This window comes from Porites lutea, chromosome 13 (genome assembly GCF_958299795.1).
Source record: "Porites lutea chromosome 13, jaPorLute2.1, whole genome shotgun sequence".
Classification (NCBI taxonomy): Eukaryota; Metazoa; Cnidaria; class Anthozoa; order Scleractinia; family Poritidae; genus Porites; species Porites lutea.
In genome coordinates, this window is record NC_133213.1 from 4680471 (window position 1) to 4752559 (window position 72089).

Sequence of the window (72089 nt, forward strand, 5' to 3'; positions counted from 1 at the left end):
GATCCTTCTTTCAAACCATCCAGGGTAACATTTTGTTCAAGGCTTTTGTGTGCTGGTTTTCTCTGGAAATTAGCCCAGGTTCAAAAACGTTTGACTGTGAACTCTTTCTGTTTTGTTGCTTTTAGACTGGAAGAGTTGATGGAGATATTATAAAGCTGGAAACGGAACTTGCAAAGCTTTCGAGGTTTGTCTTTTTGCATTTGGTCCCGGGGGTGGTGTAAATACATTTATTCCTTCAACTAATTATAAATTTATATATTTATCTCTCAGTTTATTTATTTATTTATTTATTTATTTATTGTAGATTAGACTATTAAAGAATTTATTCCATTTTTACTGCATGCATAAACTAGGGAGAACCATGTTTGTTTTATTCGGAGAGAAAAATTTCTAATTTTCTTGATGGACTGTTTTAACATTTACTCTTCACATTAACTCTTCGTTTTTTGACATGTAGAAAAGAGTACAGCCTGGAGGAACTCAAGCAAAAACCACCACCTGAAGGAGTGGATCCCTCGAGACTTGAAACGTACCTTAGCGAAGCTGACTACGAGGTAAGAACTGCATTTCTCTTTGAACTGCATCTTCAGCCTGTGCAACCTGACTGCTGGCAAATAAAACAGGCTTTTAAAAGGGGTTTATGAATTATTCAATAAAAAGCCCGAAAAAATTTTCGACACCACTACTGGTCTAGACTGCGAGTGGTCCCCATTTCGCCTTTCGCCTTTCTCGCTTGGGTTGATTTTCACGCGCGCTCGCGCTTCTTCACTCTACTCCTATCCCTGAGGAAAAATGGGGACTACTCGTAGTCTACTGCTGGTTTCCTCGCGTAGAGTCGACTAAGGAAAGAGCGCAGAAATTCCATACTGATGGCGATTTAGCTAGTTCTTCTGATTGGTTGATGCAAATCGCCCTCTTGGTACGACCAATCAGAACTGAAGTACTACCCAGATCTTAGTAGTGACATGTCATCAGTTTGGAATTTCTGCGCTCGCTCCTCAGGGGAAACCAGTGTCGGCTGTCTTCTCAAGCTTATGAATTAAAAGTTTTTTGGTTTGTTCCTTTCGCAGAAAGCGTTTAACATGACCAGAACCGCTTTTGATGCTCTGGCAATGTGGAAGAAGACGAATCTTAGGAAGAAAGCTGGCCTTTTCTAATGTATTACCATAAGATGCCAGACATGTTACTACAAAATTGAATTAGAGATAGCTATGTTTTTTAAACGACGATACACTTCCTTCCTTCGCTGTTTTCGTACAAGGATGTTGGCTTGACTTTAAGCTTGACTTAAAACATCCTTTTTCAAAGTTCGATGTTAATCGACTCTCTAGAAAAAAAAAATGTGTAATTAAGAAGATGTTGAATTGCAAAACCATAGCTTTTGTGTTAATTGTCTCATAAGCTCTGTGGTCTGTGATCAGTAGGTGGTTAATCCATCAAAAAGGTTTTGTCCTACGGGACAAAATGGAAAGAAGTGTCGAGTTGATCTGGTGGGTTGGTTATTGAATGTGTTCGAATTACTGTCTTAAAGACCCCCGGTTTTCCTCCAAAAACAAGAAAGTAGAGCAAATAACGAGAAATAAGGGATTTGCCGCGAAATGGAATTTTAACTTTTTCTTATTACAAAATACTCTAATATGGCGACCTTTTCGGTTTGCTCACAAGTCACGTGTTCTCCTCGCGGAGTGGTTACCAGTACTCCGCGAAAGGAATAACTCAGGCAATAAAGGTGGAAACAGCATGAAACAGATAGAAAGCTCGGTAGCCATGGTGACAAAACCAATACAATTGGAGGAATTTGCAGCTTGTGATAAGCTATTTTCCTAGTTCGTTTGACAAGGAGAGTTGGCTTAATCAGTTAGATAAGCTAAAACAAAACTTGAAAAAACAATTGGAGAAAAAAAGGGAATAATGTCAACTGATGTAGTGTGCTTACATAACAAAAGTGACAATGATGGTTAAGCTATGGCTGATTCTGGCGCTGGTATCTAGTTTCCTGGCACATAAGCACTTTTTATTTTAAATTACCCGACAAGGTTCACAGTAAACTAGGTGAATTCATGTATTTTTTTAAAACCGAAATTAAATTTTGTAACAGTAATAATTATTGTAATTGGTAATGCGTATCTTGTAACAAAAGTCATTTTAGAGCTTTCAACTGAGAGGTGTTGAATCTGTTGTTGTTTCCGACCTAGAATTTGAGAGCCTAAAGATCTGCAAATATAAGCTTTAATGATTTCTATGAGAGATGAAGGACAGTTAAATTCTTTAGAGTTCTCCCATTTTTCTCGCGCCTTATGTCGATAGTGCGTTTTAGCCTCTTTTGGGAGTTAAACTAGATGGTCCCCAGACCTCTCGCTCCTCTTGCTGGCAAGTGGGACATAGACTGTCGCGTTGTATTCTCTGGTAGTACCGCTGACCAAACGCATGCAATACTGTATTCTAATTCTAGAAAAATTAATTAGACACGTGATAATTGAAGTCTTACACTATATTGCCTTATTGGATATAACGTGGGAAGGCGTTTGAGTTTACACTCCGGTACGTCGTACGTGAGGTGGGTTGAATAAAGCGAGAGTAACGAAATCTAGCCAAAGTTGTTTTGCTGTAAGGAATGTTTTGATTATCATGAAGTTAAATAATGAAGAAACTTTCAATACTCATCTGCGTTACGATTGTAACGTAAATAGTGCAGTAATACAGACTGTTTTATAGATAATGAATTGACATTTAGCTAGGAATATAATCTCGTTAAGAAATGGCTTAAAAAATGCACAAAGCTTGTGATGCTGATAGTCAAATAAAATTGAAAACTGACAAGTGGAAGATGTTTGATTTTCTCAAACGCGAACTGTATTTATTAGCTTCATCTACCATGATATTTTATGGGGTGGGCCTTCCATGAAAAATTTTCCTAAATTAAAGGCAAATAAGTCCACTATTTCGTTTTCCCTTCTCCTTCTTCAAGTCTTTTCAGAGTTAGAACATTTTTCGTCCTTGACCCTCCCTCCTTTCCTCTTTTAGCCCTTCCTTTTCCTTCCTTCCTCCCTCCCCCTTCGTTCCTTCCTCTTCCCGCCCTTCCTCCCTTCCTTCTTTCCTTCCTTCGTTCCTTCCTTCCTCCCTTCCTCCCTTCCTTTCTTCCTCCCTTCCCTCCTCCCTTCTTTTCCTTCCGTTTGCATCCTTCCTTTTCCTTACTTTAGCTTCCTTCCTCTCTTCCTTTCTACTTTTTTCCTTGTCCTTACTCCTTCCCTTCCTTTTCCCTCCTCCCTCCCTTCCTCCCTTCGTTTCCCTTCCCTTTTTCCTTCCTTGCTTTCGTACTTTTCCTCCCTCCCTCCCTTCCTTCCACCCAAATTTAATGCTTTGTCTCGGGGACGAGAAGTTCAAAGGGAACATTTGGCGGCTCGTACTGTTTAGGGTTGGTTCTTCGGCTATGCATAAACTTGTCAGTCTATTTTCTTCCTCCTTTATTAAGTGTGTGTCGTATCTTCAGCGGTGGCCCTTAGATAAGAAAATTTGGTTATCTTTCCATCCGAGAAAATTTTGGTAGCCTCGTGACCGTACGTCCGTCCGTCCGCACCACAAGTAAAGCAATGTTCTGTGTGGGAGCCTGCAACCTAATACTGCGAATCCATGTTTTGGTTAATTGTTATAGCTGTCACAACAGGGTATCTGCTGACCAATATCACATGACCGTATCGCGGGCTCAGAAGTGGACTCATCAAGATTATTTGTTTTTTTGAAGTTATCAGCTGACAATTGCAAGTTACTAGTTTTCAGCGTGATGGGTACAAGTTTATTGTTTGAAATAAATGATAAATTTATCAACGGTAGCTTTACCTTTAGCCTTTGCTAAAACTATATCTTACGACTCTTCTACGTGACTTAAATTGAACTTATTTACAATAACACATTTTTACAAAGTCGCTTTAAACCGATTTCTTGCCTTTACCCCATTGAAACAACAATCTTTTTTTCAAAGTTCATCAAATTCTGTTCCCTCAACTATGGCTTTAAAATATATTCCTTAGAAAGTTAATGACTGTATGGCGGATGAGTTTCATCTTCCAGCAGTAAATCAGCGGATAAATTGATGAATTTAGATAGAGGAGCGTCAGGCTATAACCGTGTAAAGCCTTTAGTTTGATGCTCAATGGGTAAGAGGTGAAAGCGACAGCAAAAGAGGTGAAAATATTTGCAAATAACAAATCAGAAAAACCAGATGGAAATAAACTGACGCTATCGCGAACTTTCTCAGCCGTAAGATATTAGCCAGTTGACCGTTCTGCGTAACTTGTGGTGCCTGCAAAACGTGAAGTTCACTTACGTGGCGCCGTACAAACCAGCAAATTTTGACACTAAAGAAAGTTGCCGTTACAATACAAGCGGATATAACGATCGCCAGAATTGCGTACATGAAATTTATTGACATCCACAGCCTGGCGAATGAAAGAAATCCGCTCAATGCCCAAATTAAGATTACCACACCAACAACTCGCTTGTGTGTCACAAGTTCCTGGTATCTGAGGTGAAGATAAACAGCCATGAATCTGTCGGTACACAACGCCATAGCGCCGTGGATCGTTGCAAAACTGAATAGATTCGACGCGATAATGTGCATTATCATCATGGCAAAATATGTTGGATTGTTTTCAGTACCCTGACTCCAAGAGAGGATCATACGTGCGACATACAAAGGTTGCGCCACTAAACCAACACCGATATCAGAGACAGCCTGACTCAAGAGCAATGTTTTTAAATTCTTTGACAAGGATGATGTCTTTCGTACCGCGTGTACGGTGACAATGTTTGACATGATAGCAGTATAGGATAAAGAGACGTTCAGAACGCAAAGTAAAAGACCTGACGCCTACGAAAGGTGTTTTGGTGTTTTTTCTTGCATCGTTTCTAAAGCCAGTATTATTTTTTCAGGCAAGGTTCGACTTATAGGCGTCAAGCTCACTCCGTTTTGTTTAAAAAAAACTGTATAAATATTCAGGGAGTAATACGAAAAAACCTTGTGAAGAATTTCTCGTGGAAACAGAACTTCTTACCGTTAAGTGATGTTGTCCGTTATGTTACCGATGAGATGTTATCCTTGATTTATGGAAAGTTTTCTGTTATTGAAATTTGCTTCGTAAAATTTTCCAAAAAACTATTAATAATTCATAACAAAAATACAAAGAAAATTAATGTTCAATATGATTCTTGAATCTGAGAAAACCTAGCTGATTTTTTAGCTCACCTTTTAAAAAAGTAAGTAAATCACCAAAGCACGAGAACTATCCTGTAAAATTAATTTTTCTTTATTTATGATTTAGAAGCCATTCAATAAACTTATATTTCAATTTTTAACCGAAGCAGCCAGCTTCGCCTCGTGTTTAAAGGCAAATAAAACACTCCTTTGCTTTAAAAGGCAATGTAATTAAAATGTCAGAAAAGTAAGTTAGGAAAAGTTAAAATCAATACCCTACAGCAGCTAGTCCACTAATGCTGGTCTATTAGGACATTTTGATGTCACATACGGTTCGTCCGCACGCTATCAGACATGATCTGGAAACGTTTTACGGGCAGTACTTAGAAAAAAGCGTTGTAAGGGAGGGCAGTTTTGAACATTCTTACAAAGGGTTTAAACTTTTAATGCTTACTAACAAAGACAAATAATTTTTCTACGAGAACAGTCAGATACAAGGTGGTTCACTTTATTCTAAATTCTCAGCAGGGTGCAAATTGTATAACTTTTTCTATGAGGGCGTCGAGCGGAGACGAGACAAAAGTTTCCTTTAAAATATCAAAAGTACCAAATAGGCCTGATTTGTGGCTGTTTGAAGAATTACTGGCTTATGACTGAACTATGCTTGATTCTGATTCTAAAAACAAGTGGAGGTAACAAAAACAAATAGAGGTAACAAAAAAAGAATTCAGTCAACAAAAAACGGAATGTATTGTCTTCGAAATCTCATACAAAATATTGTTTTTCGATTAGGATTGCTTCTTCGGGAAAGACCATTTACGAATTATTGTTTTGGATTGAAGCAATAAAGTATATTTGTTTAGGACAGCTGATTTGAATAATGCCTTCTGTCTGTAATCAAGAGATCCTCTCTTGACGTACCTGATATTGATATTTCCTTAGCAGAAGCTAAAATAAATCCAATATATTTCAGAACACTTAATTAAATGTCCTCCCTGGGTTTGATCTGAGCTGGGATTAATACCGACAGTTCACTTTATAACGGGGGTTTTAAAGTTTCGCATCGATTCAGCTAATACAATTAAAAAGAATCCTATCGGAATATTACAAGTTAGACCAGAAAAGCACCTCGGAAAATTCACCTATCCTACAACACATAGCTCACAGATCTAAAAATAAAGAAACATTCTTAATTCCCTTCTCAAATCGTTAGACATCATAAAGGTTTAGGACTTAAGCTGCATGCCTAGGTTATTTTGTCTCTCCATAAATTATAGTCGCCACCATATGGCCTGATACAATAACTTTTTTTTCTCATTAGTTTTTGTGCCTTATATTTAGCGATTTGACAACACGCATCAAACATATTGGCAAGCTATCTTTAATACATCTATCCCTTGTAGCTTTCAATAAGCCAAGTTGGCATAATTTAATCTGAAGGTTAGTGATTAGGGTTAGGAAACCGAAGAATTCAAGCTTCAGGTCAGTTTTCCTGGGGGGGTCCAGGGGTCCCCGTGACCCCCCTCGTAGGCCTTCTTTTGAGCAAACAACCTATAATATTCAGGTGGCGAAAACGCCATGACAATATCTTGGCCTTAAAAACCATAGTTGAAAAGCCCACTTTTTTAAAATTTGCTTTTTTGTAAAGTATTTTCGTCGACGGCTCTTGTCTTTAGTTAATATAGGCCTTCATGCCGCGATAATACGACTGAGCCCGCTGATACACGAGGGAGAGCAGCGGTATAAACCATATATAGTCGGCAATCCCCGGACGGTGTCCCTGTCTGTGACCCCCCCCCCCCCCTACTTTTAAAAATTCTGGCTACGCCCCTGTGGTTCACTCAGTCTCCTAACCCTAATCACTAAACTTCAGAGTCATTCGGCGTACTCTATTTGGCGTTCGGCGAATGCAGAACACCGAATGACTCTGACGTTTAGTGACTAAGGTTAGAAACTGAGTGAACTAAGTTTCAGGTCAGTTTTCCCAGTTTAAAAACCCTAATTGGAACCCTATTCACTCAGTTTCCTGACCCTAATCACAAAACTCAGAGTCTTTCGGTGTTCTGCATGTGCATTCGGCGCTCGGCGTTCTGCAAAACAAGCATGCTCTCTGTCGCTTCAGCAGAAAGATCATAATTTTTCATTTGGGTTTCAAGAAAATATATGAACTATATTTATTCTATTGCGAGAAGGCAATTCACAATTTGCGGCCTTTATATGAATTATCTAATTTTCGGTTAAAACAACTGTGAATATACAAGATTGAGATTCAAGTTCTGTTGTGGAAATGTGCCAGATCTTCCGAGCTATGGTGAGGCTTGTGAACGAATTTCCGAAGTTTTTCTACACCTTTATATATGGATTCCAGTCTTTGAAAGAGGAACTTGGATTCTGGATTCAAATCGTTAGTGGGATTCCGGTTTCCTTGATCTGTATTTGAGATTCCACAGACCCTTGATTCCGGGTTCCACAAGCAAAATTTTCTCAGATTTCGAATTCGACAAACAAAAATTTCTCTGATTCCGCAATCCGGATTCCTTCCAAGGGGTCACATCTTTACATCTTCGAGCTGTGGTATAGAGAGGAAAGTGTGACGTCACGTAGCCATGGTAGCAACAAGAACGGGAAAAAAGAATTGGTTTATAATGCAAAACAACAACTTTGCACACGCAATGTTTATACTTTTTTTAGCCATCATTGTACGACTGGGACATGAAACTTCCTAATTTCACGCTCCCGCTTTATGGTACGTGAACACAACACAAAAATGCATGGTCTTTTTTTAACTTAGATGCGGTCCTTTCGGATTCAACTCCAGAAAATTTTGCCAAGATTTGACAAATTAAATGAAATTGAATAAGATTACCGAGGTTTGAAACAGTGCGAATTCATATTTTAAGTGAGTTCTTCGGTTTGTTGTCATCCAGAAAATTTCCTATCATGGCAACGTGACTTAGCGTCTTCTCCCCTCTTTTGCCCATCTTGCTTATTAGCTACAGAGTTTAGTGCATGGTTGAAATATTTCAACTTTCCTCAGTTGGGCGGCTGAAGCTTGAGAAAGTGGGTCGCAACATGTCAACGACAGTGTGTCGGATGTTTTTCATCTTCCAGCAGTAAATCAAGGGATTAAGGGTTGAATTAAGAAACACAAGTGTCATGGTAAAAAGCTGCAAATGCCTTAAGCTTGTGCTTGGTCCATTGGAAGCGATAGCAAATAAAACACAAGTATTTGGCAAATAGCAAACCAGAAAAATGACATACAGGTAGACCGATGCGATCGCAAACTTGCGCAATCTGATAACGTGGGTCATTTGACCGCTCTGTGCTACTTGAGGTCCTTGTAGAACGTGAATAACGTTTATTTGCTTTCGCACTAGCAAAACAATTCTGACGCTAAACCAAGTGGCAGCCATATAACAAAGACACGCAAACAAGGCAAAAAGCCCGTACATTACCATCTTCGGCGTCCATAACCTCAGCAGCGAGAAAAGTCCGCTTAGAGCCCAAATTGAGATTACCGCAGTAGCAATGCGCTTGTTTGTCACAAGTTCTTGGTATCTGAGGGGTAGACGAATGGCCATGAATCTTTCTACACACAGCACTGCGAGAACATAGAACGTGACAGGGGCAAAAATATTTGTCAGAATTAGATGTGCGTTGGATACTCCAATATATAATGAATCATTTTCGTTGTGTTGTTTCCACTTCATTATTAGTTGTGTAACATACATAGGCTGCGCCAGTAAGCCAACGCCAAGATCAGAGATTGCTAGAATCAGGAGAAGTGTTTTCAAATTTTTTGACAAAGACGAAGTTTTCTTTATCCCATTAATTGTCACAATTTAACATAAGAAAACGGTGTAAGATAAAAAAGAGTTTAAAACGCAAAGTGTGAGAAACGACATTGTTCCAAGTCCGGTCTAGTATAATTTTCAGTAAGGTTAACGTTCAAATAATTATTATGATTATCAGCCTCTGAACTTTATCATCATCTTATGGTTTACTTTAAGAGAAGGTCTACTCTGCACTGACTCTGGCTTCCCCATTAACAGAAGATAGTTAATTCAGATAGTTAATGGCGCTTCAGGTCCAAAGTAGTTCGAGTGACCACAAATACCTCGTCAAGAATCGGCAAATCCCCGAGACAATGACAATCTCCTGACTGTTGAGTGAACGTAGATTCACCAATGCTACCGGATAGCAAATTCAGGGGGCAAAAATAAGTCTGTAGTGGGTAGAATTTTTGCATGTACTGTTTAACAAATAGAAAACCTTGGTGCAGTTTTTTGTGTAACTTGCTGTCCTTTTCTCGGCCACGCTATTAGACTTCACTAAGCTTTTGAAATTTTCCACCCTAATACAAAGGCTTTTTTTTTTCCTCTATACGTGCGTATATTTCTCAGATCAAATTCAATAATTTGCATAGATATAAAGTTGTATTTTCTCTTTAAATGGCTTGGAAACTAATTAAAGTCCGGAAATCTCCTGTCTATTGATGCCAGGGTATATGAAACATTCCCCTTTGAAAAAACTGTCGATTGTTGTTATTCGACGATTTCTGTCGGTACGATAAAAACATGTTTTGGTTAAGTTATTAAAATTCTATTTGCCCTAGTTTAATTTTAATCTTTAGAAAAGGGGGAAGTTTATTTAAAGAGCTGTCATACCCATCATCTTGGTGCCAAAAAAGAGCACGTCCAGCTCGTTTGACGATAAATAAATTCATCATAAAATGGTATTGATTAAGTTGCCACTTACTGCTATTTTGATGATGAACGTAAAGAAAATTTATTGAGAGAACAAGCGACCAGGGCTCGGTGCACAAATTATTGCATGTTTTTATACTTTTTGTAGTTAATTTTTTATCTCAGGTAATTTTTGTTTTTCTTTTGTTTGTGGGTATGGTAATGTATGCTAATGAAGTTGAAACAAAAGAAAAATATAAATTACCTGAGATAAAACATTCACTACAACATACTCTTTTGCTTTATTTTGCATAACAAACAAAACCGTGCGTTATTTTGCATAACAAATAAAACCGTGCATGATCATATTTTTTTATAATTATTAAGTAACGGATGGAAGTATTGATTACGCTATGGAGAGTCTACCATCTTGAAATAATCTGGGAGAATTTACAGCACACTGAATTTAGCCGACAAGTAGTTTTGTCTAGTCATATACTCTGGACGTAGTCCTTCAGTCATTTTATTCGTAACTTAATAAACGTAAAAATGCAGTTTCCCAAGGGTGACTGCTTGAGACAGGTATGACTTCCAAGGTGTTCTGAATTGTGCCGGCGAAAGTTTCGTTAGGTGTGTCTTGAAAATACATCTCGTAGTTTGCCTGTGACAGTCTTTCGTATCTGTTTCAGCTTCCAACAGTAGATCAGTGGGTTAAGGGTCGAATTAAGAAACACCAGGGTTAGAGTATAAAAATTCAAATGCTGTAGATCGTTCCTTGGTTCGGAAATGGTAGCGATAGTTATTAACACACAAATACTAGGTAAATAGCAAACTATGAAAACCAGATACACGTAAAGCGATGCCATCGCAGATTTCCTGTTTCTTTCGACTAGGTGATTTTGCGCTTCTTGCGGGATTTGAATTTGGGTTTTGTGGTGTCTTAGAGTTTGTTTAAGTTTGACGCTTAGGGAAGTTGCAGTTATAATACAAGAAAAATTTCTGATTGCATAGTATGCGAACATGATATTCGTTGAAATCCAAAAGCTGAGCAATGAAGTAAGTGCGATGAATACCCAAATTGAGGTCACAGCAATAGTAACACGCTTGTGTGTCACAAGTTCCTGATATCTGAGGTGAAGGTAAATTGCCAAATATCTGTCTGCACAGAGAGCCGTGACACTAAACAATGACGCAGAAATGAAGATATGAGTCGGAGCATGAAATGCATTAAATATGGCTTTGTAAGATTTATTCATGGTTTCATTGTTTTGTTTTGAGTCCATAATATGTGCAGCAAACATTGGCTGAGCTAGTAAACCAACACCAAGATCAGAAACAGCTAGGCTCAGTAGCAATGTTTTAAAATTTTTTGACAAGGACGAAGTTTTCACGATCGCGTAGATTGTTACAATGTTCAAAATTGTTGCGGTGTAAGACAAGTTCGCGTTTAAGATGCAAAGTGTGAGATACGACCAATCCATTTGTTGTTCTTTAAGGATTTCTGGTGCTTGAAGGAGGCCAAGGTCTTATCGTTGCTTGCAATCGTTTGATATTTCAGGATGTCAGTAGAATCCACCACGACACGGATTGACAAAATATCAAAGATGCAACAGTTATAATTCAAATCCACCAATTCACTATCAAGATCGATAAAATTAACATCAGTTTGCATTTTGAATGTGTCAAGATTGTATAATTTAATTTCAATTCCCACTTGTTTCATGTCATGTATCAAGAGACACGTTTTCTAAATCAAGATGCATGTTTTTTAAATCAAGAAGGGAGACGACAATTTTTGATCAGTTTTGTTTCCGGGAGGGACTGAACCCGAAAAATCTGCCATGCTCCATGACTAAATCCCGCCCATTCTTTACCATCCCCGCGCTCCCGCGTTAGACATCGCGGAGGAAGGAATCGAAGAGCTTGTCAGACGAATCATTCGATCAGCACAGGAAGGAGTTAATACATCTCGAGCCTATGTGGCCTAAAACGTGTCAACTGCTGACGAAGAACTGAAGTGGCGATTTAAGAACGAGATAGGCTCGATCAATGGTTGGCTCGATCAGAAAGAAAGCAGAACAGGCTCTCGTAGGAGCGCTGGTGAAATATCACCACAAGCACGCAGAACGATTAACAAACAAGCTTCGTAAACTCGAACAGTATAAGTCTCGCAGGAACACTGTTACTAAGTAGACGTCTCACCAGAAAACGCAATCACCGGCTAGAAAGAAAACTGTCAAGAAAGATGACGATGTAAACGAGCAAGCCGAAGAATTGAAGGCCAAAATTAACAAAGTCGATGTATTGTTAGAACAAATGAGTGTGCGAATAAACAAAGTGAATCTTACTCTTGTCTCTTATCAGACTCCTTAGAAGTAAGAGGAAAAGGGAAAGCAAACCGCACAGATAACAAAGCGGCCAAAAACCGCAAAAGAAAAGAGCGGAGAAAAATCAAAGACAAAAAGCGCTTTTGTAACGCCATCGAGTCACGCAAATAGTATTTCAAAAACCTGTCAAATGAACAACTGACAGATGAGCAAATGACTCTACTGTCGCGTGGTCTAAAGTTTATCCCGCCAGCTTCTCGCGGATTTCAATCAATTTGCGAGACGAATGCGACTACAATATACCTCATCCTTTCCACGTGAAGTCGGACTGGGAACCACCAGTCCAGCCATCTGTAGCTCTGGAGACCATCCTAGAGGAGGTAAAATTAGAGCTCGCAAGCCATTGAATTTGACAAGCCAAAAGATAATATGTCTACGGGAGAGCGCCAAGCTCTCAAAGAGTTATCGCGCAACAAAAGGATTATTTTTAAGAAATCTGATAAAGTTAACCCCACCGTATTGATGAGCAGACAGGACAAACTAAACAAAGGTCAGGTTCTGCTTGATGATTTAAATAACTACCGACCTCTAGACAAACCAATGGTGGAAACTACAATCAAAAAAGCTCAACAACTTATTAAAACACTGCTCTCAGAAGGCCACATTGATAAAACGACGGCTAAATGGCTCTCCCTTGCGCCTGATTCTCCGCAAATCCCAGTGTTTTACACACTTACTAGAATCCACAAACCGACACCTGTCGGAAGACCTATTATCTCAGGGTGTTCCGGACCTACAGAACGGATCGCAGCATTTGTTGACCACCTTATTCAGCCAATAGCACAATTACAAGCTTCGTATCTTAAAGATGCGACAGACTTTTTTAACTTCATCGAGAGGATTAAACTGCCTAAAAGTGCCATACTTGTTTCAATGGACGTCACAAGCCTATACTCAAACATACCACAACGAGAGGGCATTACCACTGTATGCCATGCATACAGTCTGATACTAACTAGAAAACTCGTTCCGATTAAACGAGAAAGATTATCTTCAAACCCATGGAACATCCATGGGCACGAAAATGGCCGTAAGCCTTTGCTAACATCGTCATGGCCAAAATAGAAAAAGAAATACTCAGACAGAGCAGCATTAAGCCCATCTTTTGGAAAAGGTTTATCGATGACGTCATACAGTATGGGACACAAGCAGAAACGCAATAGAAGAATTCCTTTTAAAGGCAAACAACTTCCATCCTACAATCAAATTAACGGCTGAAATATCAGAAACAGAGACTACATTCTTGGACACGAAAGTGTACAAAGGTGTCAGATTCAACAAGGATCCTATCCTTGACGTGCGAACACACTTCAAGCCTACAGACATATTTCAATACACGATTTTCTATTCGTGTCACCCACCAGGCGTCACAAAAGGCTTCATCGGAGGAGAAGCTTTAAGGTTTCAACAAATTCCTGTGAAATCTCTTTTGAAGATAACATGAGGAATTTTTCAACACGCCTCAAGAATAGAGATTACCCAGCTACAACTGTAGAAAAATATCTCTCAGAGGTCATTTTCGCAGACAAAAAGAAAGCACTAGAACAGGGAAAAATACTACCCTTTGTAACGCAATACCACCCTGAGTTGCCCAACCTCAAGAACATACTCATGGGGAAATGGCACCTTATACAGAACCAACCATATCTCAGAGACATCTTTAAGGAGCCTCCCCTCATTTCATATCGCAAAGGAAAATCCCTAAAAGACACTCAAGTAAGAGCTAAAATATAAAGCGTTTAAGACCAATCTATTTTCGAACTGCAGGAGTCGTGCAGGCCCGGCAACACTTTTTAAACCTTGAATTCCAACCTGTGTGCTCGGTTTCAGTCCCTCTCGGAAACAAAACTGATCAAAAATTGTCGTCTCCCTTCTTGATTTAAAAAACGTGTCTCTTGATACATGACATGAAAAACGTGGGAATTGAAATTAAATTCTACAATCTTGACACATTCAAAAAGCAAATTGATGTTAATTTTATCGATCCTTGATAGTGAATTGGTGGATTTGAATTATAAAGATGCATCTTTGATATTTTGTCACTTTTGGCGTAGCATATGCGTTACGATTGTAACGTAAATAGTGCAGTAATACAGACTGTTTTATAGTTGATGAATTGATATTTAGCTAGGAATATAATCTCGTTAAGAAATGGTTTAAAAAATGCACAAAGCTTGTGATGCTGATAGTCAAATAAAATTGAAAACTGTCAAGTGGAAGATGTTTGGTTTTCTCAAACGCTAACTGTATTTATTAGCTTTATCTACCATGACATTTTATGGGGCGGGCCTTCGATGAAAAATTTTCCTAAATTAAAGGCAAATAAGCCCACCATTTCGTTTTCCCTTCTCCTTCTTCAAGTCTTTTCAGAGTTAAAACATTTTTCGTCCTTGACCCTCCCTTCCTCCTTTCCTTCTTTAGCCCTTCCTTTTCCTTCCTTCCTCCCTCCCCCTTCGTTCCTTCCTCTTCCCGCCCTTCCTCCCTCCTACATTTCTTCCTCCCTTCCTTCCTTCCTTCCTCCCTTCCTCCTTTCCTTTCTTCCCCCCTTCCCTCCTCCCCTCTTTTTCTTCCGTTTGCTTCCTTACTCACTCCTTCCTTTTCCTTACTTTAGCTTCCTTCCTCTCTTCTTTTCCCCTTTTTTCCTTTCTTTACTCCTTCCCTTCCTTTCCCTTCCATTTTTCCTTCGTTGCTTTCGTACTTTTCCTTCCTCCCTCCCTTCCTTCCACTCAAATTTAGTGCTTTGTCTCGGGGACGAGAAGTTCAAAGGGAATATTTGCCGGTTCGTACTGTTTAGGGTTGGTTCTTCGGCTATGCATAAACTTGTCAGTCTATTTCCTTCCTCTTTTATTAAGTGTGTGTCGTATCTTCAGCGGTGGCCCTTAGATAAGAAAATTTGGTTATCTCTCCATCCGAGAAAATTTTGGTAGTCAAGTGACCGTACGTCCGTCCGTCCGTCCGCACCACAAGTAAACCAATATTCTACTTTTATATGATGATGTCTTTCGTACCGCTTGTGGCTTTTTGAAGAATTACTGGCTTATGACTGAACTACGCTTGATTCTGATTCTAAAAACAAGTGGAGGTAACAAAAACAAATAGAGGTAACAAAAAAAGAATTCAGTCAACAAAAAACTGAATGTATTGTCTTCGAAATCTCATACAAAACATAGTTTTTCGATCAAGATTGCTTCTTCGGGAAAGACCATTTACGAATTATTGCTTTGGATTGAAGCAATAAAGTATATTTGTTTAGGACAGCTGATTTGAATAATGCCCTCTGTATGTAATCAAGAGATCCTTTCTTGACGTACTTGATATTGATATTTTCTTAGCAGTAGCTAAAATAAATCCAGTATATTTCAGATCCCTTAATTAAATGTTCTCCCTGAGTTTGATCTGTAGCTGGAATTAATACTAACAGTCCACTTTATAACGGGGGTTTTAAAGTTTCGCATCGATTCAGCTAATACAATTAAAAAGAATGCTATCGGAAGATTACAAGACCAGAAAAGCACGTCTAAAAATTGACCTATCCTACAAAGATCACAGATCTGAAAAAAAAAAATTCTTAATTCCGCTCTCAAATCGTAAGACATCATAAAGGTTTAGGACTTAAGCTGCATGCCTAGGCTATTTTGTCTCTCCGTAAATTATAGTCGCCACCATAATTATGGCCTGATACAATAACTTTATAATAATATTTTTATTCATCTCTCATTTATTTTTGTGCCTTATATTTAGCGATTTGACAAAACGCATCAAATGAATTGGCATGCTATCTTTAATACATCTATCCCTTGTAGCTTCCAATAAGCCAAGCTTGCATAATTCAATCTGAAGGTCAGTGATTAGGGTTAGGAAGCCGAAGGAATCAAGCTTCAGGTGAGTTTTCCCAGTATAATGACCCTAAATGAATGGAACCAAAGGCCAGGGGTGTAGCTAGGGGGGGGGGGGGGGGGGTCCTTGGGTGCCCGTGACTTCCCCTTGGTAGGCCTTCTTTTGAGCAAACAACCTACAATATTCAGGTGGCGAAAACGCCATGACAATATCTTGGCCGTAAAAGCCATAGTTGAAAAGCCCACTTTTTTAAAATTTGTTTTTTTGTAAAGTATTTTCGTCAACGGCTCTTGTCTTTAGTTAATATGGGCTTTCATGCCACGATAATACGCCTGAGCCCGCTGATACACGAGGGAGAGCATCGGTACTGAAACCATATATAGTCGGCGATCCCCGGAGATGTCCCTGTCTTTGACCCCCCCTTTGAAAAATCCTGGCTACGCCCCTGTGGTTCACTCAGTTTCCTAACCCTAATCACTAAACTCCAGAGTCATTCGGCGTACTGTATTTGGCGTTCGGCGAATGCAGAACACCGAATGACTCTGACGTTTAGTGACTAAGGTCAGGAAACTGAGTGAACTAAGTTTCAGGTCAGTTTTCCCAGTTTAAAAACCCTAACTGGACCCTATTCACTCAGTTTCCTGACCCTAATCACAAAACTCAGAGTCTTTCGGCGTTCTGCATGCGGCATTCGGCGCTCGGCGTTCTGCAAAACACGCATGCCCTCTGTCGCTTCAGCAAAAAGATCATAATTTTTCATTTGGGTTTCAAGAAAATACATGAACTATATTTATTCTTTATTGCGAGAAGGCAGTGCACAATTTGCGGCCTTTATGAATTATCTAATTTTCGGTTAAAACAATTGTGAATATAAGAGATTGAGATTCACGTTCTGCAGTGGAAATGTGCCAGACTTTCCGAGCTATGGTGAGGCTTGTGAACGAATTTCCGAAGTTTTTCTACACCTTTATATATGGATTCCAGTCTTTGAAAGAGGATCTTGGATTCTGGATTCCGGATTCGTTGATCTGTATTTGGAATCCCACAGACCCATGATTCCGGGTTCCACAAGCAAAATTTTCTCAGATTTCGAATTCGACAAACAAAAATTTCTCTGATTCCGCAATCTGGATTCCTTCCAAGAGGTCTCGTCTTTACATCATCATCCTTTATAGAGGAAAGTGTGACGTCACGTAGCCATGGTAGCAAAATTTCTGGATGACAACAACAGGGAGCTTACGATGACGGCAAAAGGAACAAGAACGGGAAAAAAGAACTAAGTTTATAAAGCAAAACAACAACTTTGCACATGCAATGTTTATACATTTTTTAGCCATCATTGTACGACTGCGAAATGAAACTTCCTAATTTCACGCGCCCGCTTTATGGTACGCGAACCACAAATGTCCAGTGCTGGCCACAAGATCCATACTTTCTTTTTTCATCCTTAGTTCCACACTTCTCAGAGGTGTGGAAGTGTGGAAAAGTCTGAGAAAGTAAGGATATTGTCGCACTTTTCCCACAGGCACTAACCCCTTGTAATTCGTTACTTAGTTCCACACTTCTCAGAGGTGTGGAAGTGTGGAAAAGTCTGACAAAGTAAGGATAATGTCACACTTTTCCCCAGTCATGAACCCTTTGTCATTCTTTACTTAGTTCCACACTTCTCAGAGGTGTGGAAGTGTGGAAAAGTCTGACAAAGTAAGGATATTGTCGCACTTTCCCCCAGTCATGAACCCTTTGTCATTCTTTACTTAGTTCCACACTTCTCAGAGGTGTGGAAGTGTGGAAAAGTCCGACAAAGAAAGGATAATGTCACACTTTTCCCCAGTCATGAACCCTAGGTCATTCTTTACTTAGTTCCACACTTCTCAGAGGTGTGGAAGTGTGGAAAAGTCTGACAAAGTCAGGATAATGTCACACTTTTCCCCTGGTCATATGAAACCACTGTCATTCTTTACTTAGTTCTACACTTCCCAGAGGTGTGGAAGTGTGGAAAAGTCTGACAAAGTAAGGATATTGTCGCACTTTTCCCCCTGTTAAGAACCCCTTGTCATTCGTTACTCAGTTCTACACTTCTCAGAGGTGTGGAAGTGTGGAAAAGTCTGACAAAGTAAGGATATTTTCGCACTTTTCCCCCTGTTAAGAACCCCTTGTCATTCTTTACTTAGTTCTACACTTCTCAGAGGTGTGGAAGTGTGGAAAAGTCTGACAAAGTCAGGATAATGTCACACTTTTCCCCTGGTCATATGAAACCACTGTCATTCTTTACTTAGTTCTACACTTCCCAGAGGTGTAGAAGTGTGGAAAAGTCTGACAAAGTAAGGATATTGTCGCACTTTTCCCCCTGTTAAGAACCCCTTGTCATTCTTTACTTAGTTCTACACTTCTCAGAGGTGTGGAAGTGTGGAAAAGTCTGACAAAGTCAGGATAATGTCACACTTTTCCCCTGGTCATATGAAACCACTGTCATTCTTTACTTAGTTCTACACTTCCCAGAGGTGTAGAAGTGTGGAAAAGTCTGACAAAGTAAGGATATTGTCGCACTTTTCCCCCTGTTAAGAACCCCTTGTCATTCTTTACTTAGTTCTACACTTCTCAGAGGTGTGGAAGTGTGGAAAAGTCTGACAAAGTCAAGATAATGTCACACTTTTCCCCTGGTCATATGAAACCACTGTCATTCTTTACTTAGTTCTACACTTCCCAGAGGTGTGGAAGTGTGGAAAAGTCTGACAAAGTAAGGATATTGTCGCACTTTTCCCCCTGTTAAGAACCCCTTGTCATTCGTTACTTAGTTCTACACTTCTCAGAGGTGTGGAAGTGTGGAAAAGTCTGACAAAGTCAGGATAATGTCACACTTTTCCCCTGGTCATACGAAACCACTGTCATTCTTTACTTAGTTCTACACTTCTCAGAGGTGTGGAAGTATGAAATAGTCTGACAGAGTCAGGATATTGTCGCACTTTCCCCCCAGTCACGAATCCCTTGACATTCTTTCCTTAGTTACACTCCTATGTATGAAAAGAGAATAAAGCGCAGTGGGAGTATTTGTTGGTTTTATTCCTGCAACTCGTTTTACATCTTTTTAAATGCTATTTTAAGTTTAGACAACAATTCTATGACTAGAAGATATTAGCCTTGTTTCACTGCCATCTGTTTGAATACCCGACCATAAAACAAGCCTACGTTTTCTCTGTCACGAAGTCCCCGTCAGTCCTTTATCTTCGTTTATTTATTTATTTATTTTTCAACGGAAACCTCAACAACGTCATCTCATCTATGGATTTTTATGTTTGAAATTTTTCATCTTAATGAGCCATATGTCAGACGTCTTACTCTGGGGTTTTCTCCTTCCTATGGATCTATTCGGCTGACTAGAATGTCGTACCCAATTCAAACCCTTTGGGTATAAAACGTTTTGTTTTAGGAATTTCTATATTATCATTTAAATGTGAATGTCACATTATAACGCAAATACAATACACAAAGAATCTTAACCCCGGGAGCTTTCAATTGGATACAACAGTCAGGTCTCTTAAGATCGTGACAACGCTAAAAATAGGCAGTAAAGAATGCAGAGTATGTGCGTCCTATCTTCCTCGCTTTAAGATCAACTTGATAAAGTTTATAAATGCTCAAATCAATTGTTATTGTTCTATTCCTTCATCAGGTTCATGACCTAAATTGGTCTAAAAATATACAGCATTCTGTATAAAGTAATAATTGTGACTTATCGGCCTAGAGTAGCTACCTGCAGATCTCTCTGTGGAAAGGGGGGATCACTGTTTAGGTGCGTGTTATAGGGTCGGGAATATTTATGTTATCTCTACTGCACGTGACAATACTAAAATATTTGCATGGTCCACCTTTCTCTTCGTCTTTAGAGAGTCACCCTTAGGTGAATTCTTTTTCGAGGTTTCTTGGCCTCGAGCCGCTCGCCTCCGAGCGTGGTGTTGCTTCTTCTTCATAATTTATATCCAGCATTTACATAACCTTAGAGAAGAGGAAAAACTGCGAAACAGTGGATATATGGCGTAATCTAACAATTATCAAATTTGAACCCGTACTGATAAGGAAGAAAGCTTGGTTGGAGATCGGATTTCTTAACTTTAAGTTTCTTTCAACAGCTGGCATTGAAACAATGGTTATATCTGCTATTCAAAATAAAAACAGTTCTTAAGGAAACATGTAAAAAACCATACAGAAATAAAACCAAGTGCTCATAAAGCGCACTGAGCTTCTCGTGACTCAACTCAACTTGTCAGACTATTCTACCCTTCCACACCTTCGAGAAGTGTAGAACTAAGTAAAGAATGACAAAGGGTTCTTAACAGGGGGAAAAGTGCGACAATATCCTTACTTTGTCAGACTATTCCACAGTTTCACACCTCTGAGAAGTGTGGAACAAGGTAAAGAATGACAAGGGGTTCATGACTGGGGGAAAAGTGCGGCAGTATCCTTAGTTTGTCACACTATTCCACACTTCCACACCTCTGGGAAGTGTAGAACTAAGTAAAGAATGACAAGGGGTTCTTAACAGGGGAAAAAGTGCGACAATGTCCTTACTTTGTCAGACTTTTCCACACTTCCAGACCTCTGAGAAGTGTAGAACTAAGTAAAGAATGACAAGGGGTTCTTAACAGGGGGACAAGTACGACAATATCCTTACTTTGTCAGACTTTTCCACACTTCCAGACCTCTGAGAAGTGTAGAACTAAGTAAAGAATGACAAGGGGTTCTTAACAGGGGAAAAAGTGCGAAAATATCCTTCCTTTGTCAGACTTTTCCACACTTCCAGACCTCTGGGAAGTGTGGAACTAAGTAAAGAATGACAAGGGGTTCTTAACAGGGGGAAAAGTGCGAAAATATCCTTACTTTGTCAGACTTTTCCACACTTCCAGACCTCTGAGAAGTGTGGAACTAAGTAAAGAACGACAAAGGGTTCATGACTGGGGGAAAAGTGCGACAATATCCTTACTTTGTCGAACTTTTCCAGACTTCCACACCTCTGAGAAGTGTAGAACTAAGTAAAGAATGACAAAGGGTTCATGACTTGGGGAAAGTGAGACAATATCCTTACTTTGTCGGACTTTTCCACACTTCCACACCTCTGGGAAGTGTAGAACTAAGTAAAGAACGACAAAGGGTTCATGACTGGGGGAAAAGTGCGACAATATCCTTACTTTGTCGAACTTTTCCAGACTTCCACACCTCTGAGAAGTGTAGAACTAAGTAAAGAATGACAAAGGGTTCATGACTGGGGGAAAGTGAGACAATATCCTTACTTTGTCGGACTTTTCCACACTTCCACACCTCTGGGAAGTGTAGAACTAAGTAAAGAATGACAAAGGGTTCATGACTGGGGGAAAAGTGCGACAATATCCTTACTTTGTCGGACTTTTCCAGACTTCCACACCTCTGAGAAGTGTAGAACTAAGTGAAGAATGACAAAGGGTTCATGACTGGGGAAAAGTGCGACAATATCCTTACTTTGTCGGACTTTTCCACACTTCCACACCTCTGAGAAGTGTAGAACTAAGTAAAGAATGACAAAGGGTTCATGACTGGGGAAAAGTGCGACAATATCCTTACTTTGTCGAACTTTTCCAGACTTCCACACCTCTGAGAAGTGTAGAACTAAGTAAAGAATGACAAAGGGTTCATGACTGGGGGAAAGTGAGACAATATCCTTACTTTGTCGGACTTTTCCACACTTCCACACCTCTGGGAAGTGTGGAACTAAGTAAGAAGTGAAGAAACTCTGGATTTCATGGCCAGGGCTGGACATGGCTCACGCGAACACAACATAAAAATAAATGTTCTTTTTCTTAACTTAGATGCGGTCCTTTCGGATTCAACTCCAGAAAATTTTGCCAAGATTTGACAAATTAAATGAAATTGAATACGATTAACGAGGTTTGAAACAGTGAGAATTCATATTTTAAGTGAGGTCTTCGGTTTGTTGTCATCCAGAAAATTTCCTATCATGGCAACGTGACTTAGCGTCTTCTCCCCTTTATTGCCCATTTTGCTTAGAGTGGTTTTCGTTTGAGTGTCGTAAAACCAAAACCAAAGTAATTACTCTGGCCAATCACATAGGACACAGACAATACACTGAACCAATCAAAACTCGAAGTTATTACACGTGGCTGGCGCAAAGCGCGGGAAAATGCATACGAGCGCGTCACAATTGGCTTTGGTTTTACTTCTGATTGGATGAAAAGGTGCCGCGAATCTTTTAAGCCAATCGCATCGTGTAGAAAGTGCAAACCAATTACTTTTCGACACTCAAATGAAAACCGCTCTATTAGCTACAGAGTTTAGTGCATGGTTGAAATATTTCAACTTTCCTCAGTTGGGCGACTGAAGCTTGAGAAAGTGTGTCGCAGCATGTCAACGACAGTGTGTCGGATGTTTTTCATCTTCCAGCAGTAAATCAAGGGATTAAGGGTTGAATTAAGAAACACAAGTGTCATGGTAAAAAGCTGCAAATGCCTTAAGCTTGTGCTTGGTCCATTGGAAGCGATAGCAAATAAAACACAAGTATTTGGCAAATAGCAAACCAGAAAAATGACATACAGGTAGACAGATGCGATCGCAAACTTGCGCAATCTGATAACGTGGGTCATTTGACCGCTCTGTGCTACTTGAGGTCCTTGTAGAACGTGAATAACGTTTATTTGCTTTCGCACTAGCAAAACAATTCTGACGCTAAACCAAGTGGCAGCCATATAACAAAGACACGCAAACAAGGCAAAAAACCCGTACATTACCATCTTCGGCGTCCATAACCTCAGCAGCGAGAAAAGTCCGCTTAGAGCCCAAATTGAGATTACCGCAGTAGCAATGCGCTTGTTTGTCACAAGTTCTTGGTATCTGAGGGGTAGACGAATGGCCATGAATCTTTCTACACACAGCACTGCGAGAACATAGAACGTGACAGGGGCAAAAATATTTGTCAGAATTAGATGTGCGTTGGATACTCCAATATATAATGAATCATTTTCGTTGTGTTGTTTCCACTTCATTATTAGTTGTGTAACATACATAGGCTGCGCCAGTAAGCCAACGCCAAGATCAGAGATTGCTAGAGTCAGGAGAAGTGTTTTCAAATTTTTGGACAACGACGAAGTTTTCTTTATCGCATTAATTGTCACAATGTTAAACAAGAAAGCGGTGAAAGACAAAAAAGAGTTTAAAACGCAAAGTGCGAGAAACGACATTGTTCCAAGCCCTGTCTAGTAGAATTTTCAGTAAGGTTAACGTTCAAATAATTATGATTATCAGCCTCTGAACTTCATAATCATCTTATGGTTTACTTTAAGAGAAGGTACTCTGCACTGACTCTGGCTTCCCCATTAACAGAAGATAGTTAATTCAGATAGTTAATGGCGCTTCAGGTCCAAAGTAGTTCGAGTGACCACAACTGAATACCTCGTCAAGAATTGGCAAATCCCCGACACAATGACAATCTCCTGACTGTTGAGTGAACGAAGATTCACCAACCGCTTCGGGTAATTCTGCCACCGGATAGGAAATCAGGGCGCTTGTACTGTTTAACAAATAGAAAACCTCGATGCAGTTTTTTGTGTAACTTGCTGTCCTTTTTTCGGCCACACTATTAGACTTCACTAAGCTTTTGAAATTTTCCACCCTAATATAAAGGCTTTTTTTTTCCTCTATTCGTGCGTATATTTCTCAGATCAAATTCAATAATTTGCATAGATATGAAGTTGTATTTGCTCTTTAAATGGCTTGGAAACTAATTAAAGTCCGGAAATCTACTATCTATTGATATTAGTGAGTTTGATGGCTTTTTCGATTATTGTTATATTTGATCTTTCATAATGAAAGTAGTAAGAGTTTTTGCAGCATGTCCTTTCTCCAAACAGGTGGCAGATATCTTTAAATATTTAAATTACTAAAATCAGCAGTTTGAAGTGAATTTCCTCCCGAGCTTGATTAGCCTGCATAGCATGGCAGTTATGGTTGGGCGCGCTAAGATATATAGGCGGGCGAGGGCAGAGAAACCGGGTGATCTAGATTGCAGGCTAGAGTTTGATATAAGTTGATGCAGGGTATATGCAACATTCCCCTTTGACAAAACTGTCGATTGTTACTCGACGATTTCTGTCGGTACAATAAAAACATGTTTTGGTTAAGTTATTAAAATTCTATTTGCCCTAGTGTAATTTTAATGTTTAGAAAAGGGGGAAGTTTATTTAAAGAGTTGTCATACCCATCATCTTAGTGCCGAAAAAGAGCACGTCCAGCTCGTTTGACGATAAATAAATTCATCATAAAATGGTATTGATTAAGCTGCCACTTACTGCTATTTTGATGACGAACGTAAAGAAAATTTATTGAGAGAACAAGCGACCAGGGCTCGGTGCACAAATTACTGCATGTTTTTATACTTTTTGTAGTTAATTTTTTATCTCAGGTAATTTTTGTTTTTCTTTTGTTTGTGGGTATGGTAGTGTATGCTAATAAAGTTGAAACAAAAGAAAAATATAAATTACCTGAGATAAAACATTCACTACAACATACTCTTTTGCTTTATTTTGCATAACAAACAATTTCTAAATCGTTCATGATGCCGGAAACTGTATTTTTCAAACCTTGGAAAAAAATTACAAACATCTAAATGAAGAAATACGCTTCACTCACGTCAACTTGGGTTTGTTGTTGCTTTTTCGGGGTAACCTGGCCATTTTCTTTGGTTTTATAGCTCGTTGTTGGCTCAGTTAACGTGTTTTCCTGCATACATATATAGCGAAGCAAAGCAGGTTACTGTGTGCAAACTCAACTCACAAATCGCTCGAGCATCACAATACAACGTGCAAACTCACCATAAGTCACAAACTCCTGAAGACCAGAAAGCTTTCACAATTCCCTCCTACTCGTCAGAATTAAGCAATTTCCTTTTGGTCGGAGAAATTTCTAAAAGTTTTTGGTTCTGGGCAGTCGGATGTAAGCACGGGTTTCAACGGCCACGTGTTGCGTGAAGAACGCGAATCATCTCATTGGCCACTTCCAAGCCCACGATCAGTGGACTCTCTAGAGACTCTTGGGGACGGAAGGTCCTTGTTTTGTCACAGAATGTACAACCTCATGTTTCAAATTACAGTTACTACTGACTGTTACAGTGCATTCTAGATACTAAGTAGATAATTACAGCAACAACTAAAACAACAAATAACTAAAACTATAAAAAAGGGATACAGGCCATTTTCTCAATCCTTCCCTCTCTATTTTAGCTCCTTCTAGTTTTAAAGTTGTGTCCCCTCCACTCAACGAAGTTTTTTTAACCCGCAAATTAAAGTCGAAGCATCTTCTTCAATTTATTAAGGGACTGTGCAATAATTACCTGGAAGGTGGAGGGGGGGGGGGGGGGTTGGGAAATGGGTGAAATATGCCCCAAAACTAAGTCATGCCCCACCTCTCATTAAGCAAAAATTAATTTCAACCCCCCCTCACATAATGATAATATTAAGGCTAACCCCCCCCCCCCCCTAAAAAAAAGTCTCCTCCCATTGATTCCCTCATACCTAGTTTACCTCCGGTACAAACATCACTTCAAATGACTCTTCGACGTATGTCGAAGAGTCATCAGAATCACTGGACTCTGAGCTTGTGTCGTCTTCGCATGAATTGGGAGATTCCTTATCTTCTACAATGCATCTCTAGCACTGAGGTTCCCGCGTGCGTGGGTGGCATGAGAACTCGATCAATCAACTCAGCCATGCTTCCCCTTATCTTAAGACCTTTTTGCTTTAGATACATTTTCATCAGCTTGTTGGTAAACGCTTTTACATCTTTTATTTACCATACTTTAAATTTGTATTGCTACTAAAATTTCAACAGTTGAGTTTTTCATTCTGCTAAATTATGATGCCATGTGTGCTAACATTAGCATCTTTCTTTTTCATTCAATAACATTATACTGCTACTTTTGCAACTTTTAATTAAAGTTTCCTGTTTTATTAAATCCTGGTGCAAATAAAGTAGCACTGTTTCAACATATATAACAGAGGCATTCCTTTCCTACTGCATGACAGATAGGAAAACAACAGTTCATAGATCAGAACACAGGTCTTAGATTTATATTTGAACTCTAATAACTCTTCTACTACTTTTCCAGTTTGCAAAAAGGAATAAAAAAGTAATGCCCCCCCCCCCCTATATGTATCAAATTTTACATCCAACCCCCCTCGATCTTGTTGTCATTTTCTCCTATGCCCTCCCTCTAAATTTCAACCTCACCCCCCTCCATCTTTCAGCAATCCAGCAATCCAGCGGATTTAGGGATGAATTAAGAAACACATGTGTCGTAGTGCAATACTGTAAAAGCTTCATACCAAAGCTTGGTCCAGAGGAAAACGCGACAATAAAGGGCATACAAATATGTGGCAAATAGCAGATCAGAGACACCATACATACGTAAACTGATGAGAGTGGTGGTGAATTCGTGAAAAAAAAAATGCATTTTTCACCAACTCCACTTTTTGGCAAATTAGCATGAGAATTGCTAAAAATGAGTTTCGCAACGATAAGGGAATACGCAAGACACGTCATATGGCGTCCGGTTCGTTTTCCCATCGTTCACTGAAGCTTGTATTCTATCATGATCAGTCTATATCAGCCATCTCAGGAACAGATCAGGCAATTGATGAACCCAAATTGTTTGTATTTAAGATCAGGCTTGCTGCTTTGTTTGTAACCATGTTTTGTAACCAAGATTCGATAACATAATTTAACAGCGAGTTGGGGGGGGGACGGGGAGGGGGGGGAATTGAATGGCAAGCATTCAACCACAAATCTGGGGATAAATAAACGTCACGCTCAAAAGAGGGTGAGCCAATAGTTAGACAGACGTTACAGCTTTATTGCAAGAAGATTCCACAGTAGTAAATTACTGGCGGAGTATCTACCTCATAAGGAGAATAACTGTACAGAAAAACGGAAGCCGACACAATTCTCCCCGCTGAACACAACCCTCGCCCCCCGGTATCTAGTTACCCGGAAATTGACCTGACCTACTAAATTTATTCTCGTGATTATGAACATCACACATACTTGAATCGGATCAAACCAAAACTTTCTTTGCTTCTGGTAAAAAATCTTGGAAACAAATTTTACGGGGGTGAGTGGGCATACCTTGATCACGAGCTAAAATTGTCAAATTAGAGGTGCGTTTAAGTTTTTTTTGGTTCTGTTTTTCTTTTTTCTATTTTTGTTTCTAATGCTGCGTTAGGTTGTTGATGCAGACGCCATTGTTTGTTTACGTAGCTATGCCTGATTCAAGAAAGAAGATCGCTTCACTTTTTAGCTCTAGCGTGGCAAGGTAATTCATCTGCAGTGCTAAATATTTACAGTTTATTGTCTATAATACACACTTACCTTTTTTACGACGTTTCATGTATTCCCGAAGGATCCTCGCCGAAGATTAGTTTCTCCATTGTTCACTTTCCAACGCACGTTCATTCAGAGACTATAATTGCCCCAGGAATATTTTTCGGGCTAATTCTATATCTCTGAATCACTATCCATTCTTGTCTTCGCCGCCCTGTTCACTTTTATCGAAGTTTGCAGGAAATCGGTAGGCCCTTAGGCCTCGCTGTCATGTTTACTTCATGAGTGTGTATCACTGAATTGCTTTGCTTGCTTTTAGTCACAAATATGAAACTTCTTCTGGCAGAGAACGTTATACTGAACACAAATCCAGAAATGAATACTCTGCAGCTAAAATAAAGTTTCATAAGCGCTGATTTCTTTTATAAATGCCTTGTTTCTTAAGTGATTTAAGGTTTTGGAAGACATTCACAGTTACGTTCTTTAATATCCGTAAAGCATCATGACTAGTTACGAGTCGATAATCAAGCAGAGTATTTGGTTACAGTTTAAAGTCATATCATTTTGTCTTACAACGCCATTTTTAAAGGCTATAAGTCAAGGTTGACAACAAGAAAAAGATTGTAAAAAAAGCCAAAAACATCGAAAACCCTTGTCCCATGTCCGCCATTTTGAAAACTGAATTTTTCGCCCTGTTTAAACCAACATAAAAAGTGGCTGTCGACATAAGGTGACGTCACTGCGCTCGTTTAATTGTTTTTATAATTCTTGGAAGACTGACCAATTTCCCGATTTTCGGGCTCAATATGATAAACCCTTTTTGAAATACGATTCCTTGAATGTATCGCTTCAGAAGGTAAGCTTAATAGCCTTGTATGTTGTGTTGCTTTTTGTCTTACAGTCGTCATGCAGGTTCTAAAGACCAAAGCAGTAAACTCGATGGTGATGAAGAAAGAAAATCAAGCTCTTCTCGACGACTGGAACACAGAGCAAGTGATAGAGGGGAAGATTACGAGAGTGATGACGATGATGATGATGATGATGATGATGATGATGATGATGATGATGATGATGATGATGATGATGATGATGACGAAAGCAATGATGATGACGACGACGACGGCGACGACGACGACGATGATGATAATGATGATGACGATGACGATGAGAGTGATGTTGCTGAAGACGAAACAACACGTAAGCTTAACCCGCTGCGTATATGAAGGTCAAAAGAACTTATGACCGTCCAAGTAATTGTTACATACGACTAGGCTCTAGCTATGCTCGGTAAGCAATGGTAAGGTATGATAATTAATCTCAACATTATCCACTCACTTTCAGACGACGAATGCGCACAGAAAGAAGGCCATTCCCTTTCGGCTGCGTCGTCAAAGTCCAAATCAAAAGGTTTCGGAAAAAGGCTTTTTGGAAAGTTTAAGAAGGTAAGGTAGAGTCGATCAGTAATAGCTTTTTTGATTTAGTGAAATTCGTATTAAGACACATTTTCTTTTTCAGTCTTCATTACTACGTTACAATGTGATCACTAAACTGAAGGTTTATTAAAGAGACTCATTTTAATCGCTGGCAAGCCTTAGTAAGACACAAATCTATTTGCTCCCTCAATATTCGTTATCTTTAATTCTTTATAAAATTTTAATCGCTTCTACTGTTACCAACAAAATGATCTACCCCGCAAAAACAACACCCACCTATTTATTGAAATTATTAGTCTACTTCATTTTCATTTGGCGAAATTAAAGTGTTAGCACTTGACTCCGATTTGAAAAAAGGTCATCCAAAGTTCCCTTTTGTAAATCATACAATTTTCAATCTGCTTTTTAATTTTTGCCTATCGTTTTGTATGATAACTCGGAAGACATAAAAAACCCCAAGCTGGCCCGTGACGTTTTGATAGTTCAAGGCAGGGCCTTTTCGAGACTTTTGGTAAAGGTGCATGTAAAACAAGATCGATCTGCTATCGCCGAGGGTGCGAGCCAGTGGTAAGATCTGGGGCACGCCTCCTTCCTACCATCCTCCCAGAAAAGTTTGAAATGTGGAAGCTCGAAAACGCTGTTCTCGGAATGTTTCATAAGGTCTTGCGATGTCATGGCCGGACCTTCGGCATAGATCTGCGATCACCGAGGCCGCAATTGGGTAGCGGGGGCAGGGGGGGGGGGGATGTGTGGGAGCACGCACGTCTCCCTCACTCCTTCCTCCCTGAAAACTTGGAATCTACGGATTTAGAAACGCTGTTTCTGGAATGTTTCATAAGGTGTTTCTTCAGAAAAGTCAATCTCATTCATCTATAAGGGATTACTTTGCCAATTAAACCATTTTTTCTCTAATTTTAGCCTAGTGAAAATCTATAGACGAGGCAAGCTAGTGCCTTGTCTTACCCCTTTTGCCAGCTACTGCCCCAATTAGATATTGTGAAAGGTTTGAACCCAGGCGTCATTTCATAAGTCGGCTGAGCACGATCGTCCGGGTGAACGTAGTCCTGAATAGGACTGTTGTTGACAGTGACTGACGTTTCGACAACTTGTGGGTTGGTCATTTTTAAAGTCAAAGTAAGTTGTATCACGTCAGTTGATGGCATTAAACTCTGTTTATTGACTTGGTTGGTCAATTAATTAAGTCGCAATCTTAATGGTTGTCTGTCAGTTAAGCCGTGTTGTTAGTTTCTATGACGAGTCGAAATGTCATTGCATTTTGGTGCGTTTCGATCCGTCTATTGTCACAGTTTAACAGTCGTTTGTTGTTAGTCAAATTGTCAGTTGTCCAGTCTCGTAGTTGGGTTTGCTTGAATCCGTCAATAAATCGTTTGTACGGTGCTGGAAACTGTTGATCTTGCCTACTTTTGTTATTTTATTTCACTCAGCTCAAACCAGACCGAAAGTACCAGGGACTTTTAGCCCAAATTACCTCCTTGGAAAGCGAGAAAGCAGTCGCTGAGTCCAAAATTAACCAGCTACAACTTGATATGTCTAACGAGGCAGCGGAAGTGGAAAAGGCACACAAAGAAAGAGACGATTTAAAGGCTGAAGTCTCGAAATTACAGTTAGAGGTAAAAGGATCAAAGACACAGTTAACAAGAAAGAATATGGACACTGCATGTATTTAGAAATAGGATAGGGCACAGACTATGCGGACTTTTTGAGGTACTTTGTCAACCTGAAAACGTTACGGAATGCGACGAAAGTATTCTAATTAACAATTATTCCACGAGTGCGCGTTGGATAGGAGATGGTAGGGGGCAACGAGGCGCGTAGCGACGAATTGGCTATAATCACCTCATTTCCAACAAGCGCGAGTTGAATAATTAGGCTGATTTAGCAACAGGACGGGAACGTCAGTTGGCGACGGGAAAGCGCGCGGAAAGGACTAAACACGACTTCCGGTGTCCAATTTGCCGCTCTGCCATTGGTCAAGCCAGTTGTTTGATTTGCGCGCGCCGTCGTCAACTGATTTTCCTGTTCTGTTGCTAAATCAGCCTATTGTTTTATTAAAAACGCCCACAAAATATCGAGAATTCTTCGCGACCTTTATTTGTAAAAACAACCGATTTTCAGCTTGTCTTTTGTTTTAAGCAGACGTGTACAGTTACCATATTTGGAGAGCATGGTATAATGGCTCATTTACCATGAAGGCTAAGCAAATCAGAGCTCTAGAATTCTATTACTCAATGATTCAGTTTTTAATAATACTTGTTATCGCCAAAACCGTTCTTCAACGCCAACCAATTTCTCAGTGGTATTCATGTTTCCACTAACGGGAAATTTACCGTATGTAGGCTTTCCCCCCTCCATCTTCCCTCTCCCCGCTCCCTCATCAACAAAAGGTCTGTTCTCAAATTCTGGTTGCACTTTTAAAACAACCACTGGGAACTGTAGAAATATTATTTATCCTTATTATCTTCTTCTTTTAGCTCGAAAAGGCACAATCGGAGATGGAAAAGATGATCGCTTCGGAAGCTCTTGAGGTGAGCGCATGATCCTTTCCCCCCGTGTTGTTTCAATTTTAACTGGCCAGGTATGTTAGGAATGAGTTGTGGAGTTTTTGCCGTTCTCATTGCCGTCGCCGTCGCCGTCGCCGTCGCCGTCGCCGTCGCCGTTGCCGTTTGTCATGTGTGTAGTTTGTTGTTGTTGTTGTTTTTTTCAATATCGAGCAGTACACTGAACCAAGGTTTATGTTTTTACCGAGTTAGATGCGTTTGTGCGAAGGTTATTTATGGAAGCGGGGCGTGCGAGGACCTACGGGAAGGAATTGGAGGTATCGCTGGTTTAAAGCAAAGAAAAACGGCGAGATCCGTTATTACAAGAGACACGGAAAGACGAAGACTTTAAGAGGGTTGGTATCTGAGTAAATATAATTGTTGTCTTTAATAAGATCTAATAACACTGTCTGAACGCATTCACACACTAGGTTAATTCAGCTATCGTAGTTTGTATCTCTGGAAAAGATGGAGCTAAATAAATGCCGTCCAGTCCGTTAGTTGGAGAGAAGTGCATAAGAGCTCCTCTCAATTCCCTGATATAACTAAACGAGTGCCTGATCCTGAGGCTAAAAGGTCGCACTGTGTAAGATAGACGTTGCAAGGTGTATTATGTTAATTGACGGAGCAAGTTTTTCGCGACTAACTTTAGATGATTCCTTGCAGCGCAGATAGGCCAGATTCTACCCACAAAAAAAATAATAATAACAATAGAGAATACCTCTTGCCAGATTAGATCGCGTGGATTTTGTTCACAAACATAACAGTACAGTCATGAAATACTCTTTTACTGACAAATCAGAGTTGACGTAACATTAAATGTTAAATTCGCCACATCAGATGGACTAATGTATTTTTACGTTTGTAGATCCATAGATGTTCGCATGATCACTGAAGTTACCGATCTGCCAGATTCGGAACAAAATGAAGAGAATTCCTGCTTTAACATCATTACACCTGATAGAACTTATGAGATAAGGGGAATTGACAAGGAAGAAAAATTAAGGTATATGGCCGAGTTGTACCTCCACACCTTTGTTTTGGTTTTGTTTGTTTGTTTCTGTTTTTTAGTCTTTATTGGCGAAATTTCTTTTTAATGCAGTCAATATTTTTGCAGCGATCATCCTGCTATTTAGGTGGATATCCCTTCAAGGATAGAAGACGAATCTCCGGAGTGGCATGAGAGAAAATAGAAAATTCGATCAAAACCTGTTTATTAGTCAACACTATAGATACGTTCTGTGTGACTACAGGGGCGGATCCAGGATTTTTCTTAGGAGGGCAGTGCCGGATCCAGACCTTGAGATGGTGGGGGGGGGGGGGGGGGGGGGGGTGGTTGGACCTAGACTATACGCTCAGGCACACATGACTTCTTTTTCCTGCTAAATCATCTAGCTTCGATAACGGATTTTGGGATATATTTGTTATAACTTTAGACAAGTAGTAACCACTGAAAACGCTTAATATGGTTTTCTCTTGATAGTTGGATAAAAGCCATTAAAGACTTGATTTACTGGATAAATCAAAAAGATGGAAAGCAGTGAAAAACTCTGAGGAAATACAAACAGTGGCTGTTCTATTAGCGACCCAGGCTTTGAGTAGAGCCAATTAATGACCTGGTCAGTTGCTGAAAATGCTCCAGTTTGGGGAGAAGGACAGGGCATCTTTATAGTTTTTAAAAATACAAGTATTTATTATTCATTCAAAATCGTTCTTCGTTTTTTACTGGTTTGCATCCCGGGCTAACTCTTCATGGCCAGTCTGCGCTGACCAAGTCAGTGAGATATCATATGCTTTCTGTTATTTTACTTGTATTTTATTTCTGTTATTTTATTGTTATTGAGGTCAAGCGTGATTATCACTCATTCAAAACAATTTCTCCTTTGCTGATTCGCTCCAATCCCCTGGGTTAATTCTTCATACCCAGCTACCCTTGACCAAATTAGGAAGACGTTTGCGATATCCATTAAAATAGCGTAATTAGAACAGGTTATGGCCGAAAGAAAGGGTCAAGGGAAAGAGGCTGCTTGAGTTCGGATATTGGAAGAGCTGGAGAAAATAGCTAAAAATTACTTGCGTTCAAGGTTAAGGAGACATTGACCGAGCTTCTGCCTAGAACATAGCAAGAACAGCAAAAATCAGGAGCCTGCAAAAATACACTCAACGTATGATAACAGCTATTTGAAGAATATCTCCCGAAGAATAGTGGTTGAAATACCCGGAACGCGAAGCGTCGAGGTATATATCTAGCGCTGTTCACCGACCCTGAGGGGGATGGCACGCGTGCAAAACGTCTGCGCATGCGCAAGGTCTCTATTTTCAATAATTAAAATTTGCAAAATCTTCCCCATTTAAATTGAAAAACATTTAGGAATGTTTGATATGTTTAATGGTTTGCAGCCGGTTCTAGTATTAACCACAACAAAAAATTACTTAAACTAACTTAACTAACTAACTGGTAAAGTCGTCCAGTACAAGGTTTTTCCGTCCTTGTTTTTCCACTTAGCATGCATTGGTCGTTTTCGTTGTTCGCATTGACCGAGCTCAGCGACATGATGACCAAAACAGCAACAATGGCTACGGCGAAGTGCTGCCAGAGCGAGCGTGGACTTTCAAACATGATTTTCGCCTTTGGTGCAAGGAGGAAAGTATGTGGTGCAAAAGAGAGAAACTAAAGCAATTAATAAACTTTGTGTTCGTGAAATTCTAAGCTTATCTTTTGTGTGTGGAGCTTACTTTTTTGAATTTCGCGGCCGCAATCTAGTTTGTTTTGGTATCGCCTATAATTTTGAACGCATGCGCACTGCGTTTTTCACGCGTGTCGAGGGGGATAGTTGTTTTAGTATTTACCAAATCAGTAGGATGAAACTGTAAAAAGTAACTTTTCTCATTTGTAAATTAAAAACGTCACTTAGTGGGTACTTTGTTTACAATTTACAAAAATTTCGAGCATTTTGCCAAGTGCATTTTTACGATTTTGTTGCAAATTCAGCATGAGAATAATTTTCTGCCTACCAGTAAACAATAACAAGCCAAAGTTCGTCGCTTTCTTGGTATTTGTTTGTATGGCGACATCATTCATCGCTCAAATTTCGTCTTTGAAAAATGTCTCGAAACGAGAAGCCATCTTGGCTCCGGTCGCAAAACAGTGAATAGCCAAGGATATTCCGAGTTACGGGAGCCAATCAAAACGCGCGAAAATTGCTATTTACTGATTTGGTGAATACTAAATATCCTGAATTTGCTGACAATTGAAACAAATGATCCCATTTCCCTTATAAATCTATAATAAATAATAACTAGAAACCTCATTGTGGTTATCATTGATAGAGAGATTAAGATTCATGTTTACGCCAAACGGCAAACGTGAATTTGTACCACGTGACCAAGTTTTTCCCTTAATTGTCGTTAACTGTTTATTACTTCAACTTAAAAAACTAAGTAGTTTCACGCCAGTTTTATACATATGAATTATTCTGGGCAGTTTCTATCTGATTATTATCTATTCTGAGAAATTCTCAACTTGAATCTGACGTTTGCCGTTTGGCGTAAACGTGAATCTTTATCTCTCTAATAAGGGACAGAGAAAAGCCTCAGCATCTTTTCTTTGAAGCGTTAATTTTTAAAATGATTTACAAAAAATATAGGCGTTTATTTAGTACCTTTATTGTAGATTAAAATAAAACAGTGTTGTGTAAAAATAATTCATTGATGTCGCCGCAGTCCCATCTTTTAAAGACTCTGGAAAGCGGTTGTGAACCACCTTGATTAAATATCCAAAAGTGCTTTTTTTAATACTAACAAAGTTTGTTCTTATCTCTTCCTTGAAACATAAGTTGGTCTTTTAATGTCGAAAAATAGAGGTAAAGTACTCATAAAGATCTGTCAAAACATCTCCGTGTAAATGGAATAATTCATGTGCAAACAACGCTTTTGTACCATTACTGAGATACCAAGTCGTAGTTGCAACTAAGACACTCGTCATCTTCCATGCAACTTTTAATGCATGGAAAAACTTAAGAGAGCACAGAAGATGTTGGGCGCTTTGCAGAGGGACATTCTTTCTTCAACCTGAAATTAAATACGGTTATTAGAATTGCACAAACGGAGGTAGATGAAACGCTTTAAAAAACTAGACACCTTTCACAGGTACTGGTTAAGACTATTTACTTCAACCCTTTTAAAGTTTCATAACAGCTTTTCATAACTCACCATAACTACACAACTGTTTTCACCAACGTTTGCATTTACAGCAGTTGAAAGGAGTGCAAAGCGCTAGCTCTAAACAAGGTATGTGAAACAGGTAGATGAAACGCTTTAATTAGCGCTAGCACTAAACTAATAACCCCCCGCCAACACCCCACCGAGATTAAAGGGACGCGATCACGGTTATGCGCATGCGCGCCGTTTGTCTCTTCAGAATAAATTTGTTGGGTCAACACCAAATTCGAAATCGCCATTACCGGTAAAATCATTTGTTTTATTCCGACATCCGTCGCTTTGGCTAGCCTAGTTATACTTCGGTAGTGGTGACTAACATGTGGCTGTGTTGTTTGAATGGTAACTTTTTAAGAAGATGTTTTGATCATGGAGGTTCAGAAGAGCATCGTGGCCGTCCGGCAACAGGACGTTCTCAAGAGTCTTTGAAGATAGAGAAGCTTAGCCGATCGATCTGGTATGGTTCTAGGAATAGTGAGTGGCTTACGAAAAGAATACACGACTCTTGGAAAGTGGTTAAAGGCATGAGTTCGTTCAACTTTGATTTGATTTTTGACTCCGACCTGTAGTTATACCGCAACAGGCCGCGCGATCTTCACCAATCTGATACACTTGAAATGTTCCTTGTACCTTTGCTGTATGATCGTATATGATTAAGTATTGATGTTTTTTAAAATAAATTATTGCCTGAATATTCTGTTTATAATCTAGTTTCTTTATGTGTTCTACTCGATAACATTTGTTTTGCGGAACACTGACCCGATGCGACGCGAATGAATTTGTTCAATTGAAATTTATGCTCAATTAAGGATAATCTTTATACTCATACGTTGAGTGTTTTTGTCACCGGTAAGGCGCTATTTGTAGGTATTACTGGGTTTATATAAGGCGAACTGAGAGAACAGTAATAAAATGTTTGTTTACAAATTTTGTTTGCCGATCGGTGACTGCTTTGTTAGCGTGGGTCAACCTCGTAAATATACACGTTGGTAAATGTTTGTTTCAAAGCAGGACAGGGCTGTAAATCGTATTCTTATCGGCCGCAACATATATCTGAAGAGTAGCAAAGAATAAACATGAATTATGGGGATATATAAAATCAAACCAAATGCCCGGAAATACTCTCGCGTCGCCAACAATGAATTTGAATTTTGTAAATTTACTTGCGTGCATCTAACTCGCTTCCGATTGGTTTAAAAACAATCAGCTACTGTCAGAACTCACACATGCGCATTATCGTGAATCAGTTCCTTTAAAACTTCGAACAACTGGCATGAGCCCGGAACTATGACTGACCAATAGAAACAGCCTTTAATTATTCATTTGGTCATACTTGCACGGTCAGGGGGCTCCCAACATCAGCCGCCGTTGATCACAATCATCTGTGGTTAGCTTCCCCAGCTTTCATATTCACGGTCCTATATTGCTATGTTCAGACTCATTTGCTTGTTCACTTAGGCTTTGGAAGACTCAAGAAGGAAGATCGCTAAAGATTATAGCGGTAACATGGTAAGGTACAAGCTTCATTTGAATTGTCTCCACCCTCTGCTGATTTTGTATAACATTATTATGTCCGCGTGTGATAATTTCTGTCCTTGCGTTTTAATTAATCGTTGGTTAGAGCATTCATTGTCACATTTACGGGCTTTCTCTTGTGCTAAGCTTGTTTGTCGCTGGCAGTTAACTAAAACACAAAGCATGAGTTCTTTCTACTCGGCTTATTAGGTTTCAAGTTAAAAATTCCATGTTTACCTCTCACCACTAGAAAGGAATTCTATTATTTTCTAATTCTATAGGGGTGTAAGCAGAGGTTTTTGAGGAAAGGGTTAAGAAATAGACCTTGTTTCGTATGCTTGCATGCTTGCTTAACGAACAACTGACTGCATGGTTTAAATTTACCAGCTAATTGTTGATACCAGCTAGCGCTGACCAAATATGGAAGACGGTTGTTTTGATAGTGAGAACAGCGGAGGATTTCACACGTTTTGTGAAGAAGAAATAGCCGAACTACTGCCTAAAAAGATCGCTAAAATACCATTCAATAAGTGATAACTCCTATTTTAAGAATATCTCCTAGACAAAACATCTCTTCACATCCTGAGAAACAGAAAAATAAAGACAGGAACTTTGCATCGATGGAGGTAAAATCTGAAACATTTTGAATGAAAGATAAAACAATTAATTTCGTCTGGAGTCCATAACCCGGAGCAAGCAACTCCGCCCCCCGCTGACTAGGCTTAATGTCACAGTGTTTTGATGGACGGGTTCATTTTATATAGAGTCCGTGAAAATGGAAGCCCAGCTCCGCTCATGCATGCATGAGGGAATTCGAAGTGTACGAGATGAAAAAGTACATGATACTTTCTCTCTTACAGTGCTCAAAGAAACCAAAGCTCTTTCTGTTTCGATGAAGAAACTGAAGGAAGAAGATCAAGGGGTTCTCGACGGCTAAAATACAGTTCAAGAGACAAAGATCACGATAAGGATTATGATGATGAAAGTAAAGAAGAAGAGGGAAGCGAGAGGCAACCGTAAGGCAAGCTAAACGGCTAACGTATGATCTAGCTTTGTCTTTAATTTTTTAACAGCTTACAAAACCTTGTCGTAAAACATAAGTTCCTTAACTTAAATTCTGTCTTAGGTTAAACCAAGATAGGACATTTTAATTGCAATTTTTAATAATAATAATAATAATAATAATAATAATAATATTAATAATAATGATCATGATGATGACGATGATGATGATGATGATAATGACAATGATAATGATAATGACATACGAGGCAAAATATTTCTGTTCACTTATAAGCTATTGGTAGTCACTGAGACAAAGACAGTGCCCTGCTTGGACTCAAATAGCACAGTCATTATGATAAGATTGGGAACTCTGCAGGGGGGACAACTACTTTGATGTGCCACAAACTCTTTAGTGGAGACAATCTTGAGGGTCTCAATGGGGTGGTGGTTTTTACGGTTATCGGCTAAAATTTGGGCTCTTTTACGGCTATCGGCTAATTTTTTTCAGTTACGGTTAACAAAAAGTTAAAAATTAACTTCTTTTGTTTCAAAAGTTAAATATTAATTAACCTGTATTTTTTGTGTCTTTAAATCAAAAATAATTTTTATAAAGTATTTCACTTCTCATATTATTTTACACATAGAAATGTCAATAGTCAATTTAAAAATAATCTTGTGAAAAAGCAAAAGCGGGCACGCAAACGCCCAACTCAAGGCCGGGGCGCGACATTCATTATAACAGAAATGGCCGTTTTCACACTAGAGACGGATTATTCGTGTGAGACGGGTTATCCGTTTGATGATTCGCGTCAGATAGGTAATACTTCTTAATTTGAAAATGGAATAGTTTTAATTTTGAATGAACAATCCGTGTGACTTTATCCGTCAATTACGACGGACAGTTTGAAGACGGGATTATCCGTTCCAGATGGCATGTGTACAGCCAAAAAAATTGGAGAAGGGGTGTCTTTGGGGAGGGCGTGACTGTACACAGACTAGTCTCAGACGGATAATCCATTTCTAGCTCTAGGGAGAAAACGGCCAATAACAAAATTCCTATGTCCAGTGCTTTTAATGATAGCGAAGGACTGTACAGAACGACTGTCTGCCGTTGACTTGTCCGTAGGCCACATTATTCCGCGCGGCTAATGCGTTTCGGATCACGTGGTCCGAGCGAGTTCGCCACCAAAATGCCTTGACCGAGATTGCCTGGGAAGACGCCGTAGAGGGACCAGGCCTGGAAATGTGTACCGTAGCGTCTGAGAAAAACAGGGAAATGCTGTTTATCGGCAACGTGTTTTACAAACAGTGACATCTCTGCTTGTTGTCTCATTAGTGTTTCGAAGGCACGACCTCCTGCAAATCACAAATATTAATCCCTAGTAAGAAGCCACACTTTCGCTATGGAAAAATTAGTTCCCCGAGAGAGTGGGGGAAATGGAGCCTAGGTTTTGGTCAACACCTAAAAGGCGCTTCGCCTAACGTGCGTACGGAGTCACACTAGCGAGGAAATAAAAGACGCAATCATAAATGAGTTTAGTTCCTCCCTTAAAAGTAGCAAATCTAGGGAACAGTTTCTTTTACGGTTAACTCTTTTTTACTCTATTTACGGCTAACGGTTAAAATTTTTCAATTTTTACGGCTATCGACTAAATTTTTGGCCGTTTTACGCCTATCGGTTAACCCCATTGAGACCCTCTTATACTTTCTCACACTGTGATGATTATCATTGACAGCAAAAAACAAAAAATCAGACAGCTCCACATAAATGAGGCGGGCGGGAAGATAGAGGGTTTTTTACTAGGCCTAACTCACGTATTTGTGAAGTTTTACACCACGCGGCATGTTAGTAATTCGCATTCTTTATCTCCAGTGATCGATCCAGACCTTCAGATAAGGGAAGAGGGGCCGGTCATCCAGACCCAGAGTGAACGGGGGGGAGGGGGGGGGGGGGGTCCCGGTCTCAAAACACTTTTTTTTCGGGCCTCAGTTTGGTCTAAAACTAAAGGGGGGATCCCTCCCCTGGATCTGCCACTGCTCTCTCCCTACAAAGCAACCAAAAATTGTTGATAATATCAAACACTGCTCACCCTTTCAGACACAGACGTATCTAATAAGAAGAAAAAATCATCCTCTGCTGCTTCGACCAAGCCCAAATCGAAAAGTTTCAAAGAAAGGCTTTTTGGAAAGCGAAAGAAGGTAATATTAAAGTCACCTAGAATAGACTCGATTTCCGGCGCTCTCTTACATGTATGTCCGGTCTAGTGTTGACCTGAACCTGAACGGTTGTAGCAAAATAGTAATTTTTCTTAATTTGGTATTTTTCTGAAATTTTTCTGAAATGGCCGGAAGACTTCATACGCTTATAGGATTCATTACATGACCGAAAATATATGATACTTCTAATTGGTGATAAATTAATCAGCAAAACTTGAACTTTTTACCGTTACCAATCAAAAGCAAAGTGAAGGAAGAATGTTTCCCTGTCACGAACTTTCTACCTTTCAAAAAAGTCTTAAAAGACAATTCTTATTACTTTAGCCTGCGTGCGTGCAAGCTTTCCTGCCGCTGTTTTAGTGGCAAAGGGAGAATGGGGTATAAGTGCCCATTGTGTGCATTTTTTTTTATATTTCCTCAGCTCAAAAAAGACCCCAAGCACCAGCAACTTCTGGGTGAAATTGACGACTTGCAAAGTGAAAAGGTTGCCGCTGAGTCTAAAATCAGACAACTACAACTTCAAATGTCTAACAAGGCGGAAGAAGTCTCCAAGGCCCAAGAGGAAAGAGACGGGTATAGGGCAGAAGTATCAAAACTACAGCTTGAAGTGGAAGGATTGAAGGCACATGTAGCAAATAATGATAATGATAATGATAATAATGATTATGATGACGATGTTGTTGATGATCAGATGATGATAATGATAATGATGATGATGATGATGATGATGATGATGATGATGATGATGATAAGTTGCTTCAAGTTGCCAGGAAATGCCTTCGTTTATCAATCCCACGTGACATGACAGACTTAACCCTTGGACCTATAAGCGGGGAGGGGAAGTGGTTGCCACCCCCCTCTGAGGTTTTCAACGTTTGTTTTTTTTAGACATTAAAACAGCAACACCTGATGTTTTCGGTAGTGGTTCGTTTATCCCTTGCCGGTATTTTAAGACAATTGAATTGATTGCCAGTTACCATGGTTACAAGATATGACGTTATAAGTAGCAGGTGGTCAAGCCATTTTTGAGAGAAAATGCACGTTTTTTCAACTTTTTTTTAACAATAAAAGTAAAACTTGTGGTATAAAGTTCTTATTTCTGTATTATTTTACATGTCAAGCACAAAAACGTACCATTTATTGCGATTTTAACCTGATTTCGCACCTCCTAGTCAAGAAAGATCTGTTCTCAAATACTGGTTGCACTATTAAAATAACCACTGGGAACTGTGGAAATATTATAAATTTTTTTTATTTTCTTCTTTTGGCTCGAAAAGGCACAATCAGAGATGGAAAAAATGATCGCTTCGGAAGCTCTTGAGGTGAGCGCAAAAGGTTTTTCCGCGTTTTTAAATACTTAGTATGTGTAATCAAATGGTGACGAGTGAAATTAGGGAATAATTTCACGCGCGTTTTGTCCAAATCCTAAAAAAGGCTCGGGAAATTATTAGGATGTGGACAAAACGCAAGTGAAATTATTCCCTAATTTCACGAGTATACAATTTGATTACCTATTAATATCATGGGTGACGAATTACGTTGGATAAACATGTCAAAAATCCAAGATTGCTAGGATCGTATTGATCGAGAACTCCACTCTCTCAAATGTTTAGACCTTAAATTTGGCTTATAAAGTTCAGACTTTTTCAGACTTTTTCAGCAAAATACCTGTTAGAATCCTTCTTGATGTTCTTTTATGTGTTCAGGTTTTCTAAAGCGTCTTTTTGTGCCCTGGCATCTTCATTCACGGAATTTTAAAACTTCGTCGCCATCTTGACACTGAGACGTACGGAAGGGTTGCCATGGCAATTTTGTAATTTCACATGTGAAATTACAAATTAACGCTGAAATTTCGCGCCAAAATTAAGGAGTAATTCGTCACCTATGATATTAGTGGAAAAATATGCTCTTGTGTTGATGGTCTGTAGGGAATTTAGACGAGAGTGATTCTTTCTCTCAGTGTTGTATCAATTTTAACGGGCAGCCCATTTTGACGGGCGAGGTATGTTAGGAATTAGTCGTTACTTAAGTGTGCAGTTCGTTTTTTGGTAATGTTGTTGTTGTTGTTTTTTAAAGCAATATGTTGAACCGAGGCTCATGTTTTTACCTAATTAGATGCGTTTGTGCGGGGGTTATTTATGGAAGCGGGGTGTGCGAGGACCCACGGGAAGGCGTTGGAGGTATCGCTGGTTTAAAGCAAAGAAGAGCGGTGAGATCCTTTATTACAACAAACACGGAAAGACGAAGACTTTAAGAGGGTTGGTGTCTGAGTAAATATGAATGTTGCCTTTAATAACACTGTCTGAACACATTCACACACTAGGTTAATTCAGCTAATCTGTATCTCTGGAAAAGATGAAGCCAAATAAATGTCGTCCAGTTCATTGGTTGGAGAGAAGCGCATAAGGGCTCCTCTTAATTCCCTTATCTAACTAAATGAGTTCCTGATATTGAGGCTACAAGGTCGCACTGTGTAAGGTAGACGTTGCAAGGTGTATTATGTTAATTGACGGAACAAGTTTTTTGCGACTAAGTTTAGATGATTCCTTGCAGCGCAGATAGGCGAGATTCTACGCACAAAAAAAAAAAAAAAATAACAATAGAGAATACCTCTTGCCAGATTAGATCGCGTGGATTTTGCTCACAAACATAACAGTAGAGTCTTGAAATACTCTTTTACTGACAAATAAGTTAACGTAACATTAAATGTTAAATTAAATGTTAAATTAAATGTTAAAAAGAGAATTCCTGCTTTAACATCATTACACGTAATAGAACTTATGAGATAAAGGGAATTAACAAGGACGAAAAATTAAGGTATGACCGAGTTGTACCTCCACATATTTTGTTTTTGTTTTTTTTTTTTTTAGTCTTTATTGGCGAAATTTCTTATCAATGCAGTCAATACTTTTGCAGCGATCATCCCTCTATTTTGGTGGATAACCCTTCCAGGATAGTAGACGAATCTGTTTATCATGATTAACTGATTAACTGATTAACTTTATTTGATTTACCACAAAACACAAATAACGATAAAACAAGACAGTTACACAAAAGCAAATGAAAGTGGCGAGGAAGCCCAAAAAGAAACCATGAGGCTTATAGACATTGGGCTCCCTCAGAGTAAAAATAAAGTTAACAGTAACGGTAAGGCCAGGATCGAGAGTAAAATACAATGAAGGTAAGTATAAATTAACTAATTACATAGACTGAGTTGACAAAATATAAGGTATGGTACAAGTAACAATAAGTATAAAAATAATATCAGACATGTGAAGAAAGATAACTATTTACCACAAGATTTATAACTAATAATTCATATATAATTTTTTTTTTTCAATTTCGTTTTGAGTAAGTGGAGGGAATTAGATTCTTTAATATCATTTTCTATAGAGTTATAATAAGTAGGTCCTTGGAAACTGACAGAAAATTTACGAAGGTTTGTTCTACAAGGATACAAGAAGGAAGGTGAAAATCGTTCGCGTGTCTAGTGGCATAGCTATGGACTTGTTTGTTTAAAGAAAAATAATTGTTGAACTTTGAAGGCAAAAGAGAATGGTTAAGAGAAAACATAAGTTTACCCAATTCTAGCTGTCTAATATCGGAAAGTTTTGGTAGCTGTAATTCTTTGAAATAGGGTCTGAATGAGAATCGAAAGTTGATTTAGTAATAATTCTGATAACTCGCTTTTGCAGAGAGACAAGACGGCGAAGATTGGTTTTGTACGTAGATCCTCAGACAACAATACAATAATGAAGATAAGGATAAACTAAACAGTAATAAAGAGTTTTTAGACAGGGTTTACCTATTGATTTCGAGATTTTACGAGCTACTTGAGAAATGTGCGGTTTCCAAGACAGATGTTCATCAAGGACTACACCGAGGAAGACCGTTTCCTTAACCTGTTCGATTCTCCGTTCATTTATGCATATTTGCATTGGAAAATGATACCTTTTCTGTCTAGGCTTAAATAACATAAAGTTTGTTTTCTTCAGGTTTAAGGAGAGTTTGCTTGCCTTAAACCAAGTGGATAATTTATTAAGTTCGGAATTGAGTGAGGCTGCCAGGTAGACAGGATCTTTATGGGACATAAATAAATTAGTATCATCAGCGAATAAAATCAGCTCGACGAGCGTCGATACGTTATTTAAATCATTAATATGGAGCAAGAAAAACAAGGGGCCCAAAATGGATCCCTGGGGGACACCACAGCAGATAGTTTGAGGAGAGGAGCATTGACCGTTAAATTGAACGAATTGCAACCTGTTGGAGAGGTAGCTTCTAACCTAGTCCTGCGCCACGCCACGTATACCATAGTGTTCGAGTTTGTCAAGCAGAATATTATGATCGACGGTATCAAAGGCCTTAGAAAGATCAAGGTAAACGCCAACGGCATGTTCATTGCGATCAGGAGCAAGGGAGATTTTTTCATATAGGTCAATCAACGCTAACGAAGTTGAATGATTTTTCCTGAAACCAAATTGATTATCACATAGAATTTCTAGTTTACTTCAATAATTATAAAGACGGTTATAAACAACCTTTTCAAGAAACTTAGAAAAGCTAGGGAGAATCGAGATCAGTCTATAGTTCGTAAAGAGTGATCGATCACCGGCTTTGAAGAGTGGTATCACGCGAGCAATTTTCATTTGGTCGGGAACGATGCCATGAGACAGATAAATTGATTATATGAGCTAAAGGGTCGGCTATAATTTGAATTGACTGTTTTATGATGGAAATGGGAATTCTATCATGGCCAGCTGCCTTACCTGGTCGAAAAGCATTGGAAATTTCCGATAGCTCATTTGGAGTCACTGGATCAAAAAACACCGATTGACAAAAGTGACCAGAGAGAAAACTGCGGTGAGAGACAGACGAGTGAATTTCTTTGGCTAGATTAGGTCCGATACTAGAAAAATAACTACAGAATCTATTAGCGATGTCTACTGGATCCGTTATTTCTTGGTTGTCAACTTTAAAGATGGAATTGATTTTAAACGCGGTTGTACGCTTTCTTTTTTGTCTTAATAATTTCGTTTAGAACTCTCCATGTAGCTTTGGTATTTGATTTAGAAGCATCGATTTTTCTTTTCGTAATATATACGTTTAGCGATTCTTAATGAGTGATTCAATTTGTTTTTGTAATTTTTATAACGAATTTCATAATGCAAAGATTGATTAGTGAGATACTGTCTATATAACTTATTTTTCGTTCTTATCGACTTCAGAAGTCCTTTCGATAATCAAGGCTTTCTCAAACGGTAATTGCTCACCTTAGTTTTTTTTTAAAGGAAAACATGAGTCATATGCCGTAGAGTATTCCCTGCTCTCTTGGCTGCTTCCATCTTTGCACGTTGACTTTCTCTTTTCTCAAGGGTTGCTGGAGATAGGTCTTCTTTCACAAATATATTGTCGGGTTTAATTCTTCTGGCACATTTCAGGATCGTTTCCCTCTCTTTCCAGTCAAGAAGGCGAAAAACAATGGTTCGAGGACGACTTGCAGAATTCTGGGCTGAAGCTGGCCTACGAGAACTTTTACCCACGCAATGCGCTCTCTCAATGTCAGGAGCACTTGCGAGATTCAACTCGTCTCTCAAAGCTTGCTTTACTTTAGCTTCAGTTTTATTAGTCAACACTATAGATACGTTGTGTGTGACTACAGGGGCTGATCCAGGATTTTTCTTAGGAGGGCAATGCCGGATCCAGACCTTGAGATAAGGGAGGCCCGGTCATTGAGACCCTTACATAGGGGGGGGGGGGGGGGGGGGGGGCGGTGGGGGGGGGGGACTCCAAAAAAATTTTTTTCGGCCCTTCAAGCTTCATTTTGGTCTAAAAATAAGGGGGGGGGGGAGCGGGCCCCCTGGGCCCCTTCCCTGGATCCGCTGCTGAAGGGGATGCACCACTAAGGAATGGCGTAACTGCTGGTGACGTAAACAAATTTTAAAAGTGAATACGAAGAAGAAGGCATGTGACTAGGTAATAACATAATGTGAACTGCTGAAAATACATATCATACCTATCTACATATTTTGCAGAATAGCAGTTGTATTAGAAAGCCGCAGGTTATCTCGGGGGGGGGGGGGGGGTTGCGCACCTCCTGCACCCTCCCCCTAGATCCGCCCCTGGACTATACGCTCAGGCACACATGAGTTCTTTTTCCTGCTAAATCATCCAGCTTCGGGGTATTTGTTATAACTTTAGACATTAACAAGTAAAAACCACTGAAAACGCTTAATATGGTTTTCTCTTGATAGGTGGATGCAAGCCATTAAAGATTTGATTTACTGGATAAAGAAAAAAGATGGAAAGCAGTGAAAAAACTCTGAGGAAATACAAGCAGTGGTTCGTCTATCAGCGACCTTTGAGTAGAGCCGGTTAATGACCAGGTCAATTGACGAAAATGATCCAATTTGGGGAGAAGGACATGGCATCTTTATAGATTTTTCAAAAATACAATTATTTATCATTCATTCAAAATTGTTCTTCATTTTTTACTGGTTTGCATTACGGACTAACTCTTCATGGCCAGTCTGCGCTGACCAAGTCAGTGGGCAGGGGCGGATCCAGGATTTTTTTCAGGAGCGGGTGCACTCGTCTCTTTTTCTACTTCAACACCAATAAACCACATAGTTTTTTTTTTGCAGAATACCAGTTGTATTAGAAAACCGCAGGTCAACTCGGGGGGGATGGGGGGGGGGTGCGCACCCCCTGCACCCTCCCCCTAGATCCGCCCCTGGTGGGATATTACATGCTTTTTGTTATTTTACTTGTATTTTATTTCTGTTATTTTATTGTTATTGAGGTCAGTCGTAATTATCATTCATTTAAAACAATTTCTCCGTTTCTGATTGGTTCAAATTCCCCGGCTAATTCCTCATAACCAGCTAGCGTTGACCAAATTTGGAAGAAGTTTGCGATATCCAGTAAAACAGCGTAATTAGTATACAACTATCCCCCAAAGGGGAGATGAATAGTGGTGTGTGTATATATCTAGCGCTTTTCACCGACCCTGAGGGGGATAGTTGTTTTAGTATTAACCAAATCAGTTCATAAGACTGAAAAAAAAGGGACTTTTTGTAAATTAAAAATGTCACTTAGTAGGAACTTTGTCTACAATTTACAAACATTACGGGGATTTTGTCAAGTGCATTTTACGATTTTGTTGCAAATTCAGCAGGAAAATAATTTTTCTACCTCCCAGTGAACACCGAGAAGCCAAAGTTCGTCGCTTTCTTGGTATTTGTTTGTACAACTGCTTCATTTATCGCTCAAATTTCGTCTTCCGAAAATGTCTCGAAACGAAACGCCATCTTGGCTCCGGTCGGAAAACAGGAAATAGCCAAGGATATTCTGAGTTACGGGAGCCAATCAAAACGCGCGAAAATTGCTATTTACTGATTTGGTGAATACTAAATATCCTGAATTTGCTGACAATTGAAACAAATGATCCTATTTCCCTTATAAATCTATAATAAGTAATAACTAGAAGCCTCAATGTGGTGATCATTAATTGAGAGGTAAAGATTCACGTTTACGCCAAACGGCAAACGTGAATTTGTTCCACGTGAACAAGTTTTTCCCTTAATTGTCGTTAACTGTTTATTACTTCAACTAAAAAAAATAAGTAGTTTCAGGCCAGTAGTTTCCCCCCCCGCCCCATCGAGGTTGAAATAACAATCCCGGATTAGCGTCAATTGGCCTTCGAACAACTGGCCGGAGCTATGGCCCGGAACTATGACTGACCAGTAGAAACATCCCTTTAATTAATTCATTTGGTCACACTTGCACGGTCGAGGGGCTCCCAACATCAGCCGCCGTTGGTCACAGTCATCTTTGGTTAGCTTCTCCAGCTTTCATATTCAGTTCTGTATTGCTATGTTCAGACTCAATTGCTTGCTCACCTTGGCTTTGCAAGACTCAAGAAGGAAGATCGCTAAAGATTATAGCGGTAACATGGCAAGGTACAAGCTTCATTTGAGTTGTGTCCATCCTCTGCTGGTTTTGAAGCATTTAATAAACATTATTATGAGCGCGTCTGATGATCTCTGTCCTTGTGTATTAATTAATCGTTGTTTAGAACATCTATTCTGGTCACATGTACGGGCTATCTCTTGTGCTAAGCTCATTCGGTTGAGCCAGTTTACTAAAACACAAAGCATGAGTTCTTTCTACTCGCTTTATTAACATTTATTAGGTTTCAAGTTAAAAAAATCCATGTTTAGCTCTCATCCACTTGAAAAGAATTCTATTCGTTGTCTGCCGTTACCTGTTGCAGTTTTGAACTATTCAGTGCTAGAAATACAGGAATCGCAGGAAAGTCTCGAAGGACTTCGGTGAGACGGAAAGAAGTTGAAAGGGAAATAAGGCAATAGGAAAGAAAATCTATACATAGGATAATGCCTGAGGCCCGAGGCCAAACAAACGTGCGATTACCGAACTCCTGTTTGTTTGACTTTTGTGTTTAAATATTAACACTGATAAAAAACGAAGTAATGGAAAAAAAGTCTAAATATTTTCTTATTATCAAACAAGAGTAGTATATTTTGAGGAAATTTTGTATGGAGAGCCGTCCCCCTAATTCCCTCGAATCCTTTGTTAGCGATTTGATAGGACGATTGTACATCTGTATAATAGCCCATTTTATATATATTGTGCGGAAATTTTGTACGGAGAACCGTCCCCCTTATCCCCCCGAACCTTAGTTAGCGATTTGGTAGGACGAAAGGTCGGATAACGGCGAGTGTTACGGCGACATTCAAGGCAGAAGCCATTTCCTTCCCACTGTAATAATCATAAAAATGTGAACAATACTGCATTTCAGTATTTAACCGTCGTTTTGTTCTCTTGTACATATTCATAACCGAACATTAACATTCAGTTTGATATATTTGGACTTTTTTCTATTAATCCCATGCAAGAGAGGGGTTCACGCTCATAGTTGCGTCATAGGTAATCAGGGCAAGATGGCAAGAAATTAGAAGATTTGTATTAGAATTCAAAGCCCGCTACATAACAGGCCAGAGCCCCGATTTTAGTGCGCGCAGGAGGAGGCCTAATCTCCACAGCAACCACCGCAGATCGGTTTCCAATAACAGACAAGCGTTACTTTCGTAATTAGTTTTAAGCATTCCTCCAGACACCTTTCGAGAGCGCCGGACACATTGCCTGTCAAGGAACTTTGTACTTCTGATTAAACGAACCAGACATCTCAAGGAAACGCGAAATTTGATCAGACTATTTGGGATTATAAATTCATTTCACGGTCCAAGTCGATCTTCGCGGCTGGCTTCGCAATTGATAACTACAGTTTTCTCGCCGCATTTGGATTCAAATAGGCTTGATACGCTGTCAGTGGCTTTTCAAGTGCTTTCTTTTTAGAAAATAGTGCTCCGATGGCTTATTTAACTTCTCTCAAGAGTAGTATGCCGTGTCAACATTGGTGACCTTCGAAGCGAAAACGGCGAGTCGGCGTATCAAGTTTTTACTGTGGAGCCACAAGGAGGAATACACTCTCTGCTGGCACATCTTTCTCCGGTTTGGAAGGAACTCTGCGTGGAAAAGACCCTGACCAAGGAAATTTTTAAATCTTCTCTATTTGACATTTGAGAAAAGCCGTCAACAATGCACATTTTTTAGTCGCCAGTGTAAACGAATGCGAGAGCTCGAGCTCTACCTCACATCTCCTTGAGGAACAGCAAGACCGATTATCTGATTCAATGGACGACCTTTTCTATCAAACGGCGAAGGATTCAAGTCTTTTTTCTCTGGCTTAAGACGATGTAAGCGTCGATGTGCCTCCAGTGACAAATCACTCTCCAAAAAGCCCGCCAAGCACTGTCGAAATCCCGCCAAAATCTTATTCGCTGGCAGGAACCCAAGATGCTGGATTACTCCAGATATTCTAGCTTCCAGTTCAACATCTTCGTGTTCGCTTGGGCGATCTGTATAATCAACGTCACAGATACAGTATGGTTTCTATATCAGTCATTTTAGCCTCCTTGAAATGTCAGTTATAATCCAAAAGTTATTATTACAGGTTACCTTTTTTACTTAATAGGCCAAATTATAGGGCTACCCTCTCCCTCAGAGCTTACAGGCGGCGCGCCCAAGATTCTGAGGTGATGGTAGTCTCCCTTTTGAAATGTCGGTCATTATCCAAATTATTATTGTAGGTCATCTTTGTACTGTCATTTGTTTCTGAAATAGGCCAAATTATGGGGCTACCCTCTCCCTCAGAGCTTACAGGCGGCGCGCCCAAGATTCTGAGGTGATGGTAGTCTCCCTTTTGAAATGTCGGTCATTATCCAAATTATTATTGTAGGTCATCTTTGTACTGTCATTTGTTTCGAAATAGGCCAAATTATGGGGCTACCCTCTCCCTCAGTGCTTACAGGCGGCGCGCCCAAGGTTCTGAGGTGATGGTAGTCTCCCTTTTGAAATGTCGGTCATTATCCAAATCATTGTTGTAGGTCATCTTTATACTGTCATTTGTTTTGAAATAGGCCAAATTATGGGTTTACCCTCTCCCTCAGTGCTTACAGGCGGCGCGCCCAAGATTCTGAGGTGATGGTAGTCTCTCTTTTGAAATGTCGGTCATTATCCAAATTTTTATTGTAGGTCATCTTTATACTGTCATTTGTTTCTGAAATAGGCCAAATTATGGGGCTACCCTCTCCCTCAGAGCTTACAGGCGGCGCGCCCAAGATTCTGAGGTGATGGTAGTCTCTCTTTTGAAATGTCGGTCATTATCCAAATTATTATTGTAGGTCATCTTTATACTGTCATTTGTTTCTGAAATAGGCCAAATTATGGGTTTACCCTCTCCCTCAGTGCTTACAGGCGGCGCGCCCAAGACTCTGAGGTGATGGTAATCTCTCTTTTGAAAGGTCGGTCATTATCCAAATTATTATTGTAGGTCATCTTTATACTGTCATTTGTTTCTGAAATAGGCCAAATTATGGGGCTACCCTCTCCCTCAGAGCTTACAGGCGGCGCGCCCAAGATTCTGAGGTGATGGTAGTCTCTCTTTTAAAATGTCGGTCATTTATTCAAATTATTATCTTAGGTTATTTTTGTATTGTTATTTGTTTCTGAAATAGGCCAAATTATGGGGCTTCCCTCTCCCTCAGAGCTTACAGGCGGCGCGCCCAAGATTCTGAGGTGATGGTAGTCTCTCTTTTGAAATGTCGGTCATTATCAAAATTATTATTGTAGGTCATCTTTGTACCGACATTTGTTTTGAAATAGGCCAAATTATGGGGCTACCCTCTCCCTCAGAGCTTACAGGCGGCGCGCCCAAGTTTCTGAGGTGATGGTAGTCTCCCTTTTGAAATTATAATTGTAGGTTATTTTTGTAGTGTCATTTGTTCTTGAAATAGGCCAAATTATGGGGCTTCCCTCTCCCTCAGAGCTTACAGGCGGCGCGCCCAAGATTCTGAGGTGAAGGTTGTCTCTCTTTTAAACTGTCAGTCGTCAACCATAGTATTATTGAATTTTCATTTTCCAGAGTTCATAGTGGTACCTTCTTTATAGTTTTACGTGATTTGTGGCAAAGACAAGACCAGGCTAACAAATTTATTCTACTTTATGCGTGGTGCGACAATCTCCGTGGCTGACTGGCCTCCAAATTTTTCTTTATAATTTGGACGCTTCTCAGGAGTTTCTTCACTGCTTGTAATCCAGAATTGGCGATTCTCAGCAGCTTGAAGCTCTTGCATTGCATCAGTTGTTCCTTGGACGACGACCTTTTCTTGTCCCGAGTACAATGTCGATTCTCGATTCTCGACTCTCGATTACCGTGTCTTGCTCGTGCAAGGTTTCGGCAACGGGACCAGTACTAAGACCATTGCAGAAAAACTGTTTGGTAGAAGAAGAGTGAAATGGTGGCTTCGGCGCGTTACCTGTCTGATGCTCGGTATATCACTGCCAAACTGCGTAACAGAATGCGCGAAAAACCCCTCCGGTACTTGAAAAAAAAGAAAAAAAACCTGAGCGATGAAATTTAGTAACTTATTCATGGTGTTCAGCTTCCGGTTTATTCAGCTTATTGCCAGTTGTAGGCAAAGTTCACGCGCACATTATCGCACTCTAACTGGGTCAATTGTGAGGAAACTCTTATGTCAGTCATTGACTAAAAACCCCCGCGCGTTAAGCTTTTGTGCGACGGACGTCCCTTAGAAATATCAATTGCCCACACTGATCGCCAGTTCTACTTGCAAAGTGTTGCTGATTGAGTTGTGTAATGTATTCTAGAGTGTAAATTTAGTACTAACCTCGCAGACAAGGATGCAATGAGACATTTATTTGCGTAGTTAGGCCTACTATCCATTGGGCAAGCATCCCTTTTATTTTCTTTCGATAGCCTGTCCATGCACTAACCTTTGGGTACAGAAACTAGCTGCCTCTCGCTGTACCAAAACTTGATAGTTTTGGCCTTTGGCGCCTTGGTACCCTGCGAGCTTTGGTTCATCGCGTTTTGAAAGATAGAAATTTTGATATTCCCGCGTAAAAGAAGACCGATAAAACGTGTCTTTCATTGACTACAGTGAAACGCCCGGAAATGAAGGATGTTTTGAAAGAAACGGGAATACTGATAAAAGTAAATATTTGTTTTGATAAGTGAAATTAATGAGAAATAACCATAAACTTGTTTTGTTGTTTTGTTTTTTAAAAGCGGTTTGTCTGGTACCAGATTTGTACAATTACTTTCAATCAAACATGGATCGGGTTTTGTTAATTATGACAGAATGTAATTAAAAAGCATTATGTTGACAGCTACAAGGCACATGCTTGCCTTAAGCTGCGAGTATCCCGCCATGTTTTAAACAAAGGCCCTCTGACCAAGCCGGCATTCTAATCCGCCACAAATATGTGAGGCACGCGTCTTTCAAAGTCGCCTAGTACTTAAAATCGGGGCTCTGGCCTGTTATGTTCTTCCTCAATTCATATATTTGAAGCTTTCTCTTTGAAAAGAGTAACTTACGAGTTCAAAGAAACAGTACACTAAATCTGGAGTGCAAAGAAGTCCGTGATCGGTTTTTAGAAAACTTTGATTTTCCCATACATTTTCTGTAACTCGACAACATCAAAATTACAGAAAATGTATGGAAAAGTTGAGGTTTTCTAAAAACTGATCACGGACGTCTTTGCACTCCAGATTTTGTGTACTGTTTCTTTGAACTCGTAAGTTACTCTTTCCAAAGAGAAAGCATCAAATATGTGAATTCAGGGAGAACTAGCTGACTATGAATTCCAACACAAATCTTCGAATTTCCCGCCATCTTGCCCTGATTACCCATGAGGCAACTATGAGGGTGAACTCCTCTATAAAGGTTGATTATGATTACTCCTGCGTGATTCACTTACCGAGAAATGGATTCCGAACAAAATCGAATCGGATTGAGATCGATTGTGTTCGATTTTGTTCGATTGGTTCGATAATCGAACTCACAGGAAGAGGACAGCCTGTAAACCTTAAGAAGGCTAGCTGGTATGTCCAGCCGAAATATTGTTATGAAAAAACAATACACGTTGTTCTGAATCAGCTGTGCAGTAGTCTTTGGACTTCTCGTTTTTGGTTCTTTATATTTTGGCTGATTAGATCTCTTTTCTAGAGATCCAAAGTTTACAACTAGCAAAATCTTCGCCCACGGTTTTTGCAGTTAATTTAATCCTTTATTATGTTCCATTATGTTCGATTACCTAACCGCCAATCGAACGATTGTCGTTCGATTGGGTTTAATTTTGTTCGATTAGATACGCCGGAGAAAAAGTGACTGCTTAAAAAATCTTTCGAGATTTCTTCGGAATATTTGAAAAAAACTTTAAACACAATTGACTGTAATGCGTGACTTAGAACCTTCAGCATACAAGTTTTGACCCTTTCGTTCGGGGGTCAGGATTGTTAAGACTGCGCCGTAAAAAATGGCGTATGGGGCTGTAAAATCTTTTGGTCGTGGCTTATTGTTGATCCTGTTGGTAATTCAGATTGGAGCTTTTATGTTGTTCCAGATCGGAGGACATGCAAATAGAGGGTGGTTGCATTTACCTTGGCCGTTCATTGCTCTTGTGTTGTTTTCTATTATATATTCCAGTATTGTTTCATTCTTCACCATGATTTTTTTAATAGAAGCGACAGCCAACGATAGATATATTCTTTCCTGGTTATTTTTTGGATGGAAGTTGTACATTGGCTTTGTTTTTGTGCCAAATGTAATCGGTACATTTGTAATGGCCATTTCTTTTAAGGAGGATAAACTTCCATCCGGTATGAATGGATTAACGTTGATCGTATGCGCAACACCTATCCTGCTTCTGTTGTTGTTGATCACCGCAGATGATTCGTTCAGCTCCAAAAATCACAGTGATCTTGTCCGGAATTTATCCATCCTGATGGTCTCTGATCTCATCGATGGCATTGAAATGTTGGACAGTACTTTAGAAGCCAATTCCTATGGAATTCATAAGGGCTTCCTGATCTTAGGCGCCGTCATCATCATCGTTTTGTCATCATTCCAAATGGATGAACACCAATTCGTTCGAGGGGAGCCCATAGAGCAACCAGTCTACAGAACAACCGTTATCCGCAACATTTTTGTGATAATCTTGAACTTGATATTTCTGATCGTTCGTGTGAAGGTTTCCAGGTCCATCTTAATTATCTTCAAGAACTGTATGGCCATAATATTGTCTGTAATACAAATCTCCTATCTGACACTGCACACCTGAAACTTTCAAAAGGATTTGTAGCCTTAGCTTCACGCAGCCAGTTAATGCTGAACTTGAAGACACCTGTACATTTACAGGATAGTTGTTAACGTATTTTATTTCTAAAAAGACAAAAATCAAAAGTTGGTTTTCCTAGCCGTTTACACTAACAATAATAATAAACATGAGTCCATTGAGCCTTGTCATATTCACACCATCAAATCAATATCTTATGCAATAATTATGCACACTCGCCGCAAAAATCAAAACCATCCAATCGGATTAAGTCCATAAATCACCAACATGGCGGCCGGAAACCAATAGAAACAATGTTAAACAGAAAAAGCGTCCGGGATGCGTGACACTTGTACTTCAATAGCTGACAAGGTGATACTCGTTTTTATTTTTTTATGACCCTTCTTCAGTGTGAGAAAAAATCATAATCATAGGCACAAAAATGATCGTCGCTCACGCGAAATATAAAGAAAGCGACCAACTTTGGCCTGTCACTGTTTACTGGTAAGAAAAAATTATTTTCATACTGAATTTGCTACAAAATCATAAAAATGCACTTGAGAAAATCGCCGAAATGTTTGTAAATTGTAAATAAAGTTTTTACTAACTGACGTTTTTAATTTACAAATAGTTACTTTTTCATTTTTATCCAACTGATTTGGTAAATACTGAAACAACTATCCCCCTCAGGGTCGTGAACAGTGCTAGATGTATACCGCGACTCTTCGCGTCTCGGTATATCCACTATTATTCACCTCCCCTTCAAGGGGATAGTTTTATAATATCCCGAGTTTGCTGGCAACTGAAACAAATGATTCTATTTCCCTTATAAATCTATAATATGTAATAAATAGAAGCCTCAGTGTGGTTATCATTAATAGAGATTATGATTCACGTTTTCTCGAAACGGCAAACGTGAATTTGTACCACGTGACCAGGTTTTCCCTTAATTGTCGTTAACTGTTTATTACTTCAACTAAAAAATAAGTAGTTTCACGCCAGTTTTATACATACAAATTGTTCTGGAGAGTTTCTATCTGCTTATTTTCTATTCTGAGAAATTCTCAACTTGAATCTGACGTTTGCCGTTTGGCGTAAGCGTGAATCTTTATCTCTCTAATAAGGGACAGAGAAAAGCCTCAGCATCTTTTCTTTGAAGCGTTAATTTTTAAAATGATTTAAAAAAATATGGGCATTGATTTAGTACCTTCATTATAGATTAAAATAAAACAGTGTTGTTTAAAAATAATTTATTGATCATTGAGCAGTCTCATCTTAATACTCTGGAAAGCGGTTGTGAGCCACCTTGATTAAATATCCAAAAGTGCTTTTTCTAATACTAACAAAGTTTGTTCTTATCTCTTCCGTGAAACATAAGTTGGTCTTTTAATGTCGAGAAACAGAGGTAAAGTACACATAAAGGTCTGTCACAACATCTCTGTGTAAATGGAGTAGTCCTTGTCTACAAATTCATCTGCAAACAACGCTTTTGTACAATTACTGAGATACCAAGTCGTAGTTGCAACTCAGACACTCGTCATCTTCCATGCAACTTTTAATGCATGGAAAAACTTAAGAGAGCACAGAAGATAAAGGGCGCTTTGCAGAGGGACATTCTGTCTTCAACCTCAAATTAAATACGGTTATTAGAATTGCACAAACGGTGGCAGATGAAACGCTTTAAGGAACTAGACACCTTTAACAGGTACTGGTTAAGACTATTTACTTAAACCCTTTTAAAGTTTCATAACAGCTTCATAACTACACAACTGTTTTCACCAACGTTTGTATTTACAGCAGTTGAAAGGAGTGCAAAGCGCTAGCTGTAATCAAGGTATGTGAAAGAGGTATTATTTGTCAATTGAAGGTATACGAAAGGGTTACTCTTTCTGTAAAAAATGGTATATAAACGGTAAGGGGTCGGACCTCGGGGCATAGCCTCTCCGTATCCGTAAAAGACTTTTTCTGAGTACGTTCGCCCCACCCTTTCCCCCTCCACCCGATCGAGATTAAAATAACAATCCCGGATTAGCGTCAATTAGCCTTCGAACAACTGGCCGGAGCTATGGCCCGGAACTATGACTGACCAGTAGAAACATCCCTTTAATTAACTCATTTGATCACACTTGCACGGTCGGGGGGCTCCCAACATCAGCCGCCGTTGGTCACGGTCATCTTTGGTTAGCTTTCCCAGCTTTCATATTCAGTCCTATATTGCTATGTTCAGACTCAATTGCTTGCTCACCTAGGCTCTGTAAGACTCAAGAGGGAAGATCGCTAAAGATTATAACGGTAACATGGCAAGGTACAAGCTTCATTTGAGTTGTGTCCACCCTCTGCTGATTTTGTAACATTTAATTAACATTATTATGTGCGCGTCTGATAATCTCTGTCCTTGCGTTTTAATCAATCGTTGTTTAGAGCATTCATTGTCAGGCGTTTACGGGCTAACTCTTGTGCTAAGCTCATTCGGTTGTCGCAGTTTACTAAAACACAAAGCATGAGTTCTTTCTACTCGGCTTATTAGGTTTCAAGTTAAAAAAAATCCATGTTTACCTCTCATCTACTTGAAAGGAATTCTATTCTTTTCTTATTCCAAAAGGCTGTAAGCAGACGTTTTTGAGGAAAGGAATTAAAAAGACATTACAGAGAGACTTCGTTTCCTATGCTTGCATGCTTCCTTAAACAACAACTGAGTGTGTTCGGTCGTTTCCGTACTGTGTGCGACGAAGCACTGTTATTAATATTTCAATTTAAAATTACGGCTGAAATATCCTTGATTGCCTGCGGGGCCAAAACAACAAGTAAAGTAAGTAGATATATTGTACCCCAAGTTTTGATTCGGGAGGCATCGTTTAACTAATGACAAATAATACAACGTGAGACTGTCTAGAGAAAATGAAGATCCCATTTGTTTCATAAACGACCCTAGATACTTGTATTAAAGGACAGGTTACGTTTTTCACAGTTATAGTTAATTATGGTTTTCACATTATGGTTTGTGAAGAAATTTACCTGTTCTCTGAATATTCCTGAATACTGTGAAGCTTTGTAGAAATATAATGATTAATACGAGACTCTGATCAACCGGTCCCTCCTCATGTTCGGATGCAAATTTATGTTGACATTGAGTTGCTAAGCGGGATAAAACATCTCCAGTCCATTTATATGAATCTACCCTAAAGTTTATTGTTTTATTTAAAGTACAAATGTATTAAACGGGAGCTTCGCTTTTAGCCCTGATTAAATCTATATGTATTTTGCAGATCTTAGAGGTAGATAAACTTAAACGGAAAACCAGGTAGAATCGTGAGTGGTTCTTGCTTTGTTGAACGACTGCCGACCACTCTGTAATATTAAACTGCAAGAACAACAATGTAACGTCACTGGGTACATTCCACATTTCCAATTTTCGTACTTCCGGCAGGTCGTTTATTTTTTCCTAGAAAACGACATACTGCCACATTTTCAGGTTTACGTTTTTAGTTAAGCTTTTTGCTTTACACCTTCCAGTTTAAATGCACCTCAACGCCTGAGGGGTGAAAATTGTCAACTAATGGAAGCAAGATTATAATGCTCACTTTGACGTTTTTTTGTTCCAAACAATGCAGTGATATTAACAAAATACCTCTCCAACGTCACTTTTAGCAACACGAACACCACCACCACCACCACCACCATCATCGTCATCATCATCATCATCATCATCATCACCATCATCATCATCATCATCATCATCATCATCACCATCATCATCATCATCATTATCATCATCATCATCATCATCGTCATCATCATCATCGTATTGTTTTTCATTATCGTCTTCATGATCACAATTATCATCATCCTTCTCCTTCTCCACCTCCTCATCATCATCATCATTATCATCATCAGCACTGTCATTATCGCTAGTCATGATTATTATTCATTCAAAATATTTCTCTGTTTCTGATTGGTTTAAATTTACCGGCTAATTGTTTAGTCCAGCTAGTGTAGACCAAATACGTTTGTTTTGGCAGTGAAAAAAGAGGAGGATTTCACACGTTTTGCAAAGAAGAAATAGCCGGACTGCTGCCAAAAAAGATCGGTAAAATATCATTCGATCAGTGATAACTCCTATTTTAAGAATATCTGCTAGACAAAACATCTATTTGCATCCTGAGGAACAGAAAAATAAAGACAGGAACTTTACATTGTAGAGGTGACCATATTTTTAAACCTGGAACAGTTTGAATGAATGATAAAACAATTAGTTTCTTCCGGAGGCCATAACCCGGAGCAAGCAACTCCCCCACTGACTAGGTCTAATGCCACAGTGTTTTGACGGACCGGTTCATTTTATATAGAGTCCGTGAAAGTGGAAGCCCAGCTCCGCCCATGAGCACATTCGAAGAGTATGATACGAGAAAGGAAATGTGGGGAGCACGGGATAGCGCAGTGGTGAGAGCGCTCGCCTCCCACCAATGTGGCCCGGGTTCAAATCCTAGCGTCGACGCCATATGTGGGTTGAGTTTAATTTGTTGTTGGTTCTCTCCCCTGCTCCGAGAGGTTTTTCTCCGGGTACTCCGGTTTTCCCCTCTCCCCAAAACCAACACTTCCAAATTCCAATTCGACCAGGAATCAGGAAGACGAAAAGAACCACTTTGTGGATGTGCTACCTCTAAATCATTCTTTCTTTCTTTCTTTCTTTTTTTACGGTACTCATAGAAACCAGAGCACTTTCTATTTGGATGATGAAGAAAGAAAATCAAGGGGTAGTCGACGGCTAAAATACGGTTCAAGTGACAAAGATCACCATGAGGATGAAAAAGATGCTGCTGCTGCCTTTGATCTTGATGGCGATGATGATGACAGTGATGACGACGGTTGTGATGATAATTATGATGATGAAAGTGAAGAAGAAGAAGAGGGAAGTGAGAGGCAACCGAAAGGCAAGCTATCCAACTAAAACATTTTTAATAAGTTTTAATAATAATAATAATAATAATAGTAATAATAATAACAATAATGATGATTATTATAATGTTGATGCTAATCTTGATTATGATAATGATGATGATGATGATGACGATGATGCTGATGATGATGATAATGATTATGATAATGACCTACGAGGCAAGATAATTCTGTTCACTTATAAAGGATTGGTAGTCACTGAGACAAAGACATAGTGCCCTGCTTTGATTCAAATAGCAGAGTCATTATGATAATATTTGCAACGCTGAAGGGGAGACAACTTCTTTGATGTGTTACAAACTCTTCAGCTGGACAATCTTATACTTTCTCGCTCTGTGATGATCATCATAGCAAAAACAAAAAATCAGACAGCTCCACATAAATGAGGCGGGCCGGAAGATAGAGGTTTTTTTTTACTTGGCCTAACTCACGTATTTGACGTTTTACACGACGCGGCATGTTAGTAATTCGCAACCTTCCTCTCTTCCTACAAAGCAACCAATAATTGTTGGTAACATGAAACACTGCTCACCCTTTCAGACACAGACGTATCTAATAAGAAGAAAAAATCATCCTCTGCTGCTTCGACCAAGCCCAAATCGAAAAGTTTCAAAGAAAGGCTTTTTGGAAAGCGAAAGAAGGTAATATTAAAGTCACCTAGAATAGACTCGATTTCCGGCGCTCTCTTACATGTATGTGCGGTCTAGTGTTGACTTGAACCTGAACTATAGCAGCAAAGTAGTAATTTGTTTTCATTTGGTATTTCCCTGTAATTTGTGAAGGACCGAAAGACTTCATACGCTTATAGGATTTCCAATTGATGATAAATTAATCAGCAAAAGTTGAATTTTTTACCGTTTCCAATTAAAGCAAAGTAAAGGGAGAATGTTTCCCTGTCACGAACTTTCCGCCTTTCAAAAAAGTCTTCAAAGACAAGTTTTAATTATTTTAGCTCGCGTACGTGCAAGCTTTCCTGCCGCTATTTTAGTGGCAAAGGGAGAACATGGGATAAGGGCCCCTTGTGTGCAATTTTTTTTTTCATATTTCCTCAGCTCAAAGTAGACCCCAAGCACCAGCAACTTTTGGGTAAAATTGCTGACTTGGAAAGTGAAAAGGTTGCCGCTGAGTCTAAAATCAGACAACTACAGCTCCAAATGTCTAACGAGGCGGAAGAAGTCTCCAAGGCCCAAGAGGAGAGAGACGAGTTTAAGGCAGAAGTATCAAAACTACAGCTAGAAATGGAAGGATTGAAGGCACAGGTAGCAAATAATGATAATGATTATTATAATAATGATTATGATGACGATGTTGTTGATGATTAGATGATGCTAACATAAAAGTCGAAAATAGTGAAACAGAACCATTTAGCCTGATGGAGGGCGCAAAATTTCTATGCGACCTGGTCGAGCCTAGCATGGGACTTTGAACTTCCTAGACTTAGATATCGCTCAACTAAGATTCACCTTATATCCATTTTTGCCTTCAAGTTGCCAGGAAATGCCTTCGTTTATCAATCCCATGTTACATGACAGACTTAACCCTTGGACGTACAATCGGGGAGGGGAAGTGGTTGCCACCCCCCTATGAGGTTTTCAAAGTTTGTTTTTTAGACGATAAAACATCAGCACCTGACGTTTTCGGTAGTTGTTCGTTTATCCCTCGCCGGCATTTTAAGACAATTCTATTGATGGCCAGTTACTATGGTTACAAGACATGACGTCATAAGTAGCAGGTGGTCAAGCCATTTTTGAGTGAAAATGCATGTTTTTTCATTTTTTTTCAACTATAAAAGTAAAACTTGTATTTATGTATTATTTTATATGTCAAGCACAAAAAATTACCATTTATCGGGATTTTAACCTGATTTATAATTCTTGACGTTACAGGCATCCACCAGCGCCACCACCCATAAAATATACCTCATCTTATTGAGAACATCGAAGGCTTTGCACTAAAGGTAGAATCGTTTCGAAATACTGCAACATGTCAAAACCTCTGGGGCGGAGGTTCCATCAACCCCCACCCCCCCCTCTTGTACCACGGTGGGGGTATGAATTGGCGTTTACGTCCGAAGGTTAAGACACCGAAGGACGTCATAATTTTATATTAATATTTGAGTATCTACCCAACTTTAAAAATCAAGCAAGCAAGAGACAATTTTGTTTATTCTATACTCGGCAACGTGTTATCTCTAAAAAAATTCTTTTGTTTTCTCTTTCTTCTCATCTAGCTCGATAAGGCAGAATCTGACTTGGATAATTTTAAGGACTTACGAAACTCTTCATCGGCTCTTGGGGTAATCGTGATTACTAGTAATGGAGATCGTGATTTTAGCGTAACTAATTGTGTAATGAATTCTTTAATTCTTTGTGAAAGAGTCCACATGCTCAAGGTGTACTCAAGGTTTTTTTAAAATACCTGGGTAAAAAGCCTCTCTGTGTAGAATAATTAGGTGAAGAGAAAAAGAAATGTTCATAGACTTGAAATTTGAGGTCTCAATGCGCCTTAATGTATAAATATGGGCATGTGAGTGTGTTATCAGTAAATTCATCCATTTGCTAAAATATACATCATCAGATGGAATTAAATTAACTGCAAAAACCGTGGACGAAGATCTTGCTGTTTGTAAACGTTGGATCTCTAGAAAGGAGAGTCTAATCAGCCAAAATATTAATAAGAACTAAAAACGAGAAGTCCAAAGACTACTGCAAAGCTGGCCAGCCGAAGTATTGTTATGAAAAAACAATACACCTTGTTCTAATCAGCTTTGTAGTAGTCTTTGGACTTCTTGTTCGATCATCAGATGATCATATTTTCACTGACATGCAAGCGGCATGTACGTTGGTAGGATTTGATTCCTCAAGGATAGGGAAATATGCAGTTTTCAAACTAAGCTCGCGAACTATTGCAAATAGTGAGGGTCATATTTAAGATAGCAAATGCACTGGATGGCTGGCATGGCGTTCTCCGCACTCCTCCCCGCCTCTCCACCCCCATCACCATCTCTTTAAAAATATTAATTGTCTCTTTTACAAAATAAGATGATTTCACCTCACGGGTTTCTTTGGAAGCGGGGCGTGAGCGGACTCACGGGAAGAACTTGGAGACATCGCTATTTTAGGAAAGAGAATGATGACAAAATTCATTATTACTGGACAGCTGGAAGCATTTGGTGGTCAAAAGGGTTCGTATTTGACTAGATCTTAACTTGACTAGACCGGGACAATTTATATCCATATAATTTTACCAACACATCCATAACACTGTATGAAGTAAAATTCTAGGTAATTTTGGGCTGGTTTTTTTTTAGGGCGCTTTTCCTTCGAAAATAGAATCCACCATTTTTATGAGCGCATTGGAAGTATAAGATATAAAAAAAGAAAACTAAACGCTATTAAAATGCACAAAAATATAATTTTTAGGTTTGTAAGTTTGTGAAATTTTAAACATATTTACTAATTCCTGCCAAAACCGTTCTAAAAACTAGTAATCATCATCGTTTATGGATCCGCGTTCGTCTTATTCTACGAGCATCACATCTGCACGAAAACGAGACTAAATCAAGAAAACGAGTCCAACCCCTGCCCTGGCAAAGGAGTCCAGTTTCCTGCGGCCGAGATGGGCCCTGATAAAATTAATAGAGGCGGCTAATCGGCAGTCGCCAGTGATAGCTCGAAAATTTCTGCCTTTGTACAACAAGAGCACCAGATTAGAATGCGTTCTCACGAACGCGATAAACTGGTCCGTGAAAACGCCGTGAAAACGCCGTGACATGAGCGCATGGAAGCTGCTCACTCCGGGTTTTCTTACTATAGGCACTAGTTTCATATTGTTTACATAACTGTCGAGCACGATAGCCTCGTATCCAATTAATTTTTTTTTCATCATTTTATAGATACATAGATATTAGCAAGATCACTGAAGTTCAAGACGTGCATGATTCGGAGACAGAGGACTTCTGCTTTAATGTCGTGACACCCAAAAGAACTTACGAGATAAAGGCAAAAGACAACGACAGCAAGTTAAAGTACGGACGAGATTCCGTTTAAACCCCCGCAATCCCCACGTTACCTATAACCCCATTAATAGTTTACTGTGACAGCAAAACTGTGCATGCGTTTTGTTTCTTCCTTCGGTTTACTGTTTTTTCCTAGCTTCCGAAATCAAACTCTATGATGCTGTCCTGATGCTGTTATCAAATTCTAGAATAACTGGTCAAGATTCGCTGCTAAATTTTAGGGATAGTGTTCTCAAGGGGTTTAAGGCCTGGGTCAAAAGTGTGTTCGGATCATATGGCAATATCTCTCGCTAGGAGACCTAGAACAAAATGAATTTTTTCCCAAAAGTAAATCTTGAGGTTTTAATTTCGCCTTAATGTTTAATTATGGTCACGTGACATGTCACGTGACCAAAAATTGAAAGTGAAGGAAATTGGCGAATTGGTGGCGAATTTACTTTGTTTGGATAAAGAAATTGGCACTTCTGAAAGAGGATAAACGTACCTAACTTTCAACGTTTAGAAAGAATGTACGCGAAGTTTAAAATTAAAGTTTTAAATAAATTCAAGATTAAATTTCGGCATTCAAAATGATGTTTTCCCTCATATTTTTTTCTTAATGTGCACAAGGAATATGGAATATATTTGGGAACCTCGCCATTTTAACCGCCTATTTAGAAAAGAAAAAATTTTCGTTTTCTTTCCTAAAAAGTGGTCTTGGAATATATTTGGGAACCTCGCCATTTTAACCGCCTGTTCAGAAAAAAGAAATTTTTTGTTTTCTTTCCTAAAAAGTGGTCTTGGAATATATTTGGGAACCTCGCCATTTTAACCGCCTGTTCAGAAAAGAGAAATTTTTTGTTTTCTTTCCTAAAAAGTGGTCTTGGAATATATTTGGGAACCTCGCCATTTTAACCGCCTATTCAGAAAAGAAAAAAATTTTGTTTTCTTTGCCTGGGGAGCCTTTGGACGCCCCATCTCTATAACTTTAAGACCGCTCATATAATACAACCACCAAATTACACAGAATAATGTAATCATCGTTTCCATCGTCTTGGTTGCGGTTGTCATGGACACGTCAAAGTTAACGTACATGTCACGATGACTTTAAAATGTGGCCAGATAAACGTTTAGAAAAAGCTGTTGTTGCTAAATGTGGCGGGCATGGCTTGAACGGTTTTGAAGTTATTTAACTTTTAAGCGAGCGGGCCTCGCATGCGCTTCCCGTCCCCACCCCCACTCCTCGATCCCTCCAAGGTCTAAATAAGGTTAAATAAATTTCTTAGGTTAACTCGGGTTGAATTTAAATAAGAATGAACCAAAGCAAAAACTTCTATCAAATTTGCTAAACCCGGGCACTCGGGCAGGAGGGGAGGGGGGGAGGGAAACTCCCGATGATAACATATACGGGGAGGCTCCGCCCGAAAGGGGAACCCTTAAGGCTTAAGGTATACGAAAGGGTAGGGATTTTACTCGTTGACGTTTATAAAAGGGTAGGAAATCTGTCATTTGGGTCTGTAAAAGCACCCAAAGGGCTAACAGATGAATTTTATGGCTTTAAAAAGTCGAGAAAACGTTCTATTTTTGTGATTGGTTCCTATTTAAAGGACACTACATCTACAGCAGTTACAAGAGATGCAAGGTTACTATTTGTCAAAAGAAGGCATACAATGGGTACTTTTTCGTGAAGAATGGTATATAACGGGTAAGGGGTTGGACCTCGGGGAGAAGCCAAGACAAGACAAGACAAGACAAGACAATGTTTTATTTGGAGTCTTATACAGTCCTATGTATATCGACTTTATCCAAATAATTTAAAATTATAACACAAATTGCACACTCGTGGAACTATAATCAATGTTAACCTAAACAACTAATGATCTTCTTTTCTCATAGCAGTCGAATACGTATTTTGCAATTAACTTTTGCACTGGTTTGTTCTTGCTCGGAGGGTTTATTAACAACAGCCTCCCCGTATAAACCTTTGTTGAGTACCCCCCCTCGCCCGTCCCCCGGCGGAGCTACATAAATGTGAAAACAAATTACTGTGTTTACCTTATAGGTGGATGAAAGGCATTAGAGGCTTGGCCTACTGGACAACCCACAAGGAAGAGGCTGTGAATCAGATCTTTAATCCCTAAGACTGATCAGTATCGAATTTCTCCTTGTAATATCAATGCTTTGTAAAAGAGAGCGGTCATGAGAATTACGGACATGATCAAACAGGATGAACTCGCTTGATATTTCATCAACGTCTCCCCACTACTTCAGTAGGAAATGAGTAGAGGCGACAAATGAGAATTCAAATTTTGATCCTACGGTTTAAAGAGTTAATGAAAAATCTTAAATGGAATACGTGGACTATCAGTCCTTCTCCGTTCGGTGACTCTTGCCGTGTCACCGAACAGGGGCACCCAACGTCAACTTTTGGAAAATATCTGTTCGGAAAACGATTTGATATCTAGAATTTTCGGAACATTTCAGTTGTAAAATTTCTTGCTTGCCTGCCTCTCCTAGGATTTTCGAACATCTAAAAAATGGTATAATTGCCCATTTTTAACGTATTTTTACTCTAAAAAGGTCACCTAAAATTTTCGGGAGCCTTTTTCTGGCTGAAATTTTGGAAAAGGTAAGTTTTGATCCCTATAATTTTCGAATCACTAGACTTTCAGCTAGGAAATCCGAACAGATGAAAAATTTTTAGGGGATAAAAATATGCCTATATCTACCGGTTAAATACTAAAATACGTTCAACAATGCTATGTTTAAGGTGTTTTGAGCTATATTCTCGTTGGGTGCCCCTGACCGAACAGTATCAAGCACCGATTAGTTTGCACAACTGAATAGTAATGATAACTCATTAGTTTGTAAAATTCAATGGTGATAATAATGAAAATAATAACTTATGATACTGAATACAGTGAAACCCCAATTAATCGGACACTTCGGGACCTTCCCAAGTGTCCGCTTAACAGAGGTTGTAAAAATTGCTTTTGTGTTTTTAACGATTAACATTCAACGGTTACTCTGCGCTGTGACAAAGTTCCATGTTGTTAAGAAAGCTATCCAGAGTCTAAGTTCATTACCTTTCATTACCAACTTTAATTTGTTTGTAAATGCAAAAGCATTAACTCAGGGCTCCCAGGAGCCCGGAGCGATCCCTATTGCTTCGTTGCTTGGAGCCCTTGGTTAATATTATTTTACAGTAGAACCTTGAGCCCTCAAAACGTTTGCTGCGGAGCCCGTAGCCACAAATATTAAAATTCGGACATTCTTGCACACACATAGCGTCATAACGTGCTTTGTTCCTTGTTTGCTGGGAATCGGGACGAAGATGGTAAAAAATCAGTAAACTAGACTGAGGCTAACTAACATTCATTCTTTTCATTGTAATGATGCTATTCTGGGCGTGTGCGGTAATCCACACTTACTACTTTTTAACTGCATCATTTATAAAGGTTTAAACTCTAAATTACTCAGATATATACTGCTTGATTCAGGTGTTTAAGATTTTGTCCTGAAAAAAATCCACATAGCACCCTTCGACTGTAGACAGTGTCTCAAGGTGTCGGAATTTTTTTTTACAGCACGGTAGTTAAATGGTATCAAGGTAGAATAATAATAATGGTAAGTGAATTCTATCACAGGAACATTTGATAGGACATATTACGCCACATTAAACATTACGTTAACAAATAATTTAGAAACAAACGGCGCGCCAAAGTTGTTCAGGGTTCTGATAGTGAGCTTGGGCTGCCTGTGAGTTCAGTGGTTTTCGTTGTCATGGTGTCATGCAAGTTGTCATCGCGTCGATTCAGGAATTTCATAATTTGTCATAAGTTATGCGTCTTATTGTTTAAGCTACTTTTTGGCACGGACCTCGATTCGGCACTTTACAGGTCGAGATTGTCAAAACTGCGCCTTAAAAATGGCGTATGCGGTTGTAAAATCGTGTGGTCGTGTCTTGTTGTTCATCCTGTTCGTAATTCAGCTTGGAGCCTTTGTGTTCTTCCAGTCTATAGGACATTCAAATAGTGGGTGGTTTGACTCACCTTGGAAGTTCATTTCTCTTATGTCGTTTTATTCCATTCATTTCTGGATCGTTTTTGCCTTCAGCGCGGTTTTTCTATTAGAAGCGATACGGAATGATAGATATATTCTTTCCCGGTTATTTTTTGGATGGAAGTTGTACATTGGCTTTGCTTTTGTGCCATATGTAATGGGTATATTTGGTGGAATTGCCGTTTATTACCCGGAAGAAATACAAACATCCGGCACAAATATATTAACTTTGACGGTATGTGCAACACCTATCCTGCTTCTGCTGTTGTTGATCACCGCGGATGATTCGTTCAGCTCAAGAAGTCACAAAGATCTTGTCCGGAATTTATCTATCCTGATGGTCATTGATCTCATCGATGGAATTGAAATGTTGGACAGTGCTCTAAAAGGCAATTCCTATGGAATTCATAAGAGCTTTCTCACCTTTGGCGCCGTAATGATCATTGTTTTGTCATCATTCCAAATGGCTGAATACAACTTCGTTCGAGGGGAACTCCTGGAACAACCGATCTATACAACAACCGTTATCCGCCACATTTGTGTGATAATCTTGAACTTGGCATTCTTGATCGTTCGTGTGAAGGTTTCCAGGTCCCTCCTGATCATCTTTAAGAACTGTATGGCCATAATATTGTCTGTAATACAAATCTCCTATCTGACACAGCACACATGAATCTTGTGAAAATGGTGACCTTAAATAACTTCACGCAGCCAGTTAATGACTATAAAGACAGTATTTATAGAATTGTTGTTAACGTAATTTAGTTTGCAAAAAGACAAAAATTGGTGCCTTTTCTTTGCTTTTTATGTATGAAACATGGGCTTGATATAGTTTGATTGCTTTTTTTGTTCTTGTTTTTTTTTCTTTTCTTCGGCATGTCACGCAATTCCAGATAAGTCATAAACTGTCTAACTTTCGGAGATTTCTTATTCTTTTTGAATACTCGTCATTGATAGCCTTTTTTACTTACAGTTTATAAAAGTTATGGATTTGATAGTGATCAAAAAAACCTGTTATTCGGGTTTCTTTTTCACTTTTTTACAATTTTGAGAAACACTTCCGGCTCTTATCGAATCTGAGCTTTCTCATTTCTGGTTTTCACTGTCACGTCATCAAAATTAATAACTTATGCAATAATTATGCACACTCGCCACAAAAATCAAAACTGTCCAATGGATAAATTAAGTCTGAATCACACAATGCCAGATCACGGGATATACCAAGTCAATATATGCCACTTTTTGTGTCGTTTTTGTGTGAATTTTTTTTCTTTATTTTATTAGGTAAGGGCAAGGTATCATTGTTATGTAATTTATGGCGTAACTCCAGACTTAGTATTCCCTAAGTAAATGATGGGTGCAGTAGCCCAGATCACTAAGTGCAACAACGAAAGAGTGAATTCATATCTAGAGGAACTCATAAACGTTGTTTGAAGTAGTACTTTATCTGATACAAGGACTATTCAGATAGCAGAATGCTCCCAAACGAGTCACTATTTTACATATTTGACAGCTCCCCGGCAATCTCGTTCCCAAGGTTTTTAAAATAGCCTGAGCATCAGGCGTTTCTGGGGGGAGGGGGAGGGGGGATGAGAAGAGCGAAAAAGGGAGAGAGCGAACGGAGAGAAACTTTCTCCCCTCCACCCTCTCCCCACCCCCCTTCTAAAATCTCCTTGCCCCTCTGGAGAGGACCCTGGGAACGAAGTTGCTCTCTCTGCTGCCATGTCAGCAACTGCCGGGTCACGCAAAGCTTAGAAATTCAAGCGTATCCTATTACAAACCAAGGAACCCTTTCGAAGTGTAAATTTGCAAAAAATAAAAGTTTTTAGCTGCTATTATATTTCATGAAAGTAAAAACTGTGGAGGATAGATAAATCAAATAATTAATGTTAAATTTTTGTAACGTTATGTGAAATGTGATACTTGATTACGTAATCCCGAGCTTGCGAGAGTATATATAGAAATGTACTCAGTGTACTTTTATGTCGAAACTAAAAAGCTCCAGGCGCCCAAGACAGTCTTGGATCCTGGATTGGATTCCACGCCGTGGATTCCGGACTCAAGGTAAAGGATTCCAGTTTTTGTCAGTGGAACTCTTGGACCCTGTATTCCAATCTTTAGTGGGATTCCAGATTCTTTGAGCTGTATTCCGGATTCCAAAGCCTAGGATTCCGGTTTCCGCAAGCAAAAATTTCCCAGATTCCGGAATCTGGATTCCCTTACATGGAGCCCTTTTATTACATGGGGCGACCTCTGAGTAGCTTTTATCATAATAAAGGATGAAGAAAAACCTAAACACTTTTACTTTGAAGCTCTCGATTGCAGGAAGTACCCTGGGCTTACTCGACTGTTCGCTGGTACTGAAAATTCAATAAAAAAACGATCAATGAAAAAGACGCGTAAAAATCTTCCTGTGCAGCGGTTCTTACTTCACAATTTGATCATTGTCAAACAAACTCATTATTAAAACAGAAAAGAGGAACTAAATTCAACCATACGATAGCTTTGCGCGAAAACTTTAAACTTTAAAAGAGAGTTACAACGAAGTTGCCTTTAATAATTTTAAATTCTTTGATATTCAGCATCAGGAGGCCGGTTCCTCGAAATATGAGTAACTTTAAACCTCAATTAAACCAATTTTTTAGCAAGTTTTTCAGGAGACCATCTCACTGGAGCTTATGAAGTATTTATCTAAATCTGAAGCAGCTGCAATTTTCAAATTGACATTCAAACTTGGCCTGCTATACTGGCCCGATCAATTCAGTCAACGCGTCTACGTCGTAACGGTTAGTACTACAACGCTTTTTCTCTTTACTCTGTCTAGAATAATGGTATTATATATATATACGTTTAAGTGTTTGTGATTTGAAGTTTTTTGAACATTTAAAAAGCACTGCTCCCAGGGTACGTTAACCCGTTAACCACCATCGCTACAAAAAATGAAAGGTTGCTTTGAACGCTCTGTTTTTTTGTAAAGCTAATTGAATTAAAATGATGAAAAACGGAGTCAGAGGCTCGTTTTTGAGTTAAAAGCACATAGGGCTTAAAGGGTGTTTGTAACGAGTTATAACGTTGCTATGGTAACTTTTTTGTAGTCAAAATATTGCTCAAAAGTTTATTCACTAGCACCATTATTGTAGGGTGAAAAAAAAAAAAACACAAAACAAACAAAAAAACAGACCGTTGCAGTCCTATCTGAAGACAGTGGAAACCGTTTGTGGGCCACCTTATATTAATTTCTAAAAGTATCTTTCTAATTAAAAAGAAGTTTGTTTTAGTCTATCCCGTAAAACGTAGCTGGTATAATGGTCTGTTAATATCGACAAAACAGAGGTCAAGGAAAGGTCTATCAAAGCATCTCTGTGTAAATGGAGTAGTACTTATTCACAAATTCATCAGGAAACAATGCTTTTGTACCATTACTGAGCTCACACTGCTGCGATAGCAAGTCGTAGTTGCAACTCACACAGTTGTCATCTTCCATGCAACCTTTAATGTATGTTGGGTATTCTTGGACTTACATTGTAGACGTGCCCAATAAGCGCGCAGTGCATTTTGGATGACTTTAGCTCACCGCAGGTTTTCCCTGATGCAGTGACTGTGGAAAAACTTAGGAGAACATAGAATATAAAGGACGCTTTAGAGAGGGATACTCTGTCTTCAACCTGGAAACAAATACGGTTATTAGAATTGCACAAACTGTGGGTTGCAGATGAAACGCTTTAAAGAACTAGACACTGTTAACAGGCATACTGTTTAAGGGACAGGTTCACGGTTGAGCGCATGCTCATTAATTAAATTACTTTTTTCCAATTTATTATTAATTCTATCGGTTAATAATGCCACTCACATGCATCTCAGCGATCTCGGAGTGTATTTAAAAGTAGAAGTGTATTTCAGAGTAACCTGAAGTAGGATAGAGGAGTACTAAAATCGCAGAAAAAATTAATGG

General features: G+C 39.2%; 3 protein-coding genes and 1 long non-coding RNA gene across 4 annotated transcripts in view; all 4 read left to right on the forward strand.

Annotated features, from left to right (window-relative positions):
- The window catches only part of LOC140923628 (supervillin-like), an 11526-nt gene extending 10369 nt beyond the window's left edge, over window positions 1–1157 (forward strand). The window contains exons 4-6 of the mRNA XM_073373700.1: window positions 126–184; window positions 458–554; window positions 1071–1157. Coding sequence (XP_073229801.1) covers window positions 126–184; window positions 458–554; window positions 1071–1157 — 243 coding nt within the window. The remainder of the gene's footprint in view (window positions 1–125; window positions 185–457; window positions 555–1070) is intronic.
- Window positions 1158–27162: 26005 nt separating this feature from the next.
- On the forward strand, window positions 27163–34156 carry LOC140923342 (uncharacterized). Its single transcript, XM_073373436.1, has 9 exons — window positions 27163–27292; window positions 27393–27447; window positions 28357–28652; window positions 28797–28897; window positions 30334–30519; window positions 31381–31434; window positions 31660–31802; window positions 32315–32452; window positions 32930–34156. Exons 2-9 carry the CDS (start codon window positions 27395–27397, stop codon window positions 32988–32990), a joined length of 1032 nt encoding a protein of 343 aa, XP_073229537.1. The 5' UTR covers window positions 27163–27292; window positions 27393–27394; the 3' UTR covers window positions 32991–34156.
- Window positions 34157–40891: 6735 nt separating this feature from the next.
- Window positions 40892–42939, forward strand: LOC140923737 (uncharacterized). Its single transcript, XR_012164184.1, has 3 exons — window positions 40892–41023; window positions 41679–41723; window positions 42517–42939. It is a non-coding gene; the product is annotated as an uncharacterized lncRNA (long non-coding RNA).
- A 14397-nt stretch (window positions 42940–57336) lies between these two features.
- On the forward strand, window positions 57337–64365 carry LOC140923267 (uncharacterized). Its single transcript, XM_073373350.1, has 7 exons — window positions 57337–57427; window positions 59830–59917; window positions 60618–60719; window positions 61131–61337; window positions 62309–62374; window positions 63120–63262; window positions 63974–64365. The coding sequence occupies exons 1-7, from the start codon at window positions 57420–57422 to the stop codon at window positions 64125–64127; spliced, it is 768 nt and encodes a 255-aa protein (XP_073229451.1). The 5' UTR covers window positions 57337–57419; the 3' UTR covers window positions 64128–64365.
- Window positions 64366–72089: the final 7724 nt, after the last annotated feature.

Coding starts and splice junctions, on each gene's coding strand:
- LOC140923342 (XM_073373436.1), top strand. CDS start 27,395: ATGCCTGATTCAAGAAAGAAGATCGCTTCACTTTTTAGCTCTAGCGTG. Junction 28,898..30,333: donor TTTTTGGAAAGTTTAAGAAG/GTAAGGTAGAGT, acceptor TATTTCACTCAG/CTCAAACCAGACCGAAAGTA. Junction 31,435..31,659: donor TCGCTTCGGAAGCTCTTGAG/GTGAGCGCATGA, acceptor TTACCGAGTTAG/ATGCGTTTGTGCGAAGGTTA.
- LOC140923267 (XM_073373350.1), top strand. Junction 59,918..60,617: donor GTTCAAGTGACAAAGATCAC/CATGAGGATGAA, acceptor CTCACCCTTTCA/GACACAGACGTATCTAATAA. Junction 60,720..61,130: donor TTTTTGGAAAGCGAAAGAAG/GTAATATTAAAG, acceptor ATATTTCCTCAG/CTCAAAGTAGACCCCAAGCA.